General features: G+C 40.0%; 2 protein-coding genes across 9 annotated transcripts in view; one reads left to right on the top strand and one right to left on the bottom strand.

The window, feature by feature from the left end:
* ZNF248 (zinc finger protein 248) overlaps window positions 1–5024 on the bottom strand; it is a 24274-nt gene extending 19250 nt beyond the window's left edge. The window contains exons 1-4 of one of the 7 annotated variants that reach the window (XM_032595236.1): window positions 4951–5024; window positions 4063–4134; window positions 3216–3317; window positions 3073–3114 (exon numbers count right to left, since the gene is read on the bottom strand). In XM_032595236.1, the coding sequence (XP_032451127.1) occupies window positions 3073–3087 (15 nt within the window). In that variant the 5' untranslated portion in view covers window positions 3088–3114; window positions 3216–3317; window positions 4063–4134; window positions 4951–5024. Of the gene's footprint in view, window positions 1–3072; window positions 3115–3215; window positions 4624–4950 lie in introns of those variants that run through there. The other 6 variants (XM_030335424.1, XM_030335423.1, XM_030335421.1 and 3 more) reach the window with 6 other exon arrangements.
* A 17405-nt stretch (window positions 5025–22429) lies between these two features.
* On the top strand, window positions 22430–51034 carry LOC115527634 (zinc finger protein 260-like). Of its 2 annotated transcripts, XM_030335404.1 has the most exons (6): window positions 22432–22499; window positions 23940–24042; window positions 24727–24789; window positions 36501–36627; window positions 37073–37210; window positions 48093–51034. In XM_030335404.1, the coding sequence occupies exons 3-6, from the start codon at window positions 24775–24777 to the stop codon at window positions 50336–50338; spliced, it is 2526 nt and encodes an 841-aa protein (XP_030191264.1). In that variant the 5' UTR covers window positions 22432–22499; window positions 23940–24042; window positions 24727–24774; the 3' UTR covers window positions 50339–51034. The 2 variants fall into 2 exon arrangements, with proteins under 2 accessions (XP_032451125.1, XP_030191264.1); XM_032595234.1 differs by lacking the exons at window positions 23940–24042; window positions 24727–24789 and having other exon boundaries at window positions 22430–22499; window positions 37073–37168.
* The last annotated feature ends 21055 nt before the right edge of the window (window positions 51035–72089 follow it).

Below are 72089 nucleotides of genomic sequence, written 5' to 3'. Positions count from 1 at the left end.
CATTCCCTGCTCATGGATTGGAAAAATAAATATTGTCAAAATGTCAATACTACCCAAAGCTATCTACACATTCAATGCAATCCCAATCAAAATTGTACCAGCATTCTTCTCGAAATTAGAAAACAAGCAATCCTAAAATTCATATGGAACCACAAAAGGCCCCGAATAGCCAAAGGAATTTTGAAGAAGAAGACCAAAGCAGGAGGCATCACAATCCCAGACTTTAGCCTCTACTACAAAGCTGTAATCATCAAGACGGCATGGTATTGGCACAAAAACAGACACACAGACCAATGGAATAGAATAGAAACCCCAGAACTAGACCCACAAACGTATGGCCAACTCATCTTTGACAAAGCAGGAAAGAACATCCAATGGAAAAAAGACGGCCTCTTTAACAAATGGTGCTGGGAGAACTGGACAGCAACATGCAGAAGGTTGAAACTAGACCACTTTCTCACACCATTCACAAAAATAAACTCAAAATGGATAAAGGACCTAAATGTGAGACAGGAAACCATCAGAACCTTAGAGGAGAAAGCAGGAAAAGACCTCTCTGACCTCAGCCGTAGCAATCTCTTACTCGACACATCCCCAAAGGCAAGGGAATTAAAAGCAAAAGTGAATTACTGGGACCTTATGAAGATAAAAAGCTTCTGCACAGCAAAGGAAACAACCAACAAAACTAAAAGGCAACCAACGGAATGGGAAAAGATATTTGCAAATGACATATCGGACAAAGGGCTAGTATCTAAAATCTATAAAGAGCTCACCAAACTCCACACCCGAAAAACAAATAACCCAGTGAAGAAATGGGCAGAAAACATGAACAGACACTTCTCTAAAGAAGACATCCAGATGGCCAACAGGCACATGAAAAGATGTTCAGCGTCGCTCCTTATCAGGGAAATACAAATCAAAACCACACTCAGGTATCACCTCACGCCAGTCAGAGTGGCCAAAATGAACAAATCAGGAGACTATAGATGCTGGAGAGGATGTGGAGAAACGGGAACCCTCTTGCACTGTTGGTGGGAATGCAAATTGGTGCAGCCGCTCTGGAAAGCAGTGTGGAGGTTCCTCAGAAAATTAAAAATAGACCTACCCTATGACCCAGCAATAGCACTGCTAGGAATTTAGCCAAGGGATACAGGAGTACTGATGCATAGGGGCACTTGTACCCCAATGTTCATAGCAGCACTCTCAACAATAGCCAAATGATGGAAAGAGCCTAAATGTCCATCAACTGATGAATGGATAAAGAAATTGTGGTATATATACACAATGGAATACTATGTGGCAATGAGAAAAAATGAAATATGGCCTTTTGTAGCAACATGGATGGAACTGGAGAGTGTAATGCTAAGTGAAATAAGCCATACAGAGAAAGACAGATACCATATGGTTTCACTCTTATGTGGATCCTGAGAAACTTAACAGAAATCCATGGGGGAGGGGAAGGAAAAAAAAAAAAAAAGAGGTTAGAGTGGGAGACAGCCAAAGCATAAGAGACTGTTAAAAACTGAGAACAAACTGAGGGTTGATGGGGGGTGGGAGGGAGGGGAGGGTGGGTGATGGGTATTGAGGAGGGCACCTTTTGGGATGAGCACTGGGTGTTGTATGGAAACCAATTTGGCAATAAATTTCATATATATAAAAAAAAAAAGAAAAAAAAAACTGAGAACAAACTGAGGGTTGATGGGGGGTGGGAGGGAGGGGGGGTGGGTGATGGGTATTGAGGAGGGCACCTTTTGGGATGAGCACTGGGTGTTGTATGGAAACCAATTTGACAATAAATTTCATATATTGAAAAAAAATAATAAATAAAACAAAAACTCCCACCCCCCCCCAAAAAAAAAAAAAAAAAAAACCCAAAATAATGACAATACCAATTTCAGGTCCAGATACAGAACAACAAGGATTCTGATTTGTAATTGGTAGGAATGGAGACGGATACAGCACCTTTGTAAAAATGGTTTGGCAGTTTCTTGCAAAGCTAAACATACATTACATAATTGACCCGGCAATTTCACACCCTAGCATCTGAAACCTTATGTCTCCTTAAAACCTACACGAGGGGCGCCTGGGTGGCTCAGTCGGTTGAGCGTCCGACTTCGGCTCAGGTCATGATCTCGTGGTCCGTGAGTTCGAGCCCCGCGTCGGGCTCTGTGCTGACAGCTCAGAGCCTGGAGCCTGCTTCGGATTCTGTGTCTCCCTCTCTCTCTGCCCCTCCCCTGCTCATGCTCTGTCTCTCTCTCTGTCTCAAAAATAAATAAAAACATTAAAAAATTTTTTTTAAAAATTAAAAAAAAAAAACCTACACATGAATATTTCTAGCACCTTAATTCATAATGGCCCCGACCTGGAAGAATCAAGAGTCCAGGGGTTAACAACTCTGAAATCATGTACATGTATGCTCAAATTGAACTATCAAGTAAATAAAATCCATTTGATGTTAGCCAGATTCTCACTGTTAGAGTGGGAGACTACAGACAAGCAAGGAGAGAAGGTTAGAATGCTCCATGTGGTAATGATTACAACAGGAGAAAACAGTGTGAACTAATATGTAGCCTACTGTAGATATAGATGGTTGCATACTGAAATATTTATAGACTTGTGTATATGCATGGGTTAGTACACACATGTATTTCCTTGTTCAGTTAGCTGGGAGGGTCTACCAGCAATGATGCACCACTAGCAAAAGGCACACCTAGTCCCCCAGTCTTGGTTTCTAATACTGTGCTCCAATGAAAGGAACAAGAGCTATTTAGGAAAAATAGGGCAGAGACAGAGGGAGACACAGAATCAGAAGCAGGCTCCAGGCTCTGAGCTGTCAGCACAGAGCCCGACGCGGGGCTCGAACCCACAAACTGTGAGATCATGACCTGGGCTGAAGTCGGATGCTTAACCGACTGAGCCACGCAGGTGCCCCTGAATTTGCTACTCTTGACGTACTGTCCTCAATATAATTCTTGCCCACTTCTACTTTTTCGTTTTAAAAATATGAATCCTTACAAACTTCAGACAACTCGTTTTAAAACAAAGTGGGAATACACAAACCAAAAAACTCACCTGGGATCTGTTCATTTTCCGCTCTTAGTGAAGGAGGCAGAGCTGAGGGGAACAAGGAAGAAGGAAGTTAGGAGAGACTTGGCCTATCTTGCAGTTCCTGAATTTACCTGCCTACGCAACAGCTCCACATACAAGATACTTACGTGTCCATGTGTGGCTCCGATATATGTTGAGCTTAGACATGATACTTTTCACTGAGTGAATGTAAACATTTGTTTCTTATTGATTTATTACCAATTTAGGTTCTGTGACACAGAAAAATTAAAAACATGAGAAGATGAGTTTAACATAGAACAGTAACCTAAAGGAGGAAACACTATGGGTTTGTCAAAAAAACTGATGTGGTGGGGAAAAATTAAAAACCTCAAGCCACATTGTTAATATTTTCCTGTTAACACCATTAATCCCTTGAGGTCAGATAATCCAAGAAACCTCTGGAAAAAAGAGATGGGACTGTTTAAGGCAACGTAAAAAATGTTTAATGTTTGTTCTAACCTGCTTACAACTTTCAAAAGGTCTTTTGGTAACAAACTATCTTCGACTTCACAGTGGCACAATGGGCAGTGGCCCAGCCATCTGCAGACCTAACTTTTCACCGTGGTTCTGGCACTAACAAACTGCATAATCTCAGTCAGTCAGCTCCTCAGGCTCAATTTTTGCCTTCTCACTTTTCAAATAAGGTCAAAACAGATAACCCTACAAGAGACTTGCCTGCACTACCATTCTGTACGTCTGTAAGGTCAGGAAAGCGGGAACCTCGGCATCTTTCTAGATGCCATCAACAATGGGACATTGTTCGAGGGCAGCTCGCCTCCGGAAACAGTGAACAGAAAATGAGGGGAGAAGGGAGTGTTCAGAGAGGGGTGATGACAGAACTTCCTTAGCTATGGCTGGTGAACCTTTCATTCCCGACCATGCCCTCACAAACTCTCCAAAGAGGCGACGTTTCCTGTGCAGGCTGCGTGCCCACCCCTCTCAGCTCCAGCTCACCTCGCTCTTCTTAACTCTGTCCCAGACCTTCCACCGTCACACAGCCTTCGATGGCTTCAGGATACAGTCATGCTTATACATAACAAATAACAAATGAATACATAATAAATAATAACTTGGGATCTGGGGAATGTTAGAGCCAGGAAAGGGCCTTGGTGGCTAGCTAGTCCGGCCCCTTCCCTGTTCCATTGCACAAATGAGTTAACTGAGCAATGAAGGCCCTAGAGACTTGTCCACGCTCCAGCCGCACGTATTACACACATAACAAACAAATACAATAGCAGCTAACAAAATGCGAGTGCTCAGAACAATGCAGTGCGGCAAGGATTCCGGACACCCACACTTTACAGATAAGGAGCCCCAGCCTCACGTCGGCTATTCGGACAGAGCCCTTCATTTACATCAGAAGCCCTGCCTGGCTCACTCGTTCTCTCCTACGACCGCGCCCCTCCTTAGGTAGCCAGGCGCCTGTAAGACGCACGCGCACACGTCGCAACGTGAAGCGCGCACGCACGTCGCGCACGCGCGTTCACTCTTTTCCGCAGCCCCACCCCCTCCCCGTGGGCCCAGCGCACACGTCACGCACGCGCACTCCCCACCCGCGGCCGCACGACGGCGCAGCCCGCTTAGCGCTGGAGCTGGACACCTGCGGACCCTGCAAGCCGGAGAGCCCACGTTCCCACGCGGGACCCCGGTCCCTTAATCTGAGACGCCCATGCCCCCCCCTCCCCACACCCCGCGTCCCTTCCACTCTGCAGGCGCCGCAGAAGCCTGGGGTCCCTCCTATGTCCGCGGGGCCTCTACCCACCACTGGGCACCGCCGCCCCCGCCGGACCCCCGAGCCGCGCGGGGCCCCCTGGGCCCTCGCACCCTCCCTCCGGGGCTCACCCGCAGCTCCCTCGCCGCGTGGACCCGGAAGCCAGGGAAGGTTTCCCACGAGGGGCTGGAGGCCGGGGAAGGACGAGCCGGGAGGAGTAGGCGGGGATGCACATGCGCAGAGGGAGGGAGCGGCGCGGCTGCGGCGGAGAGCTGGAGCTCTCTGCTCCTGGCAGCTTGGGCTGGGAAAGTGCCCGTATCCTCCTTAGGAGAGACGTCTCACTCCTAAGTTGTAAAAGCTAGTGGTAGTAGCCAGCGAACAGGGTTTTAGTGAAGCTTGGAGGCATTTGCGTTGTTAAAGCCCTTAGGATGTTGCCTAAATTGTTCAGTATCTCTCTCAAGATTCCCTTTCCCGATATACACCTGCCCACTCCTCGAGAAATCAGCTGGAGCGTAGCTGCCGAGTCTGTTGAGTTCAGAGCTTATCATCTGAGATATTCACTTCTGCCTGGAGCCAGCATTCTGTCCGTGCCCCCGACGCCTGCCACAAAGCAGTGCGCCTTCTAGACACAAGCCAAGAGAAGGAAAGGTGTGCATGGATTTCAGTTATAAACGTGGGATCTGTGACCAGCATGGTTATCCTTTGGAATGAAGGAAGAAGCAAGCTAGCAATTCGGTATTCGTGCTAAAAGCCGTTGAAGTGTTCTTATACCAAACTCGAAGAAAGCACCCTCTCATCTTCCCGGGACCTTCCCCTATACGCTTCACTCAATTTCCCCCAATGTGAACGTCTTGCAGAACTACGATACTTTCATCAAAACTAAGGAAGTAACTCGGGTGCAATTCTTTTAACTAAACTACAGAGTTTATTCAGATTTCGTCAGTTTTTCCACTAATGTCCTTTTACTGGTCCAGGATCAATCCGACATACCACTGTACAGTCACCATCCGTCACTGTCCCCTCCAATCTGTAAGAGTTTTTTTGATCTTTCACGTCCTTCAGATGGCTGAAGAATAATGGTCAGGTATTGTGAAGAATGTCCCTGAATTTATGTTTGATGTTTTCTCCTGATTAGACTGAGGTTATATATTTGTAGGAAGATTCCCCCTGAGAGGATGTGCCCTACCTACGTATCAGGTAATACAGGATGTAAACATGATGTGACATACTAATCGTGATTACTTGGTTAAGGTAATGTCTGACAGGTTTCTCCACTATATGGTTAGGATTTTTCCCTTTTCAGTCTACAGTTAAAAGTGGGTTGGGGGCGCTTTGGTGACTCACTTGGTTAAGTGTCCGACTCTTGGTTTCAGCTCAGGTCATGATCTCACAGGTTGTGAGCTCAAGCCCTGCATCAGGCTCTGTGCTGTCAGGACAAGCCTGCTTGGGATTCTCTCTGTCTCTTTCTCTTTCTCTCTCTCTCTCTCTCTCTCTCTCTCTCTCTCTGGCCCTCCCCAGCTTGTTCTCTCTCTCTCTCTCTCTCAAATAAACTTTTAAAAAAGTGAGTTTCTAAGTCCAGTGCACACTCAGGGGCAGAGGAAATAAGCCCTACCTCGAATTTTTGCTCATATTTTCAAATATTTATTAGTAAATTTGAGGAGAGACCCTCTGAGGCTACACAAGTATACTGTTTGTATTTAGAGTTTTGGCCACTAATTTTAGCTTTCATTGCTGGATCTTGCCTGCAACCACTTTTACTACAGTGTTTTAAATGGTGACTTTTCTATTTTACTTCTTCTATATTTATTTATTGAGATTCTTCTGTAAAGCAAAAATTTTCGTTTTCCCCATTTATTCCATCATTTATTTCCGTCAGTACAGGCTCGTAGATATTTATTTTATTCTCAACCATTTTTACTCAACCCCACCTTTTGCACCCAACTCTGTGATGTGTTTTACATTTTATACTTTTACTCTTTTCAGAATGTCTGCAGAATTATCGAATATGTATCTTCTGGGTGTGGCTTTTTTCACTTGGCAAAATCCATTTAGGACTCATTTGTGCTGTTGCTCTTTTTCTTAAATTGGCTCCTTTCTCTCCACTCTTTCCATTTCATCCAGTGCTATCATGTTATTATGTTGCTCAAATTGTCCCAGCTTTGGCATTGAGAGCTATCACACGTTAGCTTTGGGGTCCTTTTAACAAATCCGTATAACTGTTTTTAAAGCACTTCCTTACCTTTTGACACACAAGGTGCTCCCGGCTCCTTGAATTCTCCCTGTCCAGCCCTAGAATCAGGCCTTTCTCCAAGGAACCCTGGTTCCTTTTATCGGAGAAATCGAGATCTGAGCTCTAGGTGTGCTCATTGGTGCTGGGTGAAATTGTTTCTAGACACTCTCAGCTGACACAGCTAAGAAATACATGTATGTACTAATCCATGCTAGTAATCTGTTTCACAGTATCCACTGTATCCATCCCAGTATCTGTTTCACAGTAGCCACAGTATACATACACGTGACTGCCTACGTGAAAATTAGTAAGCTAACACTGATACCTTTTCGTCTAACTCAGAGTTCATTCTAGCCTTCCCACCCACCCCTTGCTTATTTTTAACTTCGCAGTTAGACACTGAGACACCTGCCTACCATTATGTACAATATGTTTATTCTTTTTGCCCTAATGTACTTGTAGTTTCAGAATTGCTAACCCCTGTGAGAATTTACCAAACTAGAGTGTTTATGTACATTTCTCTTTGTTTTGAGTCATAATGTATCCAGTCAAAATGTGGCTTTATGGAATTATTTAGGTCAGCTCCTATTTCCCCACTTTTTAAACTCAGGTTGTGTGATAATACATTTGTAAAAACACAATCACTAGGGGGCGCCTGGGTGGCTCAGTCAGTTAAGCATCTGACTTCAGCTCAGATCCTGATCTCCCAGTTCATGAGTTTGAGCCCCGCGTCAGGCTCTGTGCTGACAGCTCAGAGCCTGGAGCCTGCCCCAACATTTCTGTGTTTTCGTCTCTCACCCCTCCCCTGTTCATGTGCGCTCTCTCTCTTTCAAAAATAAATTTGAAAACATTTTTAAAAAATTTTTTAAAAAGATTTATTCCTGTGGTGGTGTGAGGCACTAGTTCATTCCTCTTTTTAGTACTGAACAGTATTCCATTTATAGATGATCCACAGTTTATTCACCTATTGAAGGATAGCTGAGCTGTTACCTGTTTTGGTGATAATGAATAGATAAGTATAAACATTTGTGTTGATACTTTTGTGTTTGACATAGTTTGCAATTCACTTAGGTAAATACGCAGGAGTGAGATTACCAGATTGTATGGTAAGTATATGTTTACATTTATAAGAAATTCTAAAACTTTTCCAAAATGTTTGTATGATTTTGCATTCCCACCACCAATGTGTGAGAGTTCCTGTCTCTCAAAGTCCACAGCGGTGGCATTTTGTATTTTCAGTGTTTGTTTTGTTTTTCTATTCTAGTAGGGATGTGAAGGACTTATGGCAGCTTAAATTTGCATTTCCTTATAAACTAATGTACATGTTTTCACATGCTTAGGTGCTAGCCATGAATCTTCCTTAGGAACTTGTGACATCTTTTGCCCATTTGGTTTTCTAATGAGTTTTAATAGACTTTTTAAAATGTTGGTTTATTTTTGAGAGAGAGAATGAGTGCGAGCAGGGGAGGGGCAAAAAGAGAGGGGGGCAGAGGATCCGAGGAGGGCTCTGTGCTGACAGCAGCGAGCCTGATGCAGGGCTCCAACTCACAAACCATTAGATTGTGACCTGAGCCAAAGTTGGACGCTCAACCGACTGAGGCACCCAGGTGCCCCTTTTGCCCATTTTTTAAAAATTATTCTTTGTTTTTATTATTTTAGAGAGAGAGAGAGAGCACAAGCTGGGGAGAGGGGCAGAGAGAGAGAGAGACAGAGAGACAGAGAAAATCAATCAGACTCTATGCTTGGCACAGTGTCCAAACTGGGGCTCAATCCCACAACCCTGGGATTACAGTTTACTGACAAAACCACCCAGACTCCCCCTGCCTTTTGTCTGTATTAAAGATGAATTGTTTATTTTATTTTTGTTTTCAATAACTCTTTATTCTGATACAAATGCTTTGTCAGAAATGTGACTTGCACATATTTTTTTTTAACCAGTGCGTGGCCTATCTTTTCATTTTAACAGTAACTTTCTTAGAGCAAAAAGTTTCCATTTTCATAAAGTCCAGTTTATCTGAAGTTTTAGAATTTTAAATTTATGTAGGTCTAAAATCCATTTCAAGTTAATTTATGTACAAGCTGTGAAGTGTAGGTTGGCATTCTTTTTGTTTGTTTTTGGTTTTTGCATCTGAATATTTAAATTTTTTTTTGACCTTTACTTTTGAGAGACAGAGAGAGACAGAGCACGAGCAGAGAGGAGCAGAGAGAGAGGGAGACACAGAATCCAAAGCAGACTCCAGGCTCTGAGCTGTCAACACAGAGCCCAACACAGGGCTTGAACTCAGGAACCCGTGTGAGATCATGACCTGAGCCGAAGTCAGACTTTTAACTGACTGAGCCACCCAGGTGCCCCTGCATATGAATGTTTTAATGTTCCAGCACCATTTGTTGAAAAGACTGTCCTTTCTACTGAGCTGGCTCTGTGCCTATGTCAGCAACCAAGTGGCCATGTTTATGTGGGTTTATTTTTGTTCTCTCTGTTCTGTTCCACTGATGTCTCTGTCTACCCTTTCACCAATACCACACTGTCTTTAATATTACTGGTTTAGAGTAAGTTTTGAAACTGGGTAGTGTGAGACCAACTTTATTTTTCTTCAAAATTGTTTTGACTATTGTAGATCATTTGCATTTCCATATTAATTTCATAATAAGCTTGTCATATCTGTACATAGTTTTGCTGGGATTTTGACTGCATTACACTTGAGTCTATAGATTAACTTGGGAAGGATTAATGTATAATATTGAGTGTTAGAAGCCAGGAACATGGTATATCTCTATTTATTTGAATCTTCCTTAATTTATTTCATCAGTGCTTATAGATTTCACCATATAGTTCTTATACATGTTTGTTAAATTTTACATGGGTATTTTGTTTTTGACACTTTTAAATTTTTTACTTTTAAACTTTTTTAAAGTTTAAAAGTTTAAAACTTTTAAACACTTTTAAAAATTATACACATACACATGTTTACAAAAATCATACACTTTAAAGTTTAAAAGTTTAAAACTTTTAAACACTTTTAAAAATTATACACATACACATGTTTACAAAAATCATACACCTGTAATTTTCTTTTTTGAAGATTTTTTTAAAGCATTTTAGGGGTACTTGGGTTGGTTCAGTCAGTTAAGCATCCGACTTCAGCTTAGGTCATGATCTCGAGGTTCATGAGTTCCAGGCCCACATCAGGCTCTCTGCTGTCACCATGGAGCCTGCTTCTGAAGCTCTCTCCTTCTCTCTACCTCTCCCCTGTGCGCACACACATATGCATGCTCTCTCTCTCAAAAATAAACATTTTTTTAAAAAAGCATTTTATTTTTTTCTTTCCCTTTGTTTGTTTGTCTTTAAACCAAGTTAGTTAACATATAGTGTAATGATAGTTTCAGGAGTAGAACCCAGTGATTCATCGCTTACATATAACACCCAGTGCTCATCCCAACAAGTGCCCTCCTTAATGCCCATCACCCAGTTAGTGTATCCCACACCTCTCTGCCAGCAACCCTTAGTTTGTTCTCTGCATTTAAGAGTCTCTATGGTTTGTCTCCCTCTCTGTTTTTACCTTATTTTGCCTTCCCTTCCCTTCCCTTCCCTTCCCTTCCCTTCCCTTATGTTCATCTGTTGTGTTTCTTAAATTCCACATATGAGTGAAGTCATATATTTGTCTTTCTCTGACTGACTTATTTCGCTTAGCATAATACCCTCTAGTTCCATCCACATTGTTGCAAATGGCAAGATTTCATTCTTTTTGATCACCAAGTAATATTTCATTGTGTATATATACCACATCTTCTTTATCCATTCATCAGTTGTTAGACATTTGGGCCCTTTCTATAATTTGGCTACTGTTGATAATGCTGCTCTAAACATTGGAGTGCATGTGCCCCTTGGAATTAGCATTTTTGTATTCTGTAGATAAATACCTAGCAGTGCAATTGCTGGGTTGTAGGGTAGTTCTATTTTTAATTTTTTGAGGAACCTCCATACTGTTTCCCAGAGTGGCTACACCAGTTTGCATTTCCAGCAACAGTGCAAAAGTTTTCTCCCTTCTCCACATCCTCACCAACTTTGGTTGTTCCTGAGTTGTTAATTTTAGCCATTCTGACAGGTGTGAGGTGGTATCTCATTGTGGTTTTGATTTGTATTTCCCTGATGATGAGTGATGTTGAGCGTCTTTTCATGTGTCTATTAGCCATCTGGAAGTCTTCCTTGGAAAAGTGCCTATTCATGTCTTCTGCCCATTTCTTCACTGGATTGTTTGTTTTGGGGGGAAGATTTATTTTTAAACAATCTCTACACCGCCCAGTGTGGGGCTCAAACTCACAACCCCAACATCAAGAGTCGCATGCTCCACCAACTGAGCCAGCCAGGCTCCCCTACACCTGTAATTTTAAAAAGCACTAAATTATATATAATTACATATATATATTACATATACATATGGCATATATTTTGTATGTATAACTTCAAATTCCAATGGATCATTTCTGGTACCTGAAATACAATTGATTTTGTGTGATCACTCTGTATCTTGCAATCTTCTGTTATATTTTGAGCTTTTAAAAATATTTATTTAGGGAGAGAGAGAACATGAGCAGTGGACAGAGAGGGAGAGAGAGAATCCCAAGCAGGCTTCGTGTTGTCAGCGCAGAGCCCAATGCAGGGCTCCATCTCAGGAACCATGAGATCATGACCTGAGCCAAAATCAAGAGTCCGATGCTTAACTGGCTGAGCCACCCAGGTGTTCTTTGAACTTTTTTTATGGGTTCCATGGGATTTTCCACATGGGCAAACCTGTCCTCTGCAAGTAGACATTGTTTGTATTTCTTATTTTTTATTTGTATGCCTTTTATTTCTTCTTCTTGTCCTATGCACTAGCTATAAATTCCAGTACAATGTTGTAAAAGTGGTAAGAGAGGCCATCCTTGCCTTGTTCCTGGTGTTAGCAGGAAAACAGGAATTCTTTCATCATTAAGTATGATGTTAGCTGGAAGTCGGTTTCAATGCCCTGTATCAGGTTAGGGAAGTTCTCTTCTATTCCTAGTATACGGGACGTTTTTACCATGAATGGATGATGAATTTTATCAAGTGTTTTTTTCCACATACACTGAGATGTGCATGTGGCTTTTCTTCTTCAGCTGTTAATATCGCAAGCTACACTGATTGCTTTTTTAAATTTTTTATTTTAGAGTAGTTTCAGATTTACAGAAACATTACAAAGATAGTACAAGAGATTCTGTATCTCCACACCTAGTTTTCCCTATTATTAACATCTTACTTTAGTTTGGTACATTTGTCATAATTAATGAATCAATACATTAATACTTTATTGAGAGCACCTTACTGTTTACCTATGCCTTTTTATGTTCTAGAATGCTATCCAGGATGAATACATATACTTGTCACCTCTGGCTCCTTTTGGCTGTGACAGTTTTTCTGACTTTTTTTGACTTCCTCATTTTTGACGATTTTGACAAATTTGAGGAGTCCTGATCAGGTATTTTGTAGAATGTCCTACTAGAAACTGCTGTTTTTCTCATGATTAGACTGCAGTTCTGTGTTTTGGGGAGGAAGATCCCAGGGTTGAAGTGTTATCTGAGCACATGCTATCAACATTCCTTATCACTTTTGAGGTGTCCCTGTTAATCACCTGTCACCTGGCTAAGGTAGCATTGTTCAGGTTTCTCCTCTATAAAGTTACTCTTTGCTCTCCTGTTTTCATACTGTCCTCTTTGGAAGGAAGTCACTGTGTGTAGGCCATACCTAAGGAGGGAGAGTTATGCTTCACCTCCTTGTGCAGAATATCTCGAATGTATTTGGAATTCTTACAGAAAATTTGTGTGTTCTTCCTCATTTACTAATTTATTCAATCATTTATAACAGTATGGACTCCTGGATATTTACTTTATGCTTTACACAATCCTACTTTATTTTTTTTAATGTTTATTTATTTTTGAGAGAGAGAGCAAGCAGGGGAGGGACAGAGAGAGAGGGAGACAAGAAAATCAGAAATAGGCTCCGTGCTGACAGCAAAGACCCCATGTGGGGCTCAAACTCACAAACCATCAGATCATGACCTGAGCCGAAGTTGGACGCTCAGCTAACTGAGCCTCATGGGCACGTTGATCCTACCTTATTTTGTTGCTCAAATTGTTCCAGTTTTGGCCACTGGGGCTCTTTCGGTTAGCTCTTGTGCTACCCTTCCCCCATTACAAAAATAAAAATAATAAGTTTTATTGCAATATAATTTGCATAACACACAACTGACTCATTTAGAGTGTACAACTCAATGATTTTTAGTATATTCACAGGAAAGAGTGATCATCACCACAGTCAAACTTAGAACATTTTCATCACCTCAAAAGAAGCTCCAAACCTTTATTACCCCCGTCCCCATCCTAAGCAACTAGTAATCTATTGTTCTCTCTATAGATTTGTCTCTTTGGGACAGTTCAAATATGCGGAATCAAACAGTATGTGGCCTCTTGTGACTGATTTCTTTCACTTAGCATAATGTTTTTCAAAATTCATCCATGTTTTAGCATGTTTTAGTACTTCATTCTTTTTTTTTTTTTTTTTGGACCAAATAATACTCTATTGGATGTACCACATTTTGCTTACCCCTTTGTCAGTTGATGGCCATTTGAGTTGTTTCCATTTTGGATATTATGAATAACGTTGCTGTGAACGTTCATATGTAAGTTTTGTATGGATATATATTTTCATTTCTCTTGGGTATTTACCTAAAAATTAAATTACTGATTCAGATGGTAGCTATATGTTTAATATTTTGAGGAACTGATAGCCTGTTTTCCAAAGGATTCACCATTTTTCAATTTCACCAGAGTGTATGATGGTTCCTGTTTTTCCACACCCTTATGCACATTGTTTTTACCTGGCATTTTTATTCTAGTCACTCTAGTTGGTGTGAAGAGGTATCCACTGTAGTTTTGATTTGCATTTCCCTGATGAATAATCAAGTTAACATCTTTTCATAAGTTTATAGACCATTTGTTATCTTCCTTGGAGAATTTTTATTCAGATCATTTGCTTATTTTTAATTGGGTTGTTGCCTTAAGAATTGACTTGTAGGGGCACCTGGGTGGCTCAGTTGGTTAAAGCTTCCAACTTCGGCTTAGATCATGATCTCATGGTCTATGAGTTCGAGCCCCACGTTGGGCTCTGTTCTGAAAGCTCAGAGGCTGGCTCCTGCTGCGGATTCTGTGTCTCCCTCTCTCTCTGCCCCTCCCCAGCTTGGGTGCTCTCTCTCTCTCTTTCAAAAATAAACGTTAAAAAATAAAGAACTGATTTGTAAAAGTTTGTTATATACTCTAGATGCAAATTTCTTATGTATGATTTGCAAATATGTAATCCCATTTTGTGGGTTGTCTTTTCATTCTCTTGATAGTGTCTTTTCAAGCACAAATGTTTTTCATTTCAAAGAAGTACAGTTTATCTATATTTTGTTATATTGCTTGTGATTTTAGTGTCATATCTAAGCGCTCATCACCAATTTCAAGATCATGCAGCTACACTCCTATCTAAGAGTTTTCTTCTAAGAGTTTTATAGTTGTAGCTCTTATGTTTAGGTCTTTGATACATTTTGGGTTAATCTTCTCATATGGTGTGAAGTAAGGGTCCACCTTTATTTGTAGTGGCTATCTGGTTGTACAGCACCATTTTTAAAAATATTATTCCTTCCCCACTGAATGTTCTTGACCAAAACCCCGCTAACCATAGATATATGGGTTTATTTCTGGACTCTCAGTTCTGTTCCATTGTCCCCTTATGTCCATACTATGCTGTCTTTATTCATCTGCTTTATGTAGGTTTTGAGATTGGTGAGTGTGAGTCCTCCAACTTTGTTTTCTTTTTTAAGATTACTTTGGCTATTCTAGGTCTCTTGCTAACTCATATAATTTTTTGAATCAGCTTGTCAGTTTCTGTGAAGAAGCCAGTTGGGATTATGATAGGATTTCATCAAATCTGTAGATTCACTTGAGGAGGATTGCCATGTTAACAATACTAACTTTTCTGCTTCAAAACTATGGGATGTTTTCCCATTTTGTTAGGTTTTTAAGTTTTCATCAGTGTCTTGTAGTTTTTAGCACAAGTCTTGTACTTCTTTTGTTAGAATTATTCCAAAGTATCCTATTCTTTTGATGCTATTATAAATTTTTTTTTAACGTTTATTTATTTTTGAGACAGAGAGAGACAGAGCATGAACGGGGGAGGGTCAGAGAGAGGGAGACACAGAATCCGAAACAGGCTCCAGGCTCCGAGCTGTCAGCACAGAGCCCGATGCGGGGCTCGAACTCACGGACTGTGAGATCGTGACCTGAGCCGAAGTCGGCTGCTCAACCAACTGAGCCACCCAGGCGCCCCGATGCTATTATAAATAGTACTGTTTCCTTAATTTTATTTTCAAGTTGTTCATTACAAGTATATAGAAATACAATAGATTTTTTTATATTGATCTAGTATCCTGCCACCTTGCTGAACTCAAGGATTCTTTAGGATTTTATATAAACAAGATAATGTCCTCTTGGATGAAAAGAGATTTACTTCTTACTTTCCCATCTGGATGACTTTTATTTCTTCTTGTCTAATTGCCCTGGCTAAAATGTCTAGTACAAAGTTAAATAAAACTGACAATAACTGGCGTCCTTGAATTTTAATTGATCTTGTTGGAAAAGCATCCAGTCTTTCATCATTGAATATGTTATTAGCTGTAGATTTTCCTGGGTGATCCTTCTCAGATTGAAGAAATTCCCTTTTATTCCTCATTTGTTGAGTGCTTTTATTATGAAAGGATATTGGGTTTTGTTCCTTGTTTTGTGTGTCTATGGAGATGATCATGTGATTTTTGAAAGTTAAACCAACCTTGCATTCCTGAGAAAAATTCCCCTTCATCACAATGTGTAATGTTTTTGTATGTTGCAGGATTCAGTGAGCTATTATTTTGCTGGGGATTCTTGTGCCCAAATTCATAAAAGATTCTTGTCTTGTTTTAGTTTTTAATTTTTTTTTAACATTTATTCATTTTTGAAAGACAGAGAGAGACAGAGCACAAACGTGGGATGGCCAGACAGAGAGGGAGACACAGAATCTGAAGCAGGCTCCAGGCTCCGAGCTGTCAGCACAGAGCCTGTTGCAGGGCTTGAACTCACGGACCATGAGATCATGACCTGAGCCGAAGTCAGCCACTTAACCGACTGAGCCACCCAGGTGCCCCTATTTTTTATTTTTTTTGTCATGCCTTTGGTTTTGATAGGATAATACTGGCCTCATAGAATGAGTTGGGAAAAGTACCATCCTCCTCTATTTTGGTGAAGTGTTTGCAGAGAATTGGTGGAATTCACTTGTAAGCCATCTAGACCTAGGCTTTTCTTGCTGTTATTGATTAGTCACTTTGTGTCTTTACATGTTGTAGGTCTACTCAGATTGTCCATTTCTTCTTCAGTCAGTTTGGGTCCTTTATGCCTTTTTAGGAATTTTCCCATTCATACTAAGATATCTAATTTATTGGCATGTAATTGCTCATATTATTTCTTACCATCTTTTTTTTGTTTCTGTAAGGTGGGTAGTAAAGTCCACTCTTTCGTTTCTTATTCTAGTACTTTGAGTACCACTTTCTCCTCTGTCCACTCCCCTCTCATCGGTATAGTTAATGTTTGCCAATTTTTTTTTTTACCTTTTCAAAGCACCAGCTTATGGTTACATTGATTTTCTCCACTGTTGTTCTAGTCTCTATTTTATTAATTTGTACTCTAATCTTTTGTTATTAACTCTTCATACTTGCTTCAAGTTTATTTTACTTCCTCTTTTTAATGTCTTAATGTGGAAGTTTAGTTTATTGATTTGAGATCTTTCTGATTTTAAATATAGGCATATGCAACTATAAATTCCTCGCTAAGCCCTGCTTTAACTGCATCCTATATATTTGTTATGTTGTATCTTCAATTTCCTTCATCTCAAGGTATGATATAAATTCTTTCTTATTTTTTTCTTTGGACCATTGGTTATTAGGAGTATGTTGTTTAATTTCTACCTATTTGTAAGTTTCCCAGATTTCCTTTTGTTATTGACTTATAGTTCCAGTCCATTGTGGTTAGAGAACATACTTTGTATTATTTCTATCCTTTCAAATTTCCTTAGGTTTGTTTATGCCTAGCATATGGTCTATCTTGAATAATGTTTTATGTGGACTTAAGAAGAATGTGTATGCAGGTGTTGTTGGATGGAGTGTTCTATAGATATCTCTTAGGTGTAGTTGGTTCATGGTGCTGTTCGAGTCTTCTTTTTTGTTGTTGTTGTTAATCTTCTGCCTATTGTATCTTATTGGAAGTGAGATATTGAATATTAGTCTCTGACTACTATTTTGAGTTGTCTATTTCTCCCTTCAAACCTTGCAGTTTTTGCTTCATGTGTTTTGGAGCTTTGTTTTTAGGTGTATATGTGTTTATAATTGTTATATTTTCCTGATGGATTGACCCATAAAATGCCCCTCTTTATGTCTAGTAACATTTTTGCTTCAAAGTCTATTTTATTTGATGTTAGTATAGCCACTCCAACTTTTTTGAAACTGCTATTTATATGATACAACTTTTCCATCCTTTTACTTTAAATCTATTTATAGCCTAGATCTAAAATATGTCTCCTGTAGATAGCATATAGGAGGAAACTGCTTTTTTTGCCTATATAACAAACACTTACTTTAGATTATATTGTTTAATCCATTTACATTTAGTGTTATTATAATATAGTTAGATTTATATCTGCCATTTTATTTTTTTGTTTTCTAAATATCTCATTTAAAATTTTTTAATGTTTATTTATTTTTGAGAGAGAGACAGAGAGATACAGAGTATAAGTGGGGGAGGGGCAGAGAGAAGGAGACATGGAATCTGAGGCAGGGTCCAGGCTCTGAGCTGTCAGCACAGAGCCTGACGTGGGGCTTGAACCCAACGAGCTGTGAGATCATGACCTGAGCTGAAGTCAGATGCTTAACCAACTGAGCCACCCAGGTTCCTCTAAATATCTAATATTTAACCTACTCCTTCTTTACTATTTTCTGCATTAAGTGAATATTCTCTAATGTGGCATTTCAATTTCCTTAGTGATTTTTTTCATAATAACTTTTGAGTTATTTCCTTATTGATTGCCCTAGGGCTTACTACAAACATATTTTGTTTTCCTGGTACAGTAGTCCACCCTCCGCCATGGAGATATGTCCCAAGACCCTCAGTGGATACCTGAAACCACATACAGTACCAAACCTTAGTCATACTAATTTTTTCCTCTATATGCATACATGTATATGATAAAGTTTAATTTATACAGTAGACACAGTAAGAAATTAACAAAAATAACTAATAATGAAACAAAAATTATAGCAATATACTATAATAAAGGTTATGTGACTGTGGTCTCTCTCAAAATATCTTATTGTACTGTACTTAGCCTTCCTCTTGTGATGATGTGAGATGATAAAATGCCCACATGATGAGATGAAATGAGGTGAATGACATAAACATTGTGACATAGCATTATGTTACCATTGACCTTTTGATAATACATCATGGGTAACTGAAACCACAGAAAAGGAAATGCAGATAAGTGGGGGACTGCTACATATAAAAGCTTATTTTTGTATAACTTTTAAAATCATGGTAAAAAATCATGTAACATAAATTTACAATCTTAACCATTTTTTAAAAAATGTTTTATTTATTTTTGAAAGAGAGCAAGTGTGAGCAGGGGAGGGGCAGAGAGAGAGGAGGACAAAAGATCCAAAGCACGCTCTGCATTGACAGTAGTGAGCCTAATGTGGGGCCTGAACACACAAACCATGAGGTCAACCTGAGCTGAAGTCGGACACTCAACTGACTGAGCCATCCAGGTGTCCCTCAGTCTTAACCATTTTTAAGTGTATGGTTCAGTAGTCTTAAATATATTCACATTGTTGGGGAATGAACTTTTCCATCTTGCAAAACTTAAATTCTAAACCCATTAAACAACACCTCCCCATTTTCCCTAGCCCCTCAACCACCATTCTACTTTCTATTTCTATGAACTTGACTGTTTTACAGACCTTCTATAATTGGAATCATACAGTCTTTGTTTTTTTATGACTGGCTTATTTCACTTAGCACAATGTCTTCAAGTTTCATACAGGTTATAGCATATGAAAAAATGTCTTCCTTTTTTTCTTCTATTGGAACACCACATAAAAAGTATTAGTCCTGAATTTTTTCATTAGAAAAATAGCAGAGGGTGATAGTATAGGAAATCTGATGACTCAAAAAAAAAAAAGGGTGAGCTCATGGGTTGAAGATGAGGGCAACTAAAATACTAAATGAATGATGAAAGAACTTAAACTTCTATTAATATCATTAGATTATAAAAGGAGGACATATGAAAAAAGAGCTCAGGGTGCCTGGGTGGCTCAGTTAGTAAAGCATCCGACTTCAGCTCAGCTCATGATCTCACTGTTTGTGGGTTTGAGCCCTGCATCAGGCTCTGTGCTGACAGCTCAGAGCCTGGAGCCTCCTTAAGATTCTGTGTCTCCCTCTCTCTCTGCCCCTCCCCCGCTCATGCTCTGTCTGTCTCCTTCAAAAATAAATAATGTCAATTTGTTTAATTTAACTTTTCATATAACTTTCAAAAATGTTGCCAATCTTACATGTCATAAGAATTATTATGTGGTATTTTAAATCCTTACATTTCTGTTATTTCTTATAACATACTTTAATATACATTAAGTGGATTGCTCATTTTTTATTGTGTTTTAGGAATATTTTGTATGGTTTAGATATGAATTTTTTTTGCAAATTTTGTATCAAATGTGTGTTTAGCAAATATTTTCTTATAATCTGTTGTCTGTTTTTTCATTCTCTTAGCACTACTCTGTCTTCCACAGAGTAGATATTTATAATGTCAGTAAGTCCCGTTCATCCATTTTGTTTCATGGATTGTTTTGTAGTGTATATAAAAATATATCACCAAACCTGAGGTCTCTTAGATTTTCACCTGTTATCTTCTAGAAGTTTCTTAGTTTGCGATTTTTGCATTTAGGTCTATGATCCACTTTGAGTTAGTTTTTGTGAAAAGTGTAAATTCTATGTCAAGATTCATTTGTTTTGCATGTTTGTCCTAGCATTATTTGTTGAAAAATCATCTTTTCTTCATTAAATTGCTTTTGCTCTTTTGTCAAAAACCGGTTGACTGTATTTGTGTGGGTTTCTGAATCTGTTCTAAAGACAGTTAAAGACATTGATCTATGTCTTTATTTGCTAATACATACTGTCAAAAATCAATTGACCATGGATGTGTGTGGTTATTTCTAGGCCCTCAATTCTATTTATTTTTCTATATACCTATCCTTAAAGCAGCACCACACTGTTCTCTTTTATGTAGTTGTGTAGTAAGTTTATAAATCACAAAGTGTGAGTCATCCAACTTTGTTCTTTTTCAACATTGCTTTGCTGTTCAAGATGCTTATTTCTTTATGAATTTGAGAATTGGTTTTTTCATTTCTGTAAAATGGCTGTTGGAATTTTGATAGCGATTGCATTGAACCTGTATATGGCTTTGAGTAATATTGCCATCTTAAGAACACTAAGTATTCCATAGCATGAACATGGAATGTCTTTCCATTTTCAGTCTACTTCAATTCTTGCAACAATGTTTTGCAGATTTCAACCTACAATTTCTTTATCTCTTTCTTAAGATTGTTCCTAGTGTTTTACTCTTTTGTATGCTATTGGAAATTGAATTTCTTAATTTCCTTTTCCATTGCTGCTGTACAGAAACACAAGTGATTTTTCAGTATTGATCTCGTATCTTAAAAATTAACCTAATTCATATACTAGGGCTATTTGCTAGTATTTTATTAAGGATTTTTATAACTATACTAATAATTTTCATCTGTAGTTTTTCTTTGTGATGTCATTTTTGTTGTTGTTTGTTGTATCTTCTTAAGGAGAATGCTGGCATAATAATGAATGAAATGTTCTCTCCACTATTTTATAGAAGAGTTTGGAAAGATTGATGTTAATTATCCTTTTAAATATTTGGTTGAATCTATGAGTAAAGCCATCTGATCCTAGGCTTTTCTTTGTTGAGGGGTTTTTCATTACTGATTTAACCTCTGTCTGTTATGGATCTGTTGAGATTTTCTATTCTTGAGTTTAGGTAATTTATGTGTTTCTTGGTATTGTTTGACATTTACTGTCGGTGTATTTGTCTTTTACCTTACATGAGAAATAAAAAGAGGAGTTACTAACACAAAATACAGTGATACTGGTTTTTATATTTACCTGTGTAGTTATCTTTACTGGTATTCCTTATTTCTTAATATGGCTTCAAGTTACTGTCTAATGTCTAGTGCCCTTCCTTTTCAGGCTAAAAAAGGCCTTTTAGAATTTCTTATAGGTCAGGTCTACACTGACTTAGCTTGACTAAACTTTGGTCAGGCCTCTCTTCCCTTCACAAGCCCTGAATTTTGTTTTGTCCCCAGGTCTGAGCCTGAACAGCTCCCTGAACATGCACCCTGAACAGCTCATCCCAAGGTTGGCTGACTACAGTGGGAACATTTCATGTCAGACTACCCCATCATGCTTTTTGTTCACCTCCCCAACTCACTTGCCCAGTTTCCTCTCAAAAATTTCTGCTGAGCGTTTTCCATCCTCCCTATAAAAGAAAAACCTTTTTCTAAAGTTTATTTCCTTATTTAAATAATCTCTACACCCAACATTTGGCTTGAACTCACAACCCTGAGATCAAGAGTCACATGCTCCCCCAACTGAGACAGCCAGTTGCCCCTTTTTTCTATTCAATTTTGAGATGCTTTCAGATTGAAGTCAGAGCATTGTTCCTATTGCAATAGTCTTTTTGAAATAAGTTTCTCCTTACCGAAGTCTGGATTTATTTTTATTTGATACTTGAAGGGTCCAGCGCTTATCTTCCTCACTGCTGAGAGAAATGCTATTATTTTATATATTTTTTACTATTATTTTTATTTCATTGCTAGCATTTCCTAGTATTTAATTCGTTTGGCTTTCTACTATTCAAGGTAACTTTCCTATTTATGTTAATAACATACATCGATTTACATTTTTGCCTCCTTTGGTAGCTTGGTGTTCAAAAGGCACATAGGCTTTAAGACTTTTTCTCTGAGGTACTGAAAAAATACAGGGCTGCATACAGAAGTGACAACCACCTGCCACAATCTCTGAATTGCTAAAGAAACATCAACGTTTTCAAAATTCTCCAGGTCCTTAGCGAGCGGACTTGTGGGAAATGGAGTCCGGAAGTTTGAGAGTCCGCCGCGCGTGGTCATGGGAACGGGTCTTCTGCGGCTCCTTCTGCGCATGGGCAGAACTTCGCAGGCCCTTCTAGGTTCTCCCGCTTACGGTGAGAGACGGTGCGGAACCTCCACGATCCTGCAGGTCTGGTTGCCGCTCTGGGAGCTGGTGCGGCCCAAGTGGGAGGGTTGGCGAGGCCAGAGGGTTGGAGAGCTCCCAAAGGATCCCTGAGCGGCTCCAGGGAGCGTTGGTGCCTAGCGTGGGGAAGAGGCCCGCGAACTCCGGCGGGACCCTCGGCTGTTGTACCCGAGAGACTGGGTGGGGGAGGCTTCTGCCGGGTGGAGGGACTCCGGGACCGGAGAGTTTGTGTTAGGGGGAGGGGCCGGTGTGGGATGCGGGGATGCGGGGACCAGGTACCCCGGGGAAGATGCACATTCCGCGTGGATCCCGGGGCGTGGCTTGTGCGGCCGCGGGAGGAGCGTCCGGTGCGCATGCGTGGTGGGTGCGCTCAGCCGCAGAGAGAGGGGGCCCGGGTTGAGCGGGTGCTTTGATGCAGGGCAGCATCGGGTATAAAAGAGTCATCTGGGAAAAATAACCTACCTGAGACTTTACGTCTGTAAAACTGAAGGTATTCATAACACCTTCCTCCTGGAGTTGTTCAGAGGCTTAGCAGTAAATATTAGCGACTGTTAACAGACTTCTTATTCGTTCGTTACTTTATGCTCACTTAGGTGGGTATAGCTCTCCCTGCTGTAACAAATTGGAAAACTGAGACCGAGAGGAAAGTTGTATGCCCGAAGTCACAACATTAGCAGATAAACTAGAAGACAATTTTAGTTGTTTCTCCAAATGTCATGGTCTTTGCAATTTACTATCTTGGTTATAAAAGCCAGCACTGCATCCTGCACAACGCTTAGCAGAAGTAATTTGGCATGTGAAGAAACAATTTGAACGATTGAATCTTACCATGGCAGTTCTGTTTGAGGGATTTCTAGATGTCTTCAGAGCCTCTGATAGACAGGATAATTGTTTCTGAGTTAGGTCTGTAACTGTTCTCAGAAGCCTTGATTTGACTTTATTGAAGGTCTGACCTGAGAGATTCCATGGAGCAACAAATACAGTTGAACTGTGGGCCTGGGTGACAATTCAGTTAAAAAGAATTTGCCCCTTAGATGCATTTCTCATCTACCTTTGAATGAAGCACGTTTTGTCAAGTAAGGAAGAGTCTCTGGGAACAGAATCTTACCTGGAGAGAACCATTCCATGATTTGACTGAGTTTTTGAGCAGAGGCAGTGTAGTTCCCAGAGAGGAGCAGATTCTAGGTTTGCACAGCCTGTTCAGAATGAGTGAGATTTGAGAATGTTGCCTCCTTCAGAATCCTTTAGGGCTGCCTAATGAAGGGAAGTCTGGACCAGGTTTCAGAAGAGAGGCATCTGGGTTGCACCAATGGAGGACAGTTAGGCTTCGTTGGAGGCGCTCCAAGGACATGCAGGAAGGGGCCTTAAAACCAGATCTGAGTCAGTCTTGTCTCACCAATCCCAGCTCATCCCCCACTCTCTTTATTTTTCACTCACTCTTCCCAGATTCCGAGCTGTCTTTCACATGATGAATCTGACATTTAAAGGTGTGCGGATGAGTTCTTTATAGGATAGCAGTACAAGAAGAGTTTATTTTTCTTCCTGAAAGGTGAGGAAAAATTGGTGCTGAGGGTGTAAGTGAATTTCCCTGGTTTTGTGTTAGGGGCAGAGCCCAAAGTAGATATTGAATCTCCCCACACCCAGGCCAGTGCTGACCACATCATCACTGTGGAAACACATTTCTTAAAAGACAGCCGTTTCAGAGTGTACATCTATTTTAGAAAAACAATTAAAAAGTACCCTTACCTGAAAGTGCCTCCGTCCTTTTTTTTCACAGCTTTGGTTGAGTTCTCTAATTTGGGGAGTAAACAAGGAAATATACATGTAACAATAAAACCTTTGCTGAAGGTGTAGTGTTCCTTCATTTAGCATATTGTCATTTGTTTAACCAATTTTCTGATTTTTAAAACTTCTTTGAAGTACAATAAAGGGGTTATTATTTTAAACTATTTTAAAATATCAGTATTGTAAAATATCAATAGACAAGAGTTCCATTCACCCAGTGAAAAATTGCACACCCAAGCTTTGCATGGCCAAATCACAGTCACATGTGGACATGTGGGTGCTTTATCTTATGTCCTTTCCTGCCCCTTCTCCAAGGTGAAAAGGATATAAAATGCCTATAGAGAGGCATTTTATCCTGGTGATGTTGGCAGCTTTTTAAGAAGGCAAATCCAGGAACTGCAAAGCAATCTGTACCTTTAATGACTTCATTCCTGTTTTTCTATCCCAGCTATACTTTCAGAGATTTCAACATTTTTCCAAGAAAGACCAGCAAATTATGAAGAAATCCTATGTGAGTTGTTGTTGAAGTCATTTTATGCTTTGTTTTATAATGGATTTTATGAGGGTAACGACTCCTGTATTTTAAATGAAAAGTAGAAATAGATAAAATGAACCTGAGGGAAACAGCATGACACAATGGTTCTCAAACTTTAGTGCACATCAGATCAAAACTGGAAAGTTTATTAAACCATAGAATGGGACCCGAAAATTTTCATTTTGAACAGGATTGCAGGTGATGTTGAGGTCTATAGACCAGTAGCATTGGAGTAACAGATCAATAGGGCAAAGTTGACGAGACACACACACACACACACACACACACACACACACACACACACACAGTTCAAATGAAATTAGATGGTTAGCAAACTTAAGTTGCAAATATTTCTGACCTTTTAGCCATGACCAAAAAAAAAAAAAAAAGACTGTTACATTGATCATGCACCAAGCAATCTGACTCCATTTGGAGCCTATACTTTCTGGCATTGAGAGGTGAATAAAACAACTTTTGTTTCTTTTATGTAGATGATAAACAACCTTCTGGTGGCAACCAGAATGCCAGTAATTATCTTTCAGTGGAAGCAAAAGACAAAGAGCTGAGCAGAGCCCAGTTAATGAGGTTTTTTAGGAGACCATGTTACTGAAGCCACGTAGACAGCTTTCCGATGATCTTGATTTATTTTTGTTTTTGTTTTCCCTTGATAAAACCTAGAGCTCCTGTAGGCTAAATGGATGGTGTGTCCTTAAAGTTACTCTGGAATTCTCAGTCCCTGGCAACCAGTAAAATACATTCTGTTGCTGTAGACTTGCCTCTTCTGGGTCTTTTATATAAATACAGTCACATGATACGTATTTTTGTACATCATTCTTCCTTCACTTAGCAGAATGCTTTAAAAGTTTGTTCGTATTGTAGGATGTTACAGACTTCATTTTCTTATCCAACTTTATTAAGTTGTATTTGACAAAACTCTAAGACATCTAAAGTGTACATCATGATGATTTTGATATTTGTATACATTGTGAAAGGACTCCTCCCGTCTAGTTAGCAAACATGTCCGTTACCTCACGTAGTTCTTCATTTCTTGGCGTAGCAACTTTTTTTTTAATGTTTTATTATTAAAAACAATTTTTTTTAATGTTTATTTTTGAGAGAGAGAGAGAGAGGAGACAGAGTTTGAGTAGGGGAGGGGCAGAGAGAGAGGGAGACACAGAATCTGAAGCAGGCTCCAGGCTCTGAGCTGTCAGCACAGAGCCCTATGTAGGGCTCGAACCCACGAACAGTGAGATCATGACCTGAGTTGAATTCGGAGGCTTAACTGCCTGAGCCACCCAGGTATCACTGGCATAGCAAATTTTAATTGTACAATACAGGGATACCAGCTCTAGGCCCCATGTTACACATTAGATCATCAAGCCTTCTTCATTTTATAGCTGAATGTGCCTTTTTACCAAGACTTCATTCCTTTTTATTGGTGAATAATATTCCATTGCATAGATGGACCACATTTTGTTTATCCACTTATTGGTTAATAGACATTGGGTCTTTTTCTGCCTTTCCACTATTGTGAATATCGCTGCTCTGAACATTTCATGTGCAAGTTTTGCTTGAATACGTGTCTTTAGTTCTTCTGGGTGTTTACTCAGAAGTGATAATGCTGGACCATATGTTAGTTGTATTCTCACCTTACTGAGGAACCGCCAGACTTTTTCACAGTGGCTGCACAATTTCACATTTCCACCAGCAATGTAGGCAAGTTCGTTTCTCCTTGTTGTTGACAACACTTGTTGTCTTTTTATGTTAGCCATCCTAGTGGGTATGAAGTAATATCTCATTGTGGTTTTGATTTGCTTTTCCCTAATGACTAATGAGTACCTTTTCATGTGCTTGTTTGGTATTTGGATATCTGCTTTGCATGCATGTCTGTTCAAATCCTTGGCCCATTTTTATTATTATTATTACTCCTGGCACCCTTTATTTTTATTTTTTTTCTGCATTATTCTTTTAATGTTTATTTTTGAGAGAGAGCGATTATGTGAGAGTGGGGGAAGGGCAGAGAGAGGGAGAGACAGAATGTGAATCAGGTCTGCACTGTCAGCGCAAAGTCTGACGGGCTGGAACCCACAAACCGTGAGATCGTGACATGAGCCAAAGTCAGATGCTCAACCGACTGAACCATCCAGGCGCCCCTCAAATCCTTGGTTCATTTTTTAAATTGGATTTTTTGTTAGTATTTTGGGTACTAGATTTTTTTAAATGTTTTTATTTTATTTTTTGAGGGACAGAGACAGAGAACTAGTCAGGGAGGGGCAGAAAGAGAGGGAGACACAGAATTCGAAGCAGGCTCCAGGCTCCAGGCTCCGAGCTGTCAGCAGAGAGCCTGACGCGGGGCTCGAACTCACAAACCACGAGATCATGACCTGAGCTGAAGTCGGATGCTCAACCGACTGAGCCACCCAGGTGCCGCATTGGGTACTAGACTTTTATCAGATGTATGATTTTCAAATATTTCTTCTCATTCTGTGAGTTGTCTTTTCATTCTCTTGATGGCATGTCCTTTGATTCACAAAAGGTTATAATTTGGTAAAATCTAGTTTCTCTTTTTCTTTATTGCATTTGCCATTGATGTCTTGTCTAAGAATCCATGTCAAGTCTAAGATCATGAAGATGCTCTCCTGTTTTCTTCTAAGAGTTACAGTTTTTAGCTCTTACATGTAGGTCTTTGATCTGTTTTGAGATAATTTTTGTGTATAATATGAGGGAGGGGTCCATTTTCATTCATTTGCATGTGGATATCCAGTTCCAGTGTCATTTGTTGAAGAGACTATTTTTTTTCTCCCACACCCCTTAGGCTTGTTACTGTTAGGTAAGGTGCAGTTTTGTTGTTGTGTAATGAGTTTCTGTAAAGAAAGACTTTTTTGTAAAGACTGTATTTGCTTCATTTCATTACAGAAGTGTATTCCATTTACCAATGGTGAACTAGTAATTAAAAAAAATTTTTTTTAATGTTTTTATTTATTTTTAAGAAAGAGAGTGCACACACATGCAAGTGGGGGAAGGGCAGAGGGAGAGAGGGAGACACAGAATCCAAAGCAGGCTCCAGGCTTTGAGCTGTCAGCACAGAGCCTGTTGCGGGGCTCAAACTCATGAACCGCGAGATCACAACCTGACCCCAAGTTGGACACTTAACCTACTGAGCCACCCAGGTGTCCCCCAGTGGTGAACTAGAGATTTTCTTAAATGCCTGGGGCCAACAAAACCAAAAATCTCTGAGTCCTTGCTGCTGGGGTCTAGGTGTGTTGGGTTATACCACCACCACCACCACCACCGGCACGAGACCGGGCCGTTGACAACTCTTCCCTCGCGCTCACTTCCTGTTGGCGCAGAGCTGATGGCCACCAGAGGTGAGAGCCTGGGGCTTTATTGGGTCTTTTCTGAACATGCACCCTGTCCTGAATACGTGTCTTCTAGATTTCCAGGAACATGTGGAAGCTTTTCAGTCTCAAGCTATTCCCCTCCCCAGCGTTTCTCGCCAGACTTTTTTGGCATGTCTTGTTCGCCCCACGCGTTATCTTTTGCCCCTGGTGGCAGCACCTGGTTCATTTGCCTTCAAATGTTTTCAGCAGGTGCCCTCCCCGTATCCTGTGATGTGCGAGAGTTATATGAGTATTTTGCCTTAGTCTTTTCACGTCTCCACTAGACAGGTCAAAACAGACAGTCCCCATGGTTTGAGAACCAGCTCTGTTCTACTCTCTCCAGCACCAGGAATCCACACCAAGAATGTGGGATTTCATCTTCCAAGACTGTTGCTGAGCCAGTTCGTGGGTTGAATCGTGTCTCCCGAAAATTCATGTGTTGGAGCCCTAACCCCCGATACCTTAGAATGTGACCTTATCTGGAGGTAGGATCTTTCCCAAGGTAATCAAGTTAAAGTGACATCATTAGGGTGGGCCCTAATATGGTATGACTGGTGTCCTCATCAAAGGGAGATTTGGACCCAGAGTTGCGTACAGAGGGAAGATGATGAGACACAGGGAGGCGGTCGCCTGCAAGCCCACGGAAGAAGCCTTGACCGGCTTCTTCCCTCACAGAAGGAACCACCTTGCCAACACCATAGTCTTGGAGTCTAGCCTCGGCACTGCGACCGTAACTTTCTGTGAGGACAGCCGCCCAGTTTGCGTTCTTTGCTGTGGCGGCTCTGGCCCACGAGGGCCCCCTGCGAGGCTGAGGTGGAGCAAGGCTAAGTCAAAGCCACACGGATCTGTCCTACCAGGTTTCAGCTGCCTTCTGTATCCGTCCTTCGGTAGGTGGTTGTCCACCTTTGCCTCTTTTCCAGAGGTCTGATAAAATTCATTCTGATGGTTGTTGCCATTGTTCTGATGTTTCTGTGGAGGGATGGACCCCGGGCGGTTCCCCGCTCTTACCTTCCTGACCCAGACCCGCTTCGGGGATCGTTTGCAGGGCACGAGTTGCTCGACCTCTCTGCCTGTGCTCTTGTGCGGTCCCTACTGCTGGCTCTTGTGACTCCACACAAGCCCCTTCCTCCTGTCAGTGAGATTTCCCTCGTGGAATCTTGACTTGGCAGACCATGTTTCCTACTACATTAATTTCCTACTAGAGCTGTAACAAATTACCTCGGAGGTAGTGGCTGGAGCCGACACAGATTTGTCCTCCTACAGATCTGGAAGTCTGACGTCTGAAATGACTCTGACGGGGCTAAGGTCAAGGCAGTGGCAGGACAGGTATCTTCTGGAGGCTCTGAGGGGAGAATCTGTTTCCTTGCTTTTTTGGCGGGGTGGGTGGGGGGGGCTCTTGTGGCACCTTCCTCCATCTTCAAAGCACATTACGTCAATCACTGCCTTTTTGTCTTCCCGTCGCCTTCCCTTCTGTAGTCCAGTCTCTGCCAGCTTGTTAGGACACCTGTCATTATGCTCCAGGCAAGATGTGGATAATCCAGGAAAATCTCTTTGCAAGATTCTTACCTTAATCACATATGCAAAGCCCCTCTAGCCATGTACAGGAATGTTCACAGGTTCCAGGGATTAGATGTGAATATCTCTGGGGCCATTAATCACCTTACCCCTCCTGGCTTTTCATCCCTGACTCACTGTTCGCTTCTATTTGTGTATGTACATTGATTTGTCATTCCATGAGTGTAGGGAGACAACCGTATGTATGTATCATGAAGGAATATATATTTTTGTTGTATATGATTTTTAGAATTCTGAAGGCTGTATCTCATTTGATGTGTACGTTAGCTCAGCTCTGTGTTTAAAATTTAATATTGCATTTAAGATCTATCCAAGTTGATTAATACTTAATTCTTTCTAATGTTGTTATGACACCATACATTTTAGTTGTCCGTTTCTTTAAGGCATGCCATTTTCATTTTTCATTTCTATGTATAATTCTCCAGTGAACATATTTTACGTTTTCTCTCCCCGAATAAGAGCAAGCATTTCAAGCACACCAGAGCCTACACACATGATTAATATTGTTGGACCATGAAAGGAAAGGACTTGCACTGTCCCTTGGTACTGCCTGATTGGTCTCCTAAGTAACCATACGGCTCACGCCAGCTTATAGGATAGCACAGAGTTCTTTACCTCCTTATTGATGGTTGTTATTGTTATTTAAAAAGTATTGCATGGGGCACCTGAGTGGCTCAGTTCGTTGGGCTTCTGACTGCAGCTCCGGTCATAGTCTTATAGGTCGTGAATTCCAGCCCTGTGTCGGGCTCTGTGCTGACAGCTCAGAGCCTGGAGCCTGCTTCGGATTCTGTGTTTTCCTCTCTCTCTTGCCCTTCCCCTGCTCTCTCTCCCTCTCTCTTTCTCTCTCTCTCAAAAATAAACATTTTAAAAAAAATTAAAAAATTATGGCCAGTCTGATGGATAATGAAAGCCTCATTGTTGTGATTTGTATTTCTCTGATTATTTTATCAGATTGTGTCTTTCAGTTTTCTTCTGTGAAACGTTGGCTTATATATTTTGTATATTTTTACATATTTTTCTCTTGATTTTGTTCTTGTGTTTCTTACTAATTTATAAATATCCTTTATGAGTTTTGTATAGTAATCTTTGTTTTTATTCGTTGTAACTATCTTCTCCAGGGTTTGTTCTATCTTTTAACTTTATGGTATTGTTGGTCATGTGGAAATGTTGTATTTTGATGTAGGCAGATTTGTGAATCTTTTTTTCAAGGTTTTTGTTTTTATTTGTTGGGTTTTTGGGTTTTTTTTGCGTCTTTTGTTTTTGTTTGTTTTCTACAGTTCTTTTATCCTTTGGGTATATTCCCATTGTGATATGTAGTCACATTCCTATGCCTTAAATTCAGCAGATATTTTCTCACTGAGGTGTACCATCAAATTGAGACACAATTAGATTCATTTGTTTCATTTGCTATTTGTTTTAGGGTTTTGTTTTCATTTTGATAATTATTTTTGTTTAAGTATAAAAAACACAGTTTTCTGAAGATGAACTATACATATAATACACAGCATATTCAGAAATCAGTCTGGCTTCTATCTCTGTCCCCTCCATCCTGTTTCTTGTTCCTTCCCTTACCTTTTGAGGGTGACCATTTTGTTTTAAGTTTTTTTTTTTAATTAAAAAAATTTTTTTTTATTTTAGAGCGCACGTGCGCAGGGCAGAGGGAGAGAGAGAGGGAATCTCAAGCAGGCTCCACATTCAGTGCAGAGCCTGATGTTGGGTTCCCTCCCACAACCTGGGATCTTGACCTGAGCCGAAATCCAGAATCAGGCCGCAACCAACTGAGCCACGCAGGTGCCCCAAGTTTTCATTTGAATTCCAGTTAATTAACATACAGTGTTATGTTAATTTTACTTGTACAATACAGTGATTCTCATTTTGTTATTTTTAATTAAGCAGTCCCATGTGTAGGTCTTTGTGGGTCGCGTATTATACTTGATTTTCTCACTTAAACTTTTTGTCACTTAATAATATATTATGGAGTTCACTCTGTAGCACTATAGGGAGATATTCCCCAGTTCTTTTTCCAGTCGCTCCGCACCACTCCATGGTGTGAGTCTATCATAACACATTCAACCAGTTCTTTATTAATCAGTATTTGGGTGGTTTCTAGTCTTTTGTAAATATAAATAGTGATGTAGCCTTGTGCCTATGTCTTTTCTTTCTTTGGCTAGCATGCCCTGTGGTTGGTTCCCAGAAGTGGGATTTCTGCGTTAAGTGGTAAATTCATCTGTAATTTAGCTAACTATTGCCATATTCCACTTCTTAGTGGTTAATCATTTCATATTCTCAACAGCAGGATATCAGGATGCTTTTATGTCAACAGCAAATTAAATTAAGTATATATGCTGTTATTCTTTTGGATTTCTGCCAGTCCGATAGGAGTGAAATGGTTCGGTATAATTTTTATTTTCAGTTTTCTTTTTAAAGGGTGAGCTTGATTTTATAAGGTTTAGTTAGTGCCATTAGTGTTTCTCTTCCTGTGAGTTTTCTCTTCTCAGTTCTTGTCCATATTTCATGGGGCAGTTGCTTTTTTCCTTTTAAGGAGCTCATTATATAGGGATATTAACCCTTTCTTTGTCACCTAAGTTGTGAATACTTACCTCTGAGTTGTCATTTTTCTTTACTTTTGATTTTGTTTTTAACTTTATTTAACTCTCTGCAGAGGGTTTTCTTTGCTTGTTTTTTAATTTTTTTGGTCAAATTTGTTATTTTATTTTAATTGCATCAGGATTTTTAGTCACAGTTAGGAAAATGTTATTCTTTCTTAAGTTATCGGGAAACTGACCCATGTTTTCTTCTATACCTTACGGAGTCTTTTACATTAACCTTGACCAATCCGTTTGCAGTTTTCTTGATGTATAGATGAGAAAGGATCCCATTTATCTTTCTTATCCTGTTATTTTATCACTGTTTAAAAAAATTTTTTTTAACGTTTATTTATTTTTTGAGAGACAGAGACAGAGGGTGAGTGGAGGGAAGGGCAGAGAGAGAGGGAGACACAGAATCCGAAACAGGCTCCAGGCTCTGAGCCATCCGCACAGAGCCCCATGCAGGGCTCAAACTCACAAACCGTGAGATCATGACCTGAGCTGAAGTTGGTCACTCGCCAACTGAGCCACCCAGGTGCTCCAAGTTATCTTATCAGTGGTAATGAAAGATTCTTTTTCCTACTCTATGATATTGTCTTTATTATTTACTAAATTCCAGATGCATTTGAGTCTCTTTCCATTGATCCCTTTTTTTATTTATGTGTCTTGTACCACATTATTTTAATTATGGAAGCTTTATGTTTATATCTGGTACTGTCCGGTAGATTAATTCCTCCTCATTGCTCTTTTCTCAGGTTTTTCTTGGCTTACTTTGCTTTTCTTCCAATTAAATATATAACCAACTTGTTTTATGCCCACTTAGAAGCTTGATGGTATTTTTTTGAGACTGCATTAAATTGCCCTATTAATGTTACGAATCAAAATCTTTTTGATGCTAAGATTTCTTATGTGAGAACATGGGCTAGCTTTCAGTTTCTTCTAATAGCTTTTTAAAGGGGTGTTTTCACAGCTTTCTTTATGTAGGTTTTGTTCATTTTTTGTTATGACTTCATGTCTAAGTATTTTACTTCAGCTTTTATATTTTCAAAGTTAAAAAGATAGAAGCATTTTCCCCACATACTTTCTTTGTCTGTGATATCCCTATTTGTACCCAAAGTGTCCTTTAAACTTTACTGGGTTTAGGATCCAATTAAAGATCATACCCTTATATTCTTTCATAGGATAGATTTTTATTTTTTAAGTCCTGGTCACATGTCTTGCTGAGTACTTATTCTTGAACTTAATGCTTTAGAATCATCTGAAACCCTTCGAATATTCCTGGACCCAGACTATGCTTCATACCAGTTAAGTCCGAAGGTCTGGGGATGATGCCTGGCTGTGGCCAGCCATGTCGGGAAGCAGGTCTGTGGAGTGGCCCCCATGTCTGGTTCGACGGATCTGTTTTTCCTCGTGATTAGAGTCAGATTGTGTATTTTTAGTAGGCTCATTTATTGTATACTTGTAAGGTATGACTGTGCCATTATTAATAATACCACCAAATACCCCACTCGAAAAGTAGAGTTTTCTTGTCTCCTTTTGTAAACTCGTAATCTGTCACAGGACACTTGGAGACTGTGTGAATGTTCTTATTCCCAATAGCCTTTCACTAAGTGGCTGATGGTGTGGGTTGAGCACTTTTCCCATGTTGATTGGCCATGGATCTTTTCTTTTGTGAAGTCACTGTGTTAGGGCCTTTTCCCATTTTTCCATTAGTTCATGTTGTTCCTTACTGATTTTAGGAGCGTTTTATATATTTTGGATATAATCCCTGTATCATTTCAAGATGTTGCTAAAATTTCCTGTTCTCTGGTTTGCTTTTTTAAAAAATTATTTCCTTTTGATTAATAGAAGTTCTTAACTTCACTGTCCTCCTATTAATTTCACTCTTTTTCTTTATGGTTAGTGTTTTTGGTGTCTTGCTTACATTTTTTTTGCTTGTCTACAGATTGTGAAGATGGTTTTTTGTGTAATATTCTGGAAGTTTTACTGATCGCATTTCAACCTACAGTCCATCTGGAATTGATTTTCACATATTATGTGAGATTGAAATCAAATTTTTTTTTCAATGTCCTTTTCTCACTGCTTTACTAGTAACACTTTTTTTTTCTTTTTTTTAATAAACCAGGTGTCCATGTTTGTGGGTCAGATTCTAGATTATAAATTTAGCTCCATTGACCTTTCAGTTTATTCTTTTACTGATAGTGCACTCTGTTAAATTACTCTAACTTTGGAATAAATCTTTATATCCACTAGTACATCAGTTTTGTACTTCATAACAAATTACCTCAAATTTTACAGGTAAGAACAACACAAATTTATTATCTCACAGTTTTTGTGGATAAGGAGTCTGGAAATAGGTTATCTAGGTCCTCTTAGGCGTAAGGTTGCAATCAAAGTGTCACCTGGGTTCCCTTCCATACATATGTAGCAGAATTTATTTCTACATAGCTCTAGAACTCAGAGTAGCCTGCTTCTTTCAGATCAGTAGAAGAATGTCTCTGATATTTTACCCTCTTTAAGTGACTCACATGATTAGGTCAGGCCCACCCAAGGCAATCTCCCATTTAGATCAGAGTCAGCTGATTAAGGGATCTTAATTATACTTGCAAAACCTGTTTTGCCATGGAATATAACATAACACAAGGAACACAATATCACAGGAACACAAGTCTCTCCCACTTAAGAGAAGATTATATCAGTGTGAGGCTCTTTGGAGGTCATCTTGGAATTCTGCCTACGTCATTGTGAGTTTACTCATTTTGTTCTCCAAGATGGCTTTGGTTATTCTTGGTCATTTGAGTTTCTTCATAAGTTTGAGAATGAACTTGTCAGCTTCCACAGAAATATCTGCCAAGATTTTAATTCTGATTGTCTGGATTTAACCAGTCGTTCTGATTTATAGGCTAATTTGGGGAGAAATTAGGTTTTTGTAATATTGAGTTATCCAATCCATGAATATAGTGTATTCATTTATTCGGGTATTCCTTGTTTATTCTCAATAATACTTAAAAAATTTCTGGGTAATAGTCTAATCTTTTCCCTGTTAACTAGTTTTTAATATATGGCATGAGCATTTATTAGCTGTTTGTTTTGATAACCTGGGAATGATACGTCTCTGTCTCTGCCTGCTTGTGTCTGTTTCTTGCAATATTTTCCACAGCGGTCATCTCCTAAGTGGGTCATATATAACCCAGGGACTGTGCAAGAGTCTGTTCAGTTATGGGAAGAAAATACTCAGATGCCTCCCTACATTTATTTTAATCCAAAAAAAAAAAAAAAAAGAATGGAGAAATCTAATGTATGGTGAAATGAATATAGACAGTAATACCGTGTATTATCATTAGGTAATGTGGTAAATAGAGCTATGCCGGCAATCATTATAATATATAGGTGTATCAAAGTTACACAATGTTACGTGCCAAATTTATTCAGTTGAAAACAATAAAAGTGACTTAGAAAAAAAAATAATGAGGAAACAATATATAGATTCACATTATAAGTTGACAATCTTATGAAAGAAAGATTTCTTAGAAGAGTAACCAAATATTTTGGATGCCCCTATTCTACTGGAGTTACGTCCAGAATTGCTCGTACCACGTTCCCTGAATACCACTATAGCTCTTTATCTTCTCAGAGTCCCAACAGTACTCCCCTGTGTGTTCATTGTTACTGCTTTCACTACATATTTTGGACATATACATGGTGATGCTGGTGCCCTAGTTTCGTGAATGATACTCTGTTATCAGTGAAACCCACCCCAGTAGCAGAAGTAGAACTTTTCTCCCCTCTGTAACCTCCATCTACATCGTGCATCTTTTTCCTGTAGTAACATCTCATCACAGTTACGTTGCTTACACGTTTATGTGTGTTTGTCATATTATGTGCTCCTTGAGGACAGTGACGTGGTGTTATTGGTCTTCAGATTCTCAGAGTAGGAGAGGTCTTTATGGCACGTAGGCACGTACCACGACCCCGGTAACGTAGCACAACGGTGAGGACCTTTCCAGTCAAGTGCACAAGTAGACATGCCATAACACATTTTCTAATTACCTGTGAATGGCGAACTCCCTAACGGTTCTCTGACAGCTGTTCCATGCCTTCCAGTTCTGATTACTTACACTTAAACACAAACGTGCTGTTTCAGGGATCCTTATCATTTGAGGATGTGACTGTGGGCTTCTCCCAGGAAGAGTGGCAGCACCTGGACCCTGCCCAGAGGACCCTGTACAGGGACGTGATGCTGGAGAACTACAGCCACCTTGTCGCAGTGGGTAAGGGGTTGTTTGCCATGTAGACTGCTAGTATGCACATCCTTTCTTGATTTGAAACCTCTAGAAGCTTTGTTGAATTTAGTGATATGGAGGCTTGATACTCAAGTATTAAGGGGAAGGATTGTTGAAACACCATAAAGAATGTTTTCTTTTTCGGGGCTCCTGGGTGACTTAGTCGGTTAAGCGTCTGACTTTGGCTCAGGTCATGATCTCACGGTCTGTGTCAGGCTCTGTACTGACACCTCAGCCTGGAGCCTTCTTCGATTCTGTGTCTCCTTCTCTCTCTGCCCCCCCCCCCCAAATAAATAAACATTAAAAAAAAAAAGAATGTTTTCTATTTCAATGAAAGATTGTATTTGGCCCCTGAAGCTTCATTTTCTGTGTTCTTCAAAGGGCCTGAAACCCATGGGCCTAGCCCAGTTGACATGTCGTTTCCCATTCACAGGGTGCTGCGTCCCTAAACCAGACGTGATCTTCAGGCTGGAACAAGGACAGCAGCCATGGCTCGTAGAGGAAGAGTCCCTAGACCAGATCTGGCCAGGTGAGTTAGTATGTGTTAAACGGATGGACACCCGATGGCATGGTATGAATTCCTTTTATTCTTAGGTGCTTGCTTGTATGTTCATTTTCACATTCAGCAAATACTGAGTACCCACTGTGTGGCACGAAGGTTTTAGGCGCCAGAAATACTTCAGCAAACTAAATTTGTTCCTCACTTCGTGGACCCTGCATTCTGATAGGGAGAGAAAGATAAGAAACAAACAACAGTTCATATGTAACACGCAAACGCATAATATGCCAATAAAATAGCGAGGAAGTTAAAGATGAAAACTAATGAAATGTTATACTTGAGAAAAGAGGTTCAGGAAGGCACTTGGGTGATATCAACTTGAACGGAATGAGGTGAGGATTATGGATGGCAGAGGAGACATTAAATGTCAGTCCACCGAGGCAGGAATGTACTTGGTGTTTTTGAGGACACACACGTGTCACTGTGGACTAGGGGAAATGAGTGAGCAGAGAGTGGTAAGAGTTGACATTGTGGAGGTAACAGAGCTCAAATTACATAGGGCCGTTCAGGCCATGATAAAGACTGATTTTATACTGAGTCAAATGAAAAGCCATTGGTAGGATTTTACCTACTAAGCAACATATGCCTATTTTTCTTTTAACTTTTCTCTCTGGCCACTGGGCAAAGAAAATACTACTGGGGCAGAGGGATGAAAGGGAGACCAGCAGGACAGTACTGCAGTCTCTGAGGAGGGGGGATAGGTTACCCCCGGTTGGGAGTGGCGGAGAAGAGTAGCCATGGTTGGCTTCTGGTTATGGTTTGAAGGTGGGACCTATAAGATGTGCTGTGAGTTGGATGAGGAATGTGAGAGAAAGAAAGGAGTCAGCAACTCCAAGGATTTCATCCAGAGCAATTGGATGAATGGGTACCAGTTGCCAAGATGGGGGGAGATTGGGGAGAAGCAGTTTAGAAGTCATAGGAGTTTAGACTGCACATACCAAGTTTCAGGTGATTATAAACTGTCCAGGTTTACCTGGGAGTAAGTAAGTGACTGTTTGAGCAGAGGTAGTTTAGGGGAGACCCCAGGTTGGAGATGATTTATTTGGAAATTATCAATTTATGGTAGTACTTAAAGTTTTTAAATTTAGTGTCTGAGCCTAAGGGACCAGACAGCCTCTCCTTAGAGGTACCAATGAACAGATCTGAGAGGTCTGAAGACTGTCCCCTGGGCTACCAGCTCTCAGAAGTCATTAAAATGACAAAGCTCAGTGAAGAAGAGAGAAAAGCAGTTTGGGGATAAGGTGGAAACAGAGAATGTGGCGTCCTGTAGCCAAGTTAAGACAGTTTTCAAAAACAAAATGAACGTTTTGAAGAATATGTAACGTCAGCCTTTTTTCTCTCTCTGCTCACAAACCACCCAGAAGCATTAAGGAAAATGAACCACATACATGTCACTATGACACGAGAGGATATCTGAAATCCCAAATCAGTACAGGTGTAAACGGTGTGAAATTGGACAAATCAAGGAGCGTGTGTATCAGCAGGCGGGTAGAAAACAAAAGCATTTCTGATGCTCCGGGGGACTGGCGCAGTGCTTTTCGTGAACAGAGTGCGTAGTCTGAGGTGTGAAACATAAAACTTAGATTAACAGCAGTGCTGTGCCCTAGATGGCTGAGCTCCCTCGGATGCAGTTTGCTTCTGCCAAGCAGATGTAGTAAAGTGTAGAAACGAAACATATCTTCCAGTAGCCTCTTCTGTTTCTGTGATAGCGCAAGAGAGGCTTTACGTCTGGGAAAACCGCCTCACAGACGTCTAAATGGGGAGAGAGAATCTTACGCGCTCTTAGCGGGTACTTGCAGGACACAGGATTTGAAGCAAAAACTCACTCGGTAACAATTGGTAAGGATGTGCAGACCTTCTACAAAAATGAGGGAAGCGGTTAGGAGGAAAGGAAAGTTCCAGACGGCAGTTGCCTTGGTGACCAGAGCTCTGTAATTAGCACATCGGGTCGCTCGGACCAACAGGGTATTGTCAGAGTCTTCATGTGAACCGCTGTGTCCCAGAGCGGTGTGTCGGAGAGGTGGAAGGGAGAACGATAGATCTGTGGTCTTCTTCCTGTTCTCCTTTATTAGATGCAATTGTTCTGTAGAGGTTTAACTACCTTTCTTTTCTGGATTGCATCAGACGGTTTGTCTGGGCAGATGCTGGGGCCCCAGAGCCTCCGTGGGTCCAGTTCGGTTACCGGGGCACGTAGTTTCTGGAAGTCAGCTCGACACCCGCCGTTCCTCACTCTGGAGCGACAGCAGTGCCAGCGCGGTGACCCGACGCAGGGATCGCCAAGAGAGAAGCCGCTGTCAAGGCCGCTCTGGCTACGAAGGAAGGCAGAGTTTGGCTGATCTATAAACTGAGTCCAGTACATGTGCAAAATGCTTGTTCATAAGGAATTACCTCGTCAGCCTAAGACGTGACTCTCTTCCCTTCTCTCGAGTAAACCTTGTGCAGCGTGCTGTTCCTTACAAAGCTCACCTCCTTTCAGCCTGAGTAATTGAACAGGAACCAGCACAAAATACATACAAAACTGTTGCAAGAAAAAAGGGAGGACAAAGATCGGCAAGAAAGATAGTAGGTGATTGAATTGTCATTTGATCAAAGTAGTCATAAAGTAGATAAATAGTGTGACCAAATATTAAATAATGAGTTTCAAAAGAGAGAACTAATGGAATTAATTACCTCCGTGATACAAGTTTTTAAGAAAGATGTTAATAGAAAACAAATTGTGGGGTGTCAAAGTCAGAAAAGAATTGGAACAAAAAATAAAATCACAGTCAAGAAAGGAAATCGGAGGAATCGCGAGAAAGAACAGATAGTGTTGAAATTACATTCAGAAGGAAGTGAGACATGGAGCGAGAAGCAGCTGAAATGAGTGCTGAAGATTAGAGCTCACCCGCATGCTCTGCCTACAGTTCGTCCCCCAAATGGGAAAGTAAAGGAAATAGAACAAATATTTAAAATAACCCAGGAACACTTTTTGTGGGGGGGGTTGGAGGGAGAGGTGCAATTGAATCTGTATAAAAGGGCCAGTCGCATCCACATTAGGATAGATTCTAATAAAGGGACCGGATTTCAAAAACAAAGAGTCAATTTGATAACCAGCCAATATAAGAGAAAGTCCAACTAGCTTCAGACTTTTCCATAGTTAAATCTGTAGGTAAGAATTAGCACAGCAGTTACTACAAAATACGTAGTGTGTTCCATTGACAGTATTATACCCGTTTAAGAAGATCTTCTTTAATGAGGAACAAATCTTTTTCGAATAGGCAAGAACCCTAGGATCATTGTTCCTGGAAGCTTCTATTAGAGAATGAGTATCAGGTAACCAAGGAGTGACAGAAAGAAAGCATGGTAAAAAGACTAGTGGTGGGCTTTGAATTTAACTGAAGAACTAATTAAAGCAATTGTGGGAGCTAGCTGACAGAAGAGAATGTACCAGTTGCAAATCTGGGCAACACAAAGGCTGGGTGTCTGTGTAGATAAAAGGAGGCTAAAAACAAGTGGAGAGAAATGAAGGTGTATGAATACACCTGTTATAACACGATATGTGCATTCCTGAAAAATCACTGCTCCGTATGAAGCAGTAAACTAAAAGTCACTGGGCTGATGGCAAGATGGGATTGGGGCTAGAACACTCAAAAGCTTTGTCAGTGACACAGTGAGATAGCACCGTTCGAGTCTCCAGCTAGAATTTTGTATTCATTTATTTCTCCTTCCAGTTCTGTTAGGTTTTGCTTTATCTATTTAAAGATTTATTATTGGGGCGCCTGGGTGGCTCAGTTGGTTAAGCGTCGACTTCGGCTCAGGTCATGATATCACGGCTCGTGGGTTCGAGCCCCGTGTTGGGCTCTGTGCTGACAGTTCGGAGACTGGAGCCTGTTTTAGACTGTGGATCCCTCTCTCTCTGCCTCTCCCCTGCTTGTTCTCTCTCTCTCTCTCTCTCTCTCTCTCTCTCTCTCTCTCTCAAAAATAAACATTAAAAAAACTTTTTTTTAAAGAATCATTAAGAATATTATTAAGTGTATAAATATGAGGATTTTTATGTTCTTCTCTTAATGAGATGACCCCGTTATGATGATGTCTCTATCTCTCGTAGAACTTTTTGCTCTGAAGTGTGCTTTGATATTCATACACCTACTCCACAAATCCTAGGTAAGCCATTTATTAGCTTAGACAAGTCACTTAACCTCTGTGAGCCTCTGTTTCCTCATTGTATATTTCAATAGTAAGACCTTTGTCACAATACGTACGAGCATCAGATGAGGCAAGGTACAAATCACAGTGCCTTGCTAAAATAGGCATTCAGGAAGTTTACACCTCCAGCTAACATTTAACTAATGCTCTCCTAAAAGCTTGGGATACATCAAAGATACATCAAGGATTCTGCTTTCGTGGAGCTTAGATTCAGGAGGGAGGCATAGAGGTAAGGACCATAGACGAAGAAGTAGACAATAAACAAGGGTGCAAATAATTTAATCTTATAATTTCAGGTCATGCTGAATGCTATGAAGGGTTTTATTTATTTATTTTTTTTTAATTTTCTTTTTAATGTTTATTTTTGAGAAAGAGAAAGAGCCCCTGCGTGCACGCACACGTGAGTTGGGAGCATAGAGAGAGGGAGACACGGAATTGGAAGCAGGCTCCAGGCTCTGAGCTGTCAGCACAGCACTCGAACGGATGAACCGCAAGATCATCCGAGCTGAAGTCGGATGCTTAACCAACTGAGCCACCCAGGCGCCCCATTATGAAGGGTTTTAAAGATAAGAAAGTGAGGTGATGTGATCGAGGGCATTTGGGATAGGTGGACTGTTTAAGCCAAGTGGCCCAGGTGGCTTCTTCAGAATTTTAGTTGAAAAGGACCTAAACCATGTGATCCCTGAGAAGAGCATTTTCTGAGAGAGAGGGGAGCGCGCTTGACTTGTCGGGTCAACGGTAGGATGGCTGGTGTGGCTCTGGCGTGGCAAGTGCAGTGAGCAACAGCATGGAGTAAAGTTGGAGACCTCAGCATGAACTTGATCTTGATGTTCTCAGCCATGCTGCTAAATTTGAATTTCATTCAGATAAAACTGTGGGGGTCTATTGCAGTTTTTAGGTAGTGACAGAGGCTAGAATATAACAAAATTTTGAACTTCATATGTGATTCCTTGTACACACGGCTCCATAATCCCTTGGGGTCTCTGGCATGAGAAGAGGGTCTTTGGTATACTGGGCTGACTGGATGCTGGGGGCCACTAGACCGCTTCAGCAAGGGGCTGGCTGCCACCAGCGGCCTGTGATTTAATCATTCAAGCCTGGGCAATGAAACCTCCGTAAACACTTCTAAACAACAGAGTTTGAGGAGTGTTGAGTTGCGTGCCCAGAGTTCACACGCTCACACACCGCTCACGTCCCAAACCCTTGCCAATGTGTGTTTTCCTTCTGGCTGTTCCAGAGTTGAATCTTTTATAATAAACTAGTAATAAATAAGTAAATTGTTTTCTGAGTTCTGTGAGTTGTTGTAGCAAATTATCAAACCTGAGGTGGGCTGGCTAGTCACAGGAACCCTCAGTTTTTAGTCAGAATGCTGGAGGCAAAAAAAGAAAGACGCATACATAGTACCTTCACCTTTCTTTTAATTAACGTTTCCATGTATATCTTTTTCCATCTTTTTACTTTTTTTGTTGTTAAGTTGATTTATTTATTTTGAGAGTGAGAGCACAAGCGGGGGAGGGGCAGAGAGAAAGAGAGGGAGAGAATCCCAGGCAGGCTCCACACTGCCAGCTCAGAGCCCAACTCTGGGCTTGAACTCCCGAACCATGATGTCTTGACCTGAGCTGAAATCAAGAGGTGGAGGCTTAACCAACTGAGCCACCCAGGTACCCCTCCATCTTTTAACTTTTAGCCTATTTATATTTAGAGTGGATTTTCTACCGATAGCATTCAAAGACCCGTATGGTTGGGTCTATTTTACCTAGTGTGAAAACCTCTATTTTTTAATAAGAATATTTCAATCATTTAAGTGTTTGCCCTATGGAATACAACATCTTTAATTTATCAGTCTGATTTCAAATGACATACTAGTTTACATGTAGCTTTGCAATCTTATGTCAATATACTTCTGTTCCTCCCATTCTATGTGATATTTTACTTCAAACCCCACAAGGCATCTTTTATTTACTTTCTTTTTTTAAACCATTAGCACTGTATTTCTTTGTGCAGCTTACTCTTTCTAATACTCCTTTTAGTATTTCTTACAACATGGATGTGTTGGCAGTGAATTCTCTCCACTTTTATTTGTCCAAAGAGCCTTTATTTCCTCTTCATTTATGAAACATGTTTTCTCTAGATACAAAATTCTGCGTTGACACTCATTTCTGCACATACTTGAAAGATTCACTTCATTTTCTTCTGGCTTAACGCCCCCTCCTCCTGTGATTTTCAAGTGTTTGTTCTTCTTTAATATTCTGTTTTGTTGCTTTCAAGATTTTCTTTTCATTTTGGTTTTCAGCTGTTTAGCTTTGATTTGATTTTGAGGTTTTCTGGGTATTCCTTGCTGTTTTCTCAGTTTCCTTTTTCTTTTTTTTTTTAAGTTTATTTTGAGAGAGAGAGCACGAGTGGGGGAGGGGCAGAGAGGGAGAGAGAGAATCCAAAGCAGGCTCCGCGCGTCAGCGCAGAGCCCGATGTGGGGCTTGAACTCGAGAACTGTGAGATCATGACTTGAGCCAAAGTCAAGAGTCAGATGCTCAACTGACTGAGCCCCCCAGGTGCCCCTGCTTTCTGTTTCTTAAATTTGTGGTTTGATATATTTCATCCTTTATTTTTGGCAGGGACTGCAGTTACTTATGTGTGGCTGTATTTGATTGTGTTCCATAGTCCTTGACTGTCCTGTGTCAGGAGAATTTCATCAGTGTCTGTGCTGCATTTTCAGCCGCCCTTCCAAGCCTGTGTCACAGAGGGTTTACCTCTCTGCTCCTGTTCCTCATGCAGCAGTTGACTGAGGTGATGCTATTTCAAAGAGGAATAAAGCCAGACTCCAGCTAAAGGTGATAGATACAGATTTTATTCAATAGCTATGGGAATAGTAAGTGAGAAGCTTCAGTAAAACTGAGCTCAACTCCAAACACTGCTAAGGTAGCTAGGGACTTATAGCCAACAATCTGGGGGGATCACTGGATAGAACAGTACTAAGAGGGACATCAGGGGTAGGGGGATTCTTGCTAAGTGCAGACCAGGCACATCAAGGGCAGGGAATAAGGAACTTGATCAGATATCAAGGGTGAGGGGCTTCCCACTAGACTGACTTAAAAGGACTCTTGCTAGAACCGAATTCAGCATGGATAAACATGGAAAGGCCTAGTTGAGAACAGGGCTCAGTGGAGCCTAACTAAGGTTTATTAGTCAACGGGAGAGTTCTTGTCGGAGCATATTGTAAAACTTCGGTTGATCCTGAAATAAACGATAGAAGCCGTACCTTTTATTGTGTAATTTCATTGTAAAATTGTAATGGAGATACTACTAGAAAAGAGAATATGATCCCCAAAAGGATGCTGGAGATGAGAGAAAGAGCAGTTAGTGATAGGAAATTAGAAAACATCCAGGTAAATCTGAACAATAATGTGTATAAAATGATGAAGATATCTAATGTGTGGGACTAAAAAAGACACTTTGATCTGCAAAACAATAACTGCATATAAATGAGGTGAGGGGTGGTCAAACTGAGTTTGATACTTCTTTTATTCAGAAAAAGAGGTTCAAGATTTTGAATTACTTCAGATTTTAAGTTAAGTATTTATGGTAAGATTAACAGAAAGCCACCTAAAGCTGAGAAACCAGTGTGTGTAACTTTCAAAGTTGTAAAGAAGAAACAGAAAAGATACAAAATTAGCCCAAAAAGGAAAGGAAAATCAATAGAATGGATAACTGTGGCCAATGTAAAGTACCAAGTAAAATGCAAGAGAGGACTTTGCAACATTTCGATAATCAGCATCGAACCGACTAAATTTATCTGTTAAAAGACATCTTGTCAAATTGGATCTTCAGAATAGGGTAATACCTTCCTATGGCTAAGATACCAGGTTTTCGTTTATCCTGAGAAGTCCATGTTTCTATCTTCATCTTTTGCCCACTCAACATTCAGCGTTCTACTTGCCTGTGTGTAGGACGTCCTGGGTAGGATATCCCGATCCCTTCAGTGTGACAAGAACTAATATTACAATTAGCATTTACAAATCGTAGATTTTCCCCACTTCATTTGTTACATTCTCTGAGTCTTCTACTCTTACAACTGACCGTCATAGTATTTTATTTTTCTGCCTTCTTCCTTCCTTCCTAATGTTAGATCAGTATTGTTGTTATTTTGTAAACTTTGCAAATTATTTTATATTCTCATTTTGCACTGACATCCCCCAAAACACTTGGGCATACTGTTTTACTCTTTGATGGTCTAATTCCTAAATGAAATTAGACTTTGCCCCACAAAGCATCTGATTTATCATGTTAATATCCTGAGTTATATTTTCCACAATATGTAATATAGCAAATTTAAGTTTTCCTCATTTAATGACCCTTAAATGTGGCTACATCTCATCTGTGTGGCACAGAACTGGTGCTAAACTCCCATTTAATCCTTCTTCCTGAGTTTTACCCCCAGATATGCTTTCCTGCCCTACAATGTCACATTTCATTTCTAATGTATTTGCTAATTCTTGTGAATTAATACATGAAGAGTACATGGAACAGTACCTGGCTCATGGAAACGGTCTGTTACTGTTCCTGTTGTGAATATCATCGTCATGAATTTTAAGTTTACACTCAGCTTTCCACACCTTTTGTAATGTAAAATGTTCCTTCATTGCTTTGGTTTACATTATCTGCTGTAGAACCTGGTTCCTGATGGTGTATGGATTTTGAATGAAGCTATTATCTGGATTATAATTTTTTCTGAGAGCATACTTTTTTTTTGTTATATAACATAGAGTAGATATTGGATCATTACTTAATTCATTAACTGTGACTGAGTGAGAGAGCCTATATACATTCATTCAGAAAGTACTATGAGAAATTAATTTCTAAACCCACATGTTGGGTTATAAACCTGTAGATTCTCGTCCAAAATTATAAATTTGATCAAGAACAAACTTGATCTTTGTTTTGGAAAGCACACCACTTGTTAAGGACCATTACTTTCAGAATCCACTCAGATGAATTTAGAGGAAATCAGATATAAATACTTCTGATACCATAGTTTGCGGTTGGAAAAAGAAAAAAAGACTACTGAGTATTCTAAATTTCAGCAATTAACAGGGTATGTTTATGTTTCAAGGGAGTATAATCTAATGTGATAGAATGAGATGTATAGAATGTGATTGATTTTAAATTTCAGTGTATGTGGGACTTGAAATTGTAGAGAAGTTTGTGAAGACATATGAATTACGAGACATGTCATTTTCCTGAAGAATGAAGTTGTGAGCAAGTCCAAAGTGGGAATGTAAGCTCGCTGAGTGAAAAGTCTTGGTTGAACTTGAACAAGTTTTGGCAAATTAATAGTCTGGCATTTCTAGAAAGAAGACATTTATTATGGACTTGTGAAGTGATTAGTTGAACAACAACTAATTATGTATATTGTTAGTAAAAAGTGCCCCCCCCACCCCAGAATTATAACTGCAGTCTGTTTGCTGTGATGGCACTTGGAGACAATGGGCTGTGAATAGGTTTTACATTGTATGTACTAAGCAAGAAGGTAACGTGAAGTATGGCTGAGAATTCTTAGGGTAAATAAATATCTTTTAGTGTTTTAGGTCAGGTCTTCCATGGTTATGAATAAAACCAAGAAAGGTAGAGATCTGAGTGTCAAGAAAAAATTATTACTGTTATATCAGAGCATGTTTAAAATGGGGGAAAACTAGCATCTGGTGATAGCAGAGGTTCCCTTTTGAACAAACTCTGAGACTAAGCTGAATATACCACAACTAAAAACAGTTGATGGATTTGGTCATTTCAGCCTTCTTTCTCATCTGATTTCATATTTCCTGGTCGACATTTGTAAGTAACATGACTGGAGGGAAACTTAGAAGCTACGTTACAGGAGTCCTTTCATAAGCACAAAGAAATCGGTGTTTTGGGGATTTAATTTGGCATTGACAGTATAATAAGTTAACGTGTAACAAAATAGACATAATTAAAAAAATTTTTTTTAAGTTTATTTATTTTGAGAGATAGACTGGAGGAAGGGCAGAAAGAGAGGGAGGGAGAGAGGGAATCCCAGGCAGGCTCCATGCTGTCAGCACAGAGCCTGATGTGGGGCTCGAACTCACAAACTGAGATCATGACTTGAGCTGAAACCAGGAGTCAGACATTTAACTGAGCCACCCAGACACCCCAAAACAGAGGTAATTTTAAAAAGAAGGGGATGAAACTGGAAACATGTAAACCATAGAATTTAGGTGCACAATTTAAGGATGGGAAGAAAATTACCTAAAGTCTGATCCTTCAGAATATCCGATCATCCCTCTGGTACCTCTTTAGGGCATTCTCATCTACTTCTTTAGGGCCTCTCTAGTTCTCTGTATTTCCCATTCCTAGATCAGCCCCCTTTTTTTTCAATGACTGTTTCCTTTTCTTCACCGTGCTTTATATTTATTTCTACTGTGTATATGAAGTCTTGAAGTACATATTTGTAAATTGCCAAATATAGTTGTGTTTGTTATAAGTTTCTATCCCCCTTTTTCCACCCTGTCAGGTTTTATTTCTTCTGATACAAAAGGATGGGGCAACACGACTATTTGGATCTGTCTTATTTCATAAAACTAAGTCAACTGTGTAAAAGGGCATTTGTTTGTAAGTGTAATTTCATCATAATTACCATAAGATTCGTTACTTATGATTGTTGTGGTTGTTTTGTTTTGTTTTTTTCCTTCATTTCTAGAAGTCTGCAGAGTTGATAACCAACTAGAACAGAATCAAGAAATCCAGCACAGACATTTCTGGCAGGCTCCATTTATCAACAACAAAACACTGACTGTACACAGAGGTAATGTATTAGGAAACATTTTTAATTTCAGCACAGACAGCATTCCTTCCATAAAAATACCCTGTAAATGTGACTCATGTGGTATGAATTTGAAATGTATTTCAGAATTAATTATTAATAAGAAAAACTATTTAAGTAAGAAGCCTGATGACCTCAATCCATGTGGGAAATTGTTCCTTCATAGTAACCCTGAAAAAACTCAAATGGGGGAGAAACCTTGTGAATTCATTCAGAATCAAAAATATGTAAGTCGTAATGAAGATTTCATTCCATATCAGAAAATTAAAAATGTACAACAATGCTTAATTCAAAGGAATAAGGAATATGAGGAATACGGGAAAGAGTTCCATGAGAAGGCACTTGTCCCATATAACCAAGCTTGTATAGGAGAGAGTCCTCGTGAACATAATGAATTTGATAAAACGTTCTGTAATAATGCAACCCTCGTAGTCTGTAAGATAGCACAAAGAATGGAAAATCTTCATGAGTTTAATGAATACGGTAAAACATTTGAGAAGTCCTCCCTCTTGAAACCTAGAGTTCATTTAAAGGTGAAGGGTTATGAGTACATTGATAGAGTGGTTAGTTTCAATAGGAGATCAGACTTCCCTGACACAGGAGATAGAGTATTTGAATATAACAACTTGGGAGAACCTTTCTGGGAGAAGTCCGTTCTTAATATAACTCCAAGAACACACGTAGGAGACAAAGTCCATGAATGTAACGAATGTGGAAAAGCATTCTGCAAAAAGTCAAAACTCACCAAACACCAGAAAATACATCCAAGAGAGAAACCATATGAATGTAAGGAATGTGGGAAATGCTTCTCTCGGAAATCCCTCCTCACTTTACATCAGAGAATCCACACAGGAGAGAAACCCTACGAATGTAAGGCCTGTGGGAAATGCTTCTCTAGGAGTTCACACCTCATAATTCATCAGAGGACTCACACAGGAGAGAAGCCCTATGAATGTAAGGAATGTGGGAAGTGTTTCTACCATAAGTCCTATCTCACAGTACACCAGAGGATTCACACAGGGGAGAAGCCCTATGAATGTAACCAATGTGGAAAAACCTTCATAAGCAACTCAGTCCTCACAATACATCAGAAAACACACACAGGCGAGAAACCCTATGAGTGTCATCAGTGTGGGAAATTCTTCTCCAGAAACTCGTACCTTACAGTACATCTGAGAACTCACACAGGGGAGAAGCCCTACGAATGTGAGCTCTGTGGGAAAACCTTCTGTCACAAGTCAGATGTCACGAAACATGAGAAAACTCACATAGGGGGAAAACCCTATGGATGTAATCAGTGCGGGAAAACCTTTAGTCGTAACTCGGGCCTAAAAGTTCATCAGAGAACTCACACAAAGGAGAAACCCTATGAATGTAACGAGTGTGGGAAATCCTTTTCTGAGAAATCAGTTCTCACAGTACATCAGAGGATACACACAGGCGAGAAACCTTACAAGTGTAATGAATGTGGGAAAACCTTCTACAATAAATCGGACCTCACTAAACACCACAGAACTCACACAGGTGAGAAACCCTATGAATGTAAGGAATGTGGGAAATTCTTCTCTAGGAATTCATACCTTACAGTACACCAGAGAAGTCATACAGGGGAGAAACCCTATGTATGCAAAAAATGTGGGAAAACTTTCTACCTTAAGCCAGACTATATAGTACATAAGAGAACACACAGAGGGGAGAAATCCTATCACTGTAATCAGTGTGGGAAGACTTTCACTTGCAGTTCAGTCCTCAGATCACATCAGAGGACTCACACAGGTGAGAAGCCCTATGAATGTAACGAGTGTGGGAAATCATTTTCAGAGAAATCTGTTCTCACTGTACATCAGAGGATACACACAGGGGAGAAACCTTATAAGTGTAACGAATGTGGGAAGTCCTTCTATCATAAGTCAGATCTCACTAAGCATCAGAGAACACACACAGGAGAGAAACCCTATGAGTGTAAGCATTGTGGGAAAACCTTCAGTTGCAACTCAGGCCTCAAAGTACATCAGAGAAGACACGTAAGAGAGAAACCCTATGAATGTATTGAGTGCGAGGTAACTGCCAAGAAATCAGTTATCACAGTACATCCAAGGTTACACACAGAGGAAGAAAACTAGTAAATATAGCAGTGAGAGGAATCTTTCTCTCGTGAGTCATACCTCAAAATACCATGGAAAATTTACAAAGGACGTGACTCAAAGAATGTAAAGAATGGCAAATCTCTTGCCAGAAGTCATCTTCCAGAGCAAACGAGAATACTCATAGGGGAAAACACTCTGAATTTGATGAATGTTTGAAAATCTGATGTAAATAAGACAACTAAAAATGACTGCATGTGGAAGAAAGCCTACTGATACGTGTAGGGAGTATGGGGGATTATTTTATTATGAATTAGAGCTTATTAAACCAAGAATTTATATAGGGGGTAATCCTGTCAATCAAAGATATGAAAATGTTCTTCCAGAATTTGGCCATTAGTAATCAGACCACATTTGGGAAAAACTGTCAGCATCTTACATTTTTTTTGAGACCTTCGCCCACAAGTTGTACTCATTTGTAGGTCAGAGGAGTAATAGGGGGGATACCCAAAGAATGCAGCAGACGTAGTTGAGCAACTTTATCAGAAATGCCCTTTGTTGAGCAACACAATTGATAGTGAGAGGAAGTCCTAAACGTGTTTTGAATGTACAGGCTTTAACAAAATTCAGACTTTATTATATCTGAAGATTGTATTGAAGGAAGTATGTCTTTAGGAAATATGGACAGAAATTTTCCTTTAGATCTCTTATCCCTAAAGTTATGCTTTTCTCTGATCTCAAAATTCTTTAATAGAAATAAAGCTGATGGTAGACATTTATAAAAATACTAACCATGCAATGTGAAGCTTTTTGAAAAGAACAAATAAACAGAATAATCTTCTCAGTCTCTGATTTCACTTTTGGAGAAACACGTGTCACCCCGTGACATTCCCTATCATGAGCCATCGTATGTTTTTGATTAGTCCGCCCCCCAACTATGCTGTTACCTCTGCAAATAATGTGTGATGGTCTGGTTCCTCCTGGGATCTACTATAGGGGTTCCCACCGTGGACTGGCCCAGCCCAGAATGTACACCGCCAACCAGCCAGGGGCAGTCTGAAGGATGTGTCTGCTTCCTCTTCGTAGGTTCTGGAACCAGAAATAACATTGAATGTATACTCTGTAGTACTCTAGGGCATATGACCTTTGTGCCCCAGTTCAAATTTACAGGAAGAGCATCTTAGCTTTGTTGCTTGAATTCAAGCCTGTTGACCCAATTATAGCCTGTCTTTCCAGGGGGGAGAAACTTGACATATTTCCTATGTGTGTCAAATTATGAGCAATAGCATAACCATTGTGTGCCTGTGTGCCTGCTGCAGGTTGGAAGTAATGTACTACGAGAATAGTTGAATTCTCTGCATACCGTCCTCAAAACTATCCCATACCCTATAACTTTTTCCACCTTCAGCACTTTTCTCGATTTAGTTAATATTGATCCATGTCTCATTACTTTTACAATAATATTTTAATGTGTGTGTGTGTGTGTGTGTGTGTGTGTGTGTGTGTGTGATTGATTTGTTAGGGTATCGGTGGGAACACGTGTTTTGTAACTTGTTTTTGTCTTCAGATGCATGGTTTTTATATTTATACATATGCTTTAGTTGATTTGTTTTAATAAAGCATAATATATGATTATGTAACTGTAGCAATAATGTCTATTTTCCTGTCTGTGATTTTCAAAATTTTAAGAGTTTCATTATTAAAACAATAATGTTTCAAAATTTAAAAAAATCATCTCTGGGCAGTCATTTAAATATGGTTAAATATACCCTATTTAAGTATCCAACTTGAGTTTTATTTTGTGTATGTGTATGTGTGTGTGTGTGTGTGTGTGTATAAATTTACATCCAAATTAGCATATAGTGCAACAATGATTTCAGGAGTAGATTCCTTAGTGCCCCTTACCCATTTATCCCATCCCCCCTCCCACAACCCCTCCTGTAACCCTCTGTTTCTTCTCCATATTTATGAGTCTCTTCTGTTTTGTCCCCCTCCCAGTTTTTATATTATTTTTGTTTCCCTTCCCTTATGTTCATCTGTTTTGTCTCTTAAAGTCCTCGTATGAATGAAGTCATATGATATTTGTCTTTGACTAATTTCACTTAGGATAATACCCTCCAGTTCCATCCATGTAGTGCAAGTGGCAAGATTTTATTCTTTCTGATTGCTGAGTAATACTCCATTGTATATATACACACCACATCTTTATCCATTCATCCATCTATGGACATTTGGGCTCTTTCCATACTTTGGCTATTGTTGATAGTGCTGCAATAGACATTGGGGTGCATGTGACCCTTTGAAACAGCACACCTGTATCCTGTGGATAAATGCCTAGTAGTGCAATTGCTGGGTCATAGGGTAGTTCTATTTTTAGTTTTTTGAGGATATATATTTTTTAAGAAAGATCTGTTTAAACATTTTTTAAAAATATTTATTTTTGAAAGAGAGAGCACAAGTGGTGGAGGGGCAGAGACGGAGGCAGACACAGAATCTGAAACAGGCTCCAGGCTCCAAACTGTCAGCACAGAACCGGACGTGGGGCTTGAACCCACGAACCCCGAGATCATGACCTGAGCTGAATTTGGACGCTTAACCAACTGAGCCACCCTGTTGCCCCTTACTTGAATTTTAGTAAGAGTATACTCACACGTATTACTTCTGCAGTTAAGAGAGACAACACCCTCATCACCAGGAGGGTTTCTCCTTCCCCTTCCCAGCCACTCCTGGGACTTCCTCCTCCCTCCTGGCCCCTGGCAACCAGTGATCTGCTTTCTGTCACTAGGTTAGATTGATGTTTTTAATATCATTTCACGTAAATGGATCTATACAAGATATCCTCTTGCTCATCTGTCTTTTATTCTGCATGATTTTGAGATGCATCCATGTCTTAGCACGTTATCAGTCACACATTCGTTTTTATTGCAAAGTCGTATTTTATTGTATGCATATATTACAGCTTCTTTATCTGTTCTGTTTCCAGTTTTTTATTATTAAGAACATAGCTGCAGTGAACTTGTGCATTTTAATGTAGGTGTGTTTTTATTTCTCTTGGGTAAATATTGAGGAGTAAAATTTCTGGGTTTGTAGGTTAGTATATGTAATGTCTGACTTGTCTGAAGTGCTTGTTACATTTTGCATTTCCATCATCCTTGTGTTAGAGTTGCAGTTATTCACATTTTTGCCAGTACTTTGGTACCGTGACTTTTGACTGTAGCCATTTTCATGTGCCTAGTGGAATTTCCCTATGCTTTTCATTTGCATTTCCCTAATAATGATGTTATGCATTTTTCACGTCTTGGCCATTTGTGTATCTTATTTGGTGAAGCATCTGTTCAAATCGTTTGCCCTTTTCATAGTTAGGTTTTTTGTCTTATTTGTATTGATTGTGAATATTCTCCCCCAGTGTGTGGCCTCTTAAAAAGTTTTTCATTTTGATGGGGCGCCTGGGGGCTCAGTCGGTTAAGCCTCTGATTTCGGCTCAGGTAATGAACTCGTGGTTCATGAGTTCGAGTCCCACATCGGGCTCTGTGCTGATAGCTCAGAGCCTGGAGCCTGCTTCAGATTTTGTGTCTCCCTCTCTCTGCCCCTTGCCGACTCACACTCTGTCTCTCTCTGTCTAAAAAATAAATAAGCATTAAAAAAATTTTTTTTTAAGTTTTTCATTTTGATAAAATCCAGCTTATCAGTTTTAATATTTTCTTAAAAATCTTTACAGACCCAGTAGCATCAAAGATTTTCCCCCTGTTTTCTAAATGCCTTAGCTCTATGTTTAGGTGTATGATCTGTTTTGAATACATTTTTGTGTATAGTGTGTGTTAAGCGTCGAAATTTAGATTTTTCCGTTTGAACATTCACTTGTTTTAGTACTATTTATTGAAAAGACTGTCTTTTCTCCATTGAATTACTTTGGTACCTTCTTAAAAATCCCAGTTGATTATTTGTATTTGTGTCTATGTTTTTGGGGGTTCTACCTGTGGACGCTTTTTTTCTGTCTCACTAACCTGTTTATCTTCTCTACATTGTCTGTATTCCCGTACCTTTGTTAATAAGTCTTTAAATGAAATTGTATAAATTCTCCAACTTTGTTCTCTTGTCCAGTATCGTTTGGACCTTCTAAGTCTTTTGTGTTTCCACATACATTTCAGCATGAACTTGTCGATTTCCAAAAAAAAGAAAAGAAAGGCTGTTTTAATACTGCTTTAGGATTTTATTGACTATGTAAGTCAGTTTGGGGAAAGTTGACATCTTAATAATATTGAGCCTTCTGATCTATGAATATGATCTCTTTCCCTCCATTTAATTAGATCTTTAATTTCTTGAAGCAGCATTTTGTATTGCCAGAGTATGGATATTGTGTGTTTTATTAGATTTATCCCTAGGTCTGTGTCTTATAAACAGTACTGTTTATGTACTTTCACTTTTTGGTTGTTCTTTGTTAATCAGTAGCAGCACAGTTGATCCCTGTGTATTGACCTTGTTTCCTGTAACCTTGATAAGCAAACTTCATTTTGGTAGGTTTTTGGTTAAGGTTTTCTAATAATGGTATATGACCATGTCTCCTGCAGTTCCTTTTTAATCTTTATGCTTTTTACATCTTTTTTTTTCCCCCCTTTTCTGCATTTTCACTACAATGCTGAAGAGAATTGGTGACAAGATATTCTTGTCTTATTCTGTCTTTGGGGACAGCATTGTGTCATTCACCGCATGTCTCATGTCCGCCATGAATGGTGTTTTCTACTTGAGTTTGCTCAGAGTTGTATCATGAATGGAGTTTGATTTTTGTCAGTTGGTCTTTAAAGCACAAAATCTAATAGTCATATGATTCCTTTTTAAATTTTTCTAATATGATTAATTTATATATATTTTAAATGTTCAAATAACCTTGTATTTCTGGAATAAAATCCAGTTGGTTGTGACCTGTCATTTATACATGGGTGAGTTTGGTTTGCAGACACTGTGTTAAAAAGTTGGTTGTGTCAGTATTCATGAAGAATGATGTTTGTATGAACTATACCAGTCACCTCTTTCATTTATAACATTGATAATTTGTTTTCTCTCTTTTTCTTCATCAGTTTCAAGGAAATTTACCAGTTTTCCTGATTATGTTTTTCAAAAGAACGTGCTTTTGGTTTCATTGATTTTTCTCTATTTATCCTTTTTTTTATTTCATTGACTTCCACTCACTATTTTTATCCTTCCACTCACTAGGGGATTAGTTTGTTCTTTCTTTGACTTCTTATAATGAAACCTGGGTTTTTCATTGGTTTTGATATTATTTTCATTTTAATTATAAGATTTTAAAGTTCTGAATTTCACTCTAGCATCTAGAAATTTTGGACAGTTATGTGTTCATTTTCATTTAGTTCAAAAATATTTTCTAATTTACCTTGAGATGTCCTGCCCCCTACCATGGGTTATTTAGAAAAGCCTTGTGTGATTTCTGAATATATGGGTATTTTTTCACATACTTTTCTATTATTCATTTCTAACTTAATTTGTTTGTGTTCTGAGAATATAATCTTTATGATTTCTCTGAAGTTTATCTTTCTTGGTGAATGTTCCATGCGCATTTGAAGAGGTTATGTATTCTGCTGTTATTAGGCGAGATACTCAAAAACGGGGTGCCTAGTGGCTCCATTGGTTAAGCGTCTGACTCTTGGTTTCAGCTTGAGTCACGATCTCACATGGGGCTCTATGCCGGGGGTGTGGTGCCTGCTTGAGATTCTCTCTGTCCCCCTCTCTCTGCCCCTCCCCACTCATGTGCTCTCACTGTCTTTCTAAATAAATAAGCAAAAATAAATAAAATGTCAGGTCGAGCTGGTTGATAATGTTTTGCAAATTATATGTATTTATGATAAATTTCCCTTTCACCATTTTATCCATTTTTGAGAAAGGCATGTTGAGGTTTCCAACTGTAATTGTGACTTTGTGTTTTTCTATTCTGTCATTTGTCATATACCTGAAGCTCTAATGTTAGGTACAGTCACATTAAGATTGTTAGGTCTTCTTTTTCATTGTGAAATTTCTCTACTTATTCCTGGCAAACTTACCTTCCTGAATTTTTTTTTTATAATAATGTAACCAGTTACGCTTTTTATGATTAGTGTTTGCATGGTATATCTAATGCCATCTTTTTTAAAAAATCTGTATTTGTCTTTATATTTAAAGTGAATTTTTTATAGGATAGAGTTTGCACTTACTTTCTTATCCTGTCTGATAATCTCTGCCTTCTATTTGAGTGCTTTTATTTGGAGTAAGTTTTTATTTGAACATCTACCATCTTGCTATTTTTTAAAATTTTAATTCTTATCAGATGATTGTAGATTGACATGAAGTTTTTAGAAACAATGCATATAAGTCTTGTGAAAACTTTACACAGTTTTCTCTAATGGTAACATTTTGCAAAACCATTGGATAAATATCACATCCAGGATAATGACGTTGATAGAATCCTCAGGTCTTGTACGGATTTCTCCAGATATTTTTCATTTGTTTGCGTGTATATATTTAGTACAATACAGCTTTGTCACTTTTGTAGGTTGTATGTATCTGCCACTGTAGTCAAAATACTCTATTGTTCCCTCATCACAAAGGCCTCTTGTGTTGCCCTTTTGTAACCACACCGCCTTTACTCTGATGTGGCCTCACTGTCAGTTCAGAAATTTGTATTTATGTGTAAACATGTATGTTACGTAACCTTTTGGAATCGGGTTTTTTTCATTAGATATAATACCTCCGATATTCATCCAAGTTATGTGTATCAGTGGTTCATTCCTTTTTGTTGCTGAATAGTGTTCCTCATTTTATATATATAACAGTTTCCTTAACCATTCATTCATCGATAGATATCTGGTTTTATTGCAGTTTTTGGCTATTAGAAATACGCTGCTATGAATGCACGGTATTATATTCCCATCAATAATGTATGAGTGATCAGTTTCTCTGCATCCTCACCATCATTTGTGTTATCACTATTTTTTGTTTTAGCAATTCTGATAGGTTTGTAGTGAACGCTCATTGTCATTTTACTTTGTGTTTCCCTAATGGTGTTTAAAATATTTTCATCAGTGTATTTGCTGTCTGTGTGAAACAGGTTCTATTGTCTTTTGCCCATTTTCTACCTGGGTTGTGGTTTTACTGTGGAGTTTTGAGAGTACTGCATATATTCTGGACTGTAGTTCTCTGTCAGATACAGGCATACTTCAGAGATATCACAGGGTCGGTTCCAGACCATAAAAATAAAGCAAATATTGCAATAAAGCAAGGTAAATTAATTTTCGGGTTTCCCAGTATATATGAAAGTTATGTTTACACTATACTGTAATCTATTAAGTGTGCAATAGCATTATATTTAAAGAAAGAAATAGTACATACCTTAATTTCAAAATAATTTATTTCTGGGGCGCCTGGGTGGCTCAGTTGGTTAAGTGTCTGACTTCGGCTCAGGTCATGATCTTGCAGTTTGTGAGTTCGAACCCCACGTCACGCTGTGTGCTGACAGCTCAGAGCCTGGAGCCTGCTTTGGATGCTGTGTCTCTCTCTCTGCCCCTCCCTCACTCAGGCACACTTGCGCGTGCTCTCTCAAAAATAAATAAACATTAAGAATAAAAAAAAATGCTTTATTTCTAAATTATGCTAACCATCATCTGAGCTTTCAGGGAGTCGTAACTTTTGGCTGGTGAAGGCTCCTGTCTCAGTGCTGATGGCTGCTGACCCATCACGGTGGTGGTTGTCGAAGGTCGGGTGACTGTGGCAAGTTCCTAAGGCAATAGTGCAAAGTTTGCCACCTCAGTGGATTCTTCCTTTCATAAGCAGTTTCTCTGGGGCATGTGCTGCTGTTTGCTAGTATTCTGTTTCAGGTAGAACTTTCAAATTTGGGGTCTATCCCTCTCAGACCCTGTCACTGGTCTATCAACTATGTTGTGAGATATTCCAGATCTTCTGTTGTCATTTTAGCAGTCTTGATGGCATCTCCATCAGGAGCAGATTCCATGTCAGGAAACCACTTTCTTTGCTCATCCATAAGAAGCATCTCCTCATCTGTTCAGGTTTGATCATGAGATGCGACCATTCAGTCCCGTCTTCGGGCTCCACTTCTGAGTCCAGTTCTCTTGCTCTTTCACCACGTCTGTGGTTACTTCCTCCCCTGAGCTCTTGAACCCCTCAGTGTCATCCGTGAGGGTTGGAATCACCTTCTTCCAGACCCCTGTCAATGTTGATGTTTTTACCTGTTCCCGTGAATCACAAAGTGTTCTTATTGACATCTAGAATAGGAAATCTTCCCCGGAAGGTTTTCGATTACTTTGCCAGATCTATCAGAGAAATCACTATCTCTGGCAGCTACAGCCTTTTAAAATGTATTTCTTAAATAGTAAGACTTGAAAGTCAAAATTATTCCTTGCAGCGTGAGCTGCAGAATGGATGTTGTGTTAGCAGACATGAAAGCAACATTAATCTCGTCCATCTCCATCAGAACTCTTGGGTGACCGGCCTGCATCGTCCACGAGCAGAATCTTTTTTATCTGGGTGATAATTGTCAGCAGTTGGCTTAAAATATTCAGTACACTATGTTGTAACAGATGTGCCATCATGCAGGCTTTGTTCCATTTATAGAACCACGGGCCAAGTAAATTCAGCATAATTGTAAATGACCCTAAGCTTTTTGGAATGGTAGATGAACATTGTCTCAGTTTAAAGTCAGCAGCTGCATTAGCCCCTCACAAGAGTCAGGCTTTCTTTAGAAGCTTTGAGGCCAGGTGTTGACCTCTCTCTCCACGGCATCTTGTTCCAATAGAAGGCTGCTTTGTCTACACTGAAAATGTGTTCGGTGTAGCCGCCTTCCTGAACTCTCTCAGCTGGATCTTCTGGAGAACTTGCTGCAGCTTCCACCACTAACACATGCCCCTCCACCTGGCACTGTGATGTCACGGAGACAGCTTCTTCCCTTAAAACCTCATGAACCAACCTCTGCTAGCTTCCTGCTTTTCTTCTGCAGAGCACCTCTCTCTGCTGTCACGGAATCGAAGAGAGTCAGGGCTTTCTCTGTAGTAGTCTTTGGCTTAAGGGAATGTTGGGGCTGGTGTGACCTGTCCAGACTACGCAAACTTTCCCCACATCAGCAACAGGCTGTTTTACTTTCTATCACGTGTGTTCACTGGAATAGCACTTTTCATTTGCTTCCAGAACTTTTCTTTTGCATTCATAACATGGCTGACTGGCACAAGAGGCGTAGCTTTTGACCTGTGTTGGCTTTTGACGTGCCTTCCTCACTATGCTGAATCATTTCTAGCTTTTGATTTAAAGTAAGAGACATGTGACTCTTCACTTAACACCGAGAGGCCACGGTAGGGTATAATTGGCTTAATTTCAACATTGTTGTGTCTCGAGGAATAAGGAGGTTCATGGAGCGGGGAGAGAGATGGGACGGCTGGTCGGTGAAACAGAACACACACATTTATGATTAAGTTCGTCATCTTGTGTGGGCACGGTTCTGGTGACCCCAAACAATTATTATACTGACATTAAAGATGACTGATCGCATGACCATCACAACAATAATAATATGAAAAGGTTTGAAGTACTGTAAGAATTAGCAAAAGGTGACACAGAGACATGAGGTGAATAAATGCTTTTGGAAAAACGGTGCCGAAAGAGTTGCTGGACACAGGATCGCCACAGAACTTCAATTTGTAAAAAATGCAGTATCTGTGAAGTGCAGTAAAGCAAAGTAAAATAAAACGAGGTATGCCTGTATTTGAGACTTTCTCAAATTTGACCGAAAACATAAATGTACAGATTGAAGAAGGAAAATAAACCACAAGAGGATAAATTAATATAAGTCAATGCACAGACACGTTTTGATTAAAACTTCTAAAACATGATAGTGAAGAGAAACTCTTGAAAGAAGTTCGAGGAAAAACTGTGTATTAACTTTTAGGGAACACCGATACAAATGGCAAGAGATTTCTCCTCTGAAACCTTGCGAGGCTAGAAGTATATGGCATAAAATTGTTCAAGTGATGAAATAATTGTCTACTGTGAGCTTTATATGAAAAAATAGCCTTGGGAACAGATAAAGGATAACAGAATTTGTTGCCTGGTGACCTGCCTACAGACAGTGGCTAAAGGAAGTTCTTCAAGAAAATAGTAACAGAAGGAGTCTTGGAAATTCAGAAAAGAGAAGGAAATGGGTAAAAATTTGGTAAGTATAAGGCTGTTGTCATAAGTTTATTAAATTATTTCATATTGAAAACAGACACACAAAAATAACACCACCTGATTTGGTACTCAGTGTATGTAGAGAAAATACTAAGGGCAATTAGATTTCCAAATAGGACCTGTAAAGAAATTGATAATTTTCCATACTTCATTCGAAGTTTTAAGACCTCACTACCAGTGGACTATGAGCTAACAGTAAGAAAATGGTAAAAAAAAAGAATATACTGAATGTGAATTTTGCCCAGGCCGTCCCTCAGCAGGATCTACTCTGAGGTGCATCCCATACAGTTACTCAGAGTCCACAGTGGTGTTAGACGCCGTTCCTCCAGTGGCGCTTTATTCACCTTCCCTGCTTTCCTGGCCAACTCTCTCCATCCCCCTCTGGTTTTCCTAGGTGACGTCCAAAATTAACTCTCTGTTGACAGACAGTTCCTTGTCTGTCTCTGTCTTCGTTCCAACCCAGAGCAGTAGTGTTGGCACCACAAGTGGGCCTACAAATGAGAAGTTGGGTTTTGGAATCTAAAACTAGATCACTTATTAGTCAGATGGCAGTGAAGTCCACATTGCTGATGGTAAGTGGTAGGAGGCTAACCCTCGTCCCGTGAAAGAAGGATTCTCGAATGTGGTAGAGTAGGGTGAGGAGGGGTAGGCTGGTCTTCCGCAGTAGCTGCAGCACTTGAACAGGATGGGGCAATGATAAGTTTATGAGTTGTGGAGTTACTGACTTTCCTGCCTTAGGAGCCTTGAAGATGGGTTCAAGTTAACTGCCAACACAGGGCACACAGTAAAGGACAGCAGACCGCCATAGAAGCTTTCAAAGGAGTCTTCTATCCCGAGATGTAAGGCCATGTCCCGTAAGTCATGCCCCAGCTTTAATTGCGGGGGAGCAGGAGCTCGCCATGGTGCGGGTGTCACAGACCTCTTGTGTGAAATTCAGGAACCTCCTGAATGGGGGTGGGAAATTGAGATCTTGAATGGGGAAATTTGCAGCCGTACACAGGAGACTTGGGCCTTGAGGTTCCCTTAAACTCTTCAGACGGGCAGAAGAAGCCATTTCTCCTTAGTAGAAAGAAGGGCACTACCATTTCCTAGAGACGGTGTGGATGCCCTACATGGGGCAGATGTCTTTCAAGATGGTACTTGGCCTTTTCAAAATCTACCTTCCTCTCTTCATTTCTTTTTTTTTTTTTTTATTTTTATTTTTTTTTTTCGGGGCGCTTGTCTTTTTCTTTTTTCTTTTTTTTTTTTTTTTTACTTTTTTTTTTTATATATGAAATTTATTGACAAATTGGTTTCCATACAACACCATCCTCCTTCATTTCTTACATGAGGATGTAATGTGAATTATTGGTGGATTTAGTTCTGTAATTTCATTATTTATGATTGGTCCCTCTGTTGTTGTTCTGATGTCTTGCCTCTTTTACTGTTGAATTTGAATATTTTTTAGAATTCTACTTTAATTGATCCGTTGGCTTTTTATTTTATTCATTTTTTAAAATACATTTAAATGTTTGTTTTTGAGAGAGACAGAGCGTGAGCAGGGGAGGGGCAGAGACAGAGGGAGACACAGAACCTGAGGCAGGCTCCAGGCTCTGAGCTATCGGCACAGAACCCGACGCAGGGCTCAAATCCACAAACCATGAGATCATGGCCTGAGCCGAAGTCAGACACTTAACTGACTGAGCCACCCAGGTGCCCCAATCTGTATCTCTTTGTATTGTATGTTAGTTGCTCTAGCAACTACTTTTTCAGTGTGCATTTCAACTTTTCACCTTCTAGTTAGAGTTAATAATGTACCATTTCGCATAAAACGTAGAAAACTTGCAACTGAAAAAGTCCATTTACCTCCTTCCTGGCACTGTTCTTTTTGTTGTAGTTGTCATATGTGCATTATGAACTCAAGAAAGACGAGGTAATTTTTGGTTTCTAGCTGTTACAGACTGAATGTTTGTGTCCCTTCAGTTGTTGAAACCAAGCCTCCCGATATGATGGTATTAAGCATTGGGACCTTTGGGGACTAGGATTAGATGTGGTCATGACGGTGGGGCCCCCATGAATTGGATTTGGTGTCCTTGTAAGAATCCCCAGAAAGCTTGCTTCCTCTCCTCTGCTCCCTGCTACATGAAGATTCAATGAGAAGTCGGGTTTGCAATCCAAAAGAGGGTTCTCACCAGAATTTGACCACGCTGGCTCCCCAGTCTTGAATTCCCCAGCTTTCAGAACAGTGTGAATAACATTTCTTTTAATTATAAGCTACCCACTGTATGATTTTTTTCTTTTTCTTTCTTTTCTTTCTTTTTTTTTTTTTTATATATGAAATTTATTGACAAATTGGTTTCCATACAACACCCAGTGCTCATCCCAAAAGGTGCCCTCCTCAATGCCCATCACCCACCCCCCCATCAACCCTCAGTTTGTTCTCAGTTTTTAAGAGTCTCTTATGCTTTGGCTCTCTCCCACTCTAACCTCTTTTTTTTTTTTTTTCCTTCCCCTCCCCCATGGATTCCTGTTAAGTTTCTCAGGATCCACATAAGAGTGAAACCATATGGTATCTGTCTTTCTCTGTATGGCTTATTTCACTTAGCAGGCACACGAAAAGATGTTCAGCGTCGCTCCTTATCAGGGAAATACAAATCAAAACCACACTCAGGTATCTTTTTTTTTTTTTTTTGGTAACAGCCTGAAATGACTGACATGGGTCCAAGATTTTTTTTTTTTAAAGGGCCACAGTTGTTTTTTGTTTTTTGTTTTTTTAATTTTTTTTTTTAACGTTTATTTTTGAGACAGAGAGAGACAGAGCATGAATGGGGGGGACAGAGAGAGAGGGAGACACAGAATCAGAAGCAGGCTCCAGGCTCTGAGCCATCAGCCCAGAGCCCGACGTGGGGCTCGAACTCACGGACCCGCAAGATCGTGACCTGAGCTGAAGTCGGACACTTAACCGACTGAGCCACCCAGGCGCCCCAATGGGTCCAAGATTTAAAGATTAATGTGTTGTCCATAAGCCGTCACCGCAGACCCCTGTGAGTGGAGGCCCTCTCGTTGCCTTTTGGTCCTGTGCCCTGTATAGTATTTTACTCTCTGTACTTAAGACTGTTAGTCTTGCCAGCTGGCTTCTATTTCGGAATTTGCCATCTCTCTTGGCATTTGTGAGAGCAGTTCCATAGCAGCGTCTCCCACCATTAGACTTGGCCTCCAGAGGAGAGTCCCTGCTAAGCTCACTCATTGTCCCTGTGCTCCCCTCATGGGTATGTTCTTACCACTTCATTGTCCTCTGGGCCCTAACAAAATTGGTGCCATCTCTTGAGAGGACCCAGCAATCCCATTCCTCTTTATAACTCCTGGAGCTTTGGTTTAAAATTGTAGGATGACATCCATGAATAGGTCGCAAAGTTCTTTCCATGGATTTGGGCAAACTTTTCATATACAACACTGAAGTACAGTATAAAACTGCATTATAAGTAGCGAAGGTATTCTTTCCAGAAATTTTTTTAGGATATATATTTCTTCAGTTGTATTTGTATATACTAGAAATAGTTTTTCTTCTGTCTTTAATGCTCTTACTCTAGATTTTAACATGACACATCCCCGTATGTACTTCCAGTGTTACGTCAGTGTGACGTCAGTGAGGACTTCCTTGATCACGCACCCGCCTCCGTCAGTTCTTTAGCTCTCTTAGGTTTTCATCCTAGCACTTCCTGCAGTGAGCCATGAGTTTCTTACTTTTTGATCCCTACCCTGTCTTCCCCACCTAGAATTAAGCCTGTGCGAGCACACGGAGCTTTCTTTTACTGCTTTAAACCCTATGCCAAGAATAGTGCCTCATACGTAGTAAGTGCTAAGACGTTGTTGAGGGTATGACCACATTTAAGTTTTTATTGTCATTGAAGAATACCACATTGCTTAGAGGGAAGTGAAGTTAAAAAAGTAGGGGAAAAAAGTGTTTGGGAAACAAATGAGTTTGGTTAGAGAAACTCATAATCTAAGACTTAGTAAGTGCTCATATCAATAAGTAAAATGGTAAAATAGAATTGATTATCAAATATAGTAATACGTCATAGGTGGAAACGATACTGTTTAATGAAACAGTATTTCAAATTGATATACATATATTCATTTATGAATATGTGTGAATATACATATACATATATATATTTATAGCATTTATCATATATTTACATATCACATGTTCCACATATATCCAAAAGTTCACTTACTCATTCTTCAGCTATTGGCTGGAATGTCATTTCTCAGTGAGACCTTCCCTGACTACCTTTTTAAATTCGAATTCTCTCTCTATAATTCTCTATCCTCTTTTATTTTTTCAAATAATGCTTGCCATCTTGTCTACTATATGTTTTACTTTTTTACATTTCCTAAACTCTCTTCCTCCCCCAACACCTTGCGCATCACTACGATACAAGCATTATTAAGGTAGAGATGTTTCTATTCGCTATTTCCAAGTGCCTAAAATAGTTCCTGATGAATGGTAGGTACTTAACAGAATTTTGTGAATGAATTAATTTAAATTTGTGTGGTTATGCTGGGTCATGAAATACAATAAATTATTTCTTATAGTGTGTTGAGATTTTTTTAAATGTTTACAATTCTCTATAAAGAAATTCTTACTCTGGGCACCTGGGTGGCTCAGTCAGTTAAGCATCTGATTTCAGCTTGCCGTCTGTGAGTTTGAGCCCTGCGTCGGGCTCTGTGCTGACAGCTCAGGGCCTGGAGTCTGCTTTAGATTCTGTGTCTCCCACTCTCTCTGTGCTTTCCCCACTCACATTCTCTCTCTCTCTCTCTCTCTCTCTCTCTCTCTCTCTCTCTCTCTCTCCGTCTCAAAAATAAATGTTTTTAAAAATTAAAAAAAAAAAGGGATTCTTAACTCCTCAGCAATGAGCAATAATTACATTCAGCTGTAATAGTGAATCTCTTACTCCTTTATATAATGAAATTATATTTCCCTTATCATAAAAAATTGGAAACTAAATGTTCTACAACTGAAAAGATTCTTGTATGAAGTAGAATAGTATGTACTAGTTTCATCAACTTGACTGTACATAGATCATATAGATAACCCTGAAAACCATAGAATTGAATAGCAAGGTTTAGAAGAGCTTACATGCTACCATAGATAGAAAAATTGCAAAGCAAAAATATATATTATTTCTAGTGTTGTTGTTGTTGTTTTAGTGTTTATTTATTTTTGAGAGAGACAGAGACAGAGTGTGAGCGGGGGTGGGGCAGAGAGAGAGGGAGAAAGAATCCGGAGCAGGCTCCAGGCTCTGAGCAAGCTGTCAGCACAGAGCCTGCTGCGGGGCTCAAACTCACAAACCACGAGATCGTGACCTGAGCCAAAGTTGGACGCTCAACCAACTGAGCCACCCAGGCGCCCCAAATATATATTATTCTAGACACAAACATACAGAGTAAAAGTATAAGTAGATACAGAGGATAAAGGAGTTTAGAATAGCTGAGAATGGAAAGGGTACAGTGGGGTGAATGATTTTATAAAGATCGGCATGGGCTTTGGTTTTTGTAGCCTTTTACTTGTTAACAGGGCATTAGGTGATCATGTTATTCTCGATTCTTTTCTGCTTGCAAGAAATATTTTCTTCTTGGGGCGCCAGGTGGCGCAGTCGGTTAAGCGTCCGACTTCAGCCAGGTCACGATCTCGCGTTCCGTGAGTTCGAGCCCCGCGTCAGGCTCTGGGCTGATGGCTCAGAGCCTGGAGCCTGTTTCCGATTCTGTGTCTCCCTCTCTCTCTGCCCCTCGCCCGTTCATGCTCTGTCTCTCTCTCTGTCCCAAAAATAAATAAACGTTGAAAAAAAAATTAATAAAAAAAAAAAGAAATATTTTCTTCTTAAAATTACCAGGCTTCCGATACCCTAAAAAGGTTATCTGTAGCACAGAACCTTGCACCTCCCCTGACCATATTGCTTTTCTGGGAATTGGATTGGTGACCCCCAGGGCACATGTCATGAAGGTTCCAGGAATGGCAGTCCTCCAGCTTCATGTTCATGAACATTTTGCACCTAGAAGAGGCAGGGATGGCCTGCGGTGCTACCTCTGGCTCCTCTCAGTCTCTCTCGGGGGAGATTGTGGCCAATTTTAAGCTCCCCTAGGGAGGATTCTAGAATGAAATAGACCAGGCAGGCACTATGTGGAAAGCTGAGGCCAGTCTTCTGACAAACGTGAGATGGGAAGGTCACAATCTTGTGAGGATTTGCCCCAATGTGACGAGAGTTTGAGAGGAAAGGAACGGAATTTCAAGCCAAGGGAATGATGAGGTGAAGGTACTAACTGCTGATTGTGATGTTGGAGCCTCTCCAAGGATGTCTGTAATTAGGGAGTCCATATTTTGTCAAAGAATTACTTAAGAGATATTTAGCATTCTGTACACAAATTTACTCTGGTATAATTTACAAATTATACCAGACAGTTGTGCCAAAATAAAGGATTCATTTATGAAGATAAAATGGTAAATCGTAGCTACAATAAGAACAGTGAATCTTACCTTTTTACTTTTTATTTATTTTTTTATTTTTAGGTAAAGTGAGTAGCTTGGCAGCTAACAGAAATCAGTTTGGGAAGTCTGTCTTTACGTAGCCTATCCAGGACATCCAAGAAAAGATGAGTTTTTATAGATTGTCTGAAAAAAAGTGAGAGCTGGGGCGCCTGGGTGGCGGTTAAGCGTCCGACTTCAGCCAGGTCACGATCTCGCGGTCCGTGAGTTCGAGCCCCGCGTCGGGCTCTGGGCTGATGGCTCAGAGCCTGGAGCCTGTTTCCGATTCTGTGTCTCCTCTCTCTCTGCCCCTCCCCCGTTCATGCTCTGTCTCTCTCTGTCCCAAAAATAAAGAAACGTTGAAAAAAAAAAAAAAAAGAAAAAGAAAAAAAGTGAGAGCTTAACTGTTAAGTACATGTGACAGGTTGTCTCTATATAATCGGTCAGTGTCCTTCTATGAGCAACTCTACATTAGATCGATATCATTTTCCTCGTTAGAAGTTTTCAAACTCCTTCATTTTGGACAAAACAGTTTTGACCATAAAGGCTTTAGTCTCTTTAGTGCAGAATCATCATTTAATGGAGGCTGAGCATACTGGCCATGTAGCAACCTTTAAGCACCTGGAAATCAGACATCTAGAAAGATTCTGTCTGTCTACAGTATTCAACATCAATTTCAATTTCTTGGTATTACTCTAATGAATGGAGTTATTTCAGTCTGTAGGACCTTTGTGACTTAAGCCGTTTTATCCATTTGTTCCAAAGTCAGAAATAAATGGATGACCTATTCTGGTAATTTTCCTCCATGCTTTTATTCTTGTAGCATTTAAGAATATAAATTAGGAAATGGTCCTTTCAGTGTGATTTTAAGACTAACATTGATTGGTGTCTCTTTTAACATATATAATATCTTTGTAGACTTTGTAGGTGTTCTGGTGACTTTACTTTTAGAAATGCAGTTTTTACCTTTCAGGCATATGACTGTGTACATGACATTGGCTATTTGATAAATCTAAACTTAAGCTTTATGAGGGGAAAATTCAAGCCAAATCTCAGATCATTTAGTAACAATTTTATGAGAATTTATAGGGATTTTATTCATTTAAAACTTTTTTCAGTGTTTATTCATTTTTTAGAGAGAGAGAGAGAGCACAAGTGGGGGGCAGAGAGAGAGAGACACACAGAATTCGAAGCAGGCCCCAGGCTCTGAGCTGTCAGCACAGAGCCCGACGTGGGGCTCGAACTCACAAATCGTGAGATCGTGGCCTGAGCTGAAGTCCGACTCTTAACTGACTGAACCATCCAGGCACCCTGTGAACTTATAGGGATTTGAAAAGTATAGGGGCGCCTGGGTGGCTCAGTCGGTTAAGCGTCCGACTTTGGCTCAGGTCATGATCTCACGGTCTGTGAGTTCGAGCCCCGCGTCGGGCTCTGTGCTGACAGCTCAGAGCCTGGAGCCCGTTTCAGATTCTGTGTCTCCCTCTCTCTCTGCCCCTCCCCCGTTCATGCTCTGTCTCTCTCTGTCTCAAAAATAAATAAACGTTGAAAAGTATAGATCACATTGTCATTATCGTTAGTAATAGTTGTAGAACTTTGGGCTAAGGAATACTAAGCATTTCTCAAAGCATCGTATATTAATCATGTTTTTTCATTTTCTGTAGTTTACGTTTGACGGCTTAAAAAGCTTGTTGGCCAGGGAGAGTCTGCCTCCCTCAGAGACCGCACAGGGCTGGGCCTGGAGCACCTCTTGCATATGCAGACCAACTAGTAGCAGCCCCAGCCTCCTACTCTCTCTCATAGAATCCAGTTCCCCTGCCCTGAATCAGCCAGACAGCTAGAAATACCCCTTTGGTCCAGCGCTATAATGCTCGAAGAGGGAGGGCCCCTAGCCCCGTGTGAACTTTACAGATACAGCATGATCTGGTCAACTGTTAAATCTCTTAGATAGAATCTTTATTGTAGGACAGTGTCTGGACAGGTTCCCCCCTGCACTTGGGTTTAGTCTTTCTAATACTCAGCATACAGCTGTGGCTGGGGCAGCAGCATGAGACAGTCTAGTTTAGCTAGGATTGCTTCTTTCTCGTGGCAATAGATTGTGGTGTGTGGGCAGATCCTTGTTAGATGTCAGATTGAATGGTGGTCATTGTGGTGTTCTTCATGGCGGCAAGACTGGCGCTGCGTGTACCGTCAAACTTTTATGAAAGGAGACTGGTCAGTACCTGAAGCAAGCTTGACTTCTGGCTCCCTGTCGGTTTCACTCATCTATTACTACGTAACAGGAACACTCAAAACTTCATGGCTTTTTTGGCGGAAGTCTCGCTTGGCTGGGCCGGAAGATCTAAGAGCCTTCGCTTCTGTGTCTGGGATTGTATATTGGGCTTTCACCTCTAGTAGCCTGAGTTTCTTCACAGCTTGGTGATTCCAGACTACTTGGACTTTGTGCTCAATGACTAGCTTCAAGAAGGAAAGAGGAAACTGCCACACTTCTGAAGGGTTGGCCTGGAATCTGTCACATTCTAGTGAAGCCAAAGCAAGTCAGGAGGCCAGTCCAGATTGAAGGGGATGAGGGAAAAAAAATCTTTTAGAACGGAGTAAGGAAGGGATTGGTTCTGTCCACCGTTGGCCACCATACTAACCAGAGAAGGGCTATACTCATAAGTCAGTCCGGGAAAGTAAAGTGATTCAGGGTTTGGGAAATGGATTCAGGGATTGGCAGGCTTTTAGAAGCAGAAGTGTTGGGGGACTGACTTGCTGGCTTTCAGTTGTAAAGGTTTGGTCACTGGAGTGAGGCTGCACCTGACTGACGTTCCGAGCACGGGCGAACTGAATGCTGGTGCTGATTGGCTTTCAGAAATGTGGAACTGTCAAGGTTGGCTGGTCTTCATAAGCATGTGTGGTGACAAGACACCGATCGTTTCTCTCTGATCCATCAGTTCTCGTGGTTACTAATTCGTGGCTTGAGGCTCTTGCCAAGAAGCAGTCCAGTTCCCATCTTGAATTTGAAGACCAGGAATATTTTATTCTCATCAGAGTATTTTTAGAAGATTTTCATTAGTACAGACTTTATCCTTTTTTTCCTTTTTCGTTTTTTAATGTTTATTTGAGAAGAGAGACAGTGCGAACAGGGGAGGAGCAGAGAGAGAGGGAGACACAGAATCCGAAGCAGGCTCCAGGCTCTGAGCTGTCAGCACAGAGCCGGATGCGGGGCTCAAACTCACGGACCGTGAGATCATGACCAGAGCCGAAGTCGGACGCTTAACCGACTGAGCCACCCAGGCACCCCAGTACAGACTGTATTCTTTTTTTTAAATATGAAATTTATTGTCAAATTGGTTTCCATACAACACCCAGTCAGTGCTCATCCCAACAGGTGCCCTCCTCAGTGCCCATCACCCCCCCCCCCCCCCCCCCCCCCCCCCCCCCCCAGACTTTCTTCTTAATAACAGGTTTGGCAGAGTTACTGGACTTTCCCCACAAAATACTAATTTTTATTTAATTTTTGGCTGCGAAGCCAGGGGAAATTTAGAAATATATTTGCTTTCAAAGCAGGTTGAAATAAAGAACTACCCTAAAGACGGCTGTAGTCAGGATGGCTTACTTATGTCAGTGTTGGGTAGAATATTGGTAACAATATTGTATTTGAATATTCGGAAGTTCTATAAGTCATGCAGTCACTAAATATAGTAGGTATTCATTAGTGGTAAACATTAGACAAGTCAGAAGGAGGCGTGCGTAAGAAGTTGAGCATCACCAAAGTCATCGTTAGCAAGGGGAGGTAAGGGCAGGATATAGATTGGAGCAGCATTTGACAACTGAATGAAGTTCAGGCAGTTCAATGATTTTACTAGTAATGTAGGGATACTAGTAATGCAGATTACTGGTAACGTACCTGGTGGAATTGGGTTGGGTATTGTAAGGGTTTTGTTGTTACTAAATTACATTAAGTGTGACATAAAGATGGTATTTTCTCATGGGACAGGGAGAAAATTATAAAATGATACAGGGAAAGTGGGCCAGACTTGTAATAAAGTAAAGGAATATTTTAAGTAGGGACAAAGTAACAATTCTGTTCAATTCAGACAATGTTTATTTCATACATGTAGTGCTACGTTCCATCAGAAGATGTTTGCATTTTATGACAGTTCAACAAGTAAAACACATTTCTTTGAAAAAAAATTCTAATGCTTAGGCTTTTAACATATAAATACAATGTACAAAATAAATACACCACAAAAACCACCCACCCACAAACTGCTGTGTGCATCACTCCTGGAACATGTAGCATATATAAAAGTACACTGTATACATTGATTGTGATGTCTTCAGTCCTAAGTAACAGAAAAACTTGACTTTGTAAAGTGCCAGACAGTAACTGTCTTAGGCTCTGTGAGCCATATGGTCTCCCGTCAGAACTACTCAACTCTGTTCTTATAGTGCTGAAGGCAGCCTCGGGCAGAACAGAGACAGCGGTCTCTGTTTTATTACTTTATTAGTGTTCCAGTAAAACTTTATTTATGTACACAAATCTGAATATAATCGGCACATGTCACAAAATATTCTTTTTTTTTTTTTTTCAACCATTTAGAAACGTAAAACCACTGTTGGCTTGTAAGGCTACAAAGACAGGCAGCGGGTCACACGTGAGTATCTGAATCATTCGTAGGAAAATGCACAACCAAGCCAAAGCAAGGCACTACAGCAAGAAAGTGAGTGATGAATGCCGGGAGCCAACCTTTTTGTTTTCCAGCATCATTCAAGAAATACAATTATAATGATAGTCGTAGCCAACTTACGCTTTTCTCGTGTCTCAGACGCTATTCTAAGTGCTTTGAAAATATTAATTCATACCTCCAAGCAATTCTAACATTCTCACTTCTCTTATAGAAGAGGAAACCGAGGCACAGAGAGGGTAAGTGGCATGCCCCATGGGATCTGAGCCTTGGCAGTGGGAGTCCAGAGTCCACACTCTTAACCGCTGCCATGTTGTGTGAAGAACATCCTTCCTCACACAAAATTGTCCTGCAGATACCTCTGCACCCTCCTAAAACATCAACAGTAGGACAG

The sequence above is a fragment of the Lynx canadensis genome, chromosome D2 (genome assembly GCF_007474595.2).
Source record: "Lynx canadensis isolate LIC74 chromosome D2, mLynCan4.pri.v2, whole genome shotgun sequence".
In the NCBI taxonomy this organism is placed as follows: domain Eukaryota; kingdom Metazoa; phylum Chordata; class Mammalia; order Carnivora; family Felidae; genus Lynx; species Lynx canadensis.
The sequence above is the reverse complement of the archived record's forward strand: the minus strand, read 5'-3'. Positions and strand labels throughout refer to the sequence as shown.

Coding starts and splice junctions, on each gene's coding strand:
- LOC115527634 (XM_030335404.1), top strand. Junction 36,628..37,072: donor CAGCCACCTTGTCGCAGTGG/GTAAGGGGTTGT, acceptor TCCCATTCACAG/GGTGCTGCGTCCCTAAACCA. Junction 37,211..48,092: donor GATGGACACCCGATGGCATG/GTATGAATTCCT, acceptor CTTCATTTCTAG/AAGTCTGCAGAGTTGATAAC.